This window comes from Rutidosis leptorrhynchoides, chromosome 5 (genome assembly GCF_046630445.1).
Source record: "Rutidosis leptorrhynchoides isolate AG116_Rl617_1_P2 chromosome 5, CSIRO_AGI_Rlap_v1, whole genome shotgun sequence".
Taxonomy (NCBI): domain Eukaryota; kingdom Viridiplantae; phylum Streptophyta; class Magnoliopsida; order Asterales; family Asteraceae; genus Rutidosis; species Rutidosis leptorrhynchoides.
This window is the reverse complement of record NC_092337.1, coordinates 420,763,485-420,835,573: the sequence shown is the minus strand read 5'-3', so window position 1 is coordinate 420,835,573 and position 72,089 is coordinate 420,763,485. Positions and strand designations below refer to the sequence as shown.

At 35.5% G+C, this 72,089-nt stretch overlaps 3 protein-coding genes across 6 annotated transcripts; 2 read left to right on the top strand and 1 right to left on the bottom strand.

Moving 5' to 3' along the window:
• Positions 1 to 38,632: 38,632 nt before the first annotated feature.
• LOC139846995 (serine/arginine-rich splicing factor RSZ22A-like) lies at positions 38,633 to 41,896 on the top strand. 4 transcript variants are annotated; one of them, XR_011759251.1, is made up of 8 exons: positions 38,633 to 38,752; positions 39,180 to 39,281; positions 40,031 to 40,119; positions 40,198 to 40,441; positions 40,551 to 40,670; positions 41,092 to 41,215; positions 41,337 to 41,504; positions 41,676 to 41,896. XR_011759251.1 is itself a non-coding variant. In XM_071836591.1 (6 exons), the coding sequence occupies exons 2-6, from the start codon at positions 39,193 to 39,195 to the stop codon at positions 41,126 to 41,128; spliced, it is 579 nt and encodes a 192-aa protein (XP_071692692.1). In that variant the 5' UTR covers positions 38,634 to 38,752; positions 39,180 to 39,192; the 3' UTR covers positions 41,129 to 41,329. The 4 variants fall into 4 exon arrangements, 1 of the variants encoding a protein (XP_071692692.1); XR_011759252.1 differs by having other exon boundaries at positions 41,092 to 41,209; positions 41,337 to 41,896; XR_011759250.1 differs by having other exon boundaries at positions 41,337 to 41,896.
• A 1,596-nt stretch (positions 41,897 to 43,492) lies between these two features.
• Positions 43,493 to 50,890, bottom strand: LOC139847863 (endoglucanase 12-like). Its single transcript, XM_071837591.1, has 5 exons — positions 50,482 to 50,890; positions 47,501 to 47,808; positions 44,986 to 45,583; positions 44,714 to 44,886; positions 43,493 to 43,914 (listed from the first exon to the last, which is right to left on the bottom strand). Exons 1-5 carry the CDS (start codon positions 50,888 to 50,890, stop codon positions 43,510 to 43,512), a joined length of 1,893 nt encoding a protein of 630 aa, XP_071693692.1. The 3' UTR covers positions 43,493 to 43,509.
• A 1,509-nt stretch (positions 50,891 to 52,399) lies between these two features.
• LOC139850003 (uncharacterized) lies at positions 52,400 to 54,847 on the top strand. Its single transcript, XM_071839606.1, has one exon. The coding sequence runs from the start codon at positions 52,400 to 52,402 to the stop codon at positions 54,845 to 54,847; it is 2,448 nt and encodes an 815-aa protein (XP_071695707.1).
• Positions 54,848 to 72,089: the final 17,242 nt, after the last annotated feature.

Here is a 72,089-nt window from a genome sequence, read left to right as displayed (position 1 = left end):
AGTATGGCTTGGTATTTATATTTTATGATGTTTCAAGAAGCCAAAGTTGTTCCACATGTTCATTACCTTTGAACATGAAATCCTACTAGTTCGAAGAACTAAATAGTAGGTCACCTGTACCAAAACGGGTGTAAACCGTGAGAGAGCGGTGATTGCATAGCGTGATTGTGACCGAATTACGTGCCAGATCAAAAAACTTTTGGTTACTTGGTATAGCATACTTCCGAAACTATATCATTTTATTATTGCATCATTTAATGATGTGATACTGTGGGAAGAGGAGCCTTGAGCTTCACCAGTGCTGTCCTTTTCAGGAGCAATAGCTACGTGCTTGTGTTTGCTTAGACAACACAACCCATAGCCAAAAGCTATGGAACCCGAAGGTTTTCGGGATTTTTCAAAACCGGTGTCAATTGAAACAGATTGGCACTTCCGAGTGACTCAGATCCACTCATTTAAGGAAGTAAAGTCTTCCGACCGTCCTACTTGGTACGTATACCTCTTAAGCGTGCCATTTCATTACCCATCATTTCACGATGAGGTACTGTTAGAGGAGAAAGTCTTGAACTTTCAAAACACGTTCATTATTTTGAATGTGAAATCCTACATGAACATTCAGTTCATACGTAGGTCACTTGTACAAAAACGGGTGTCAACCGTATGAACGGTGATTGGATCGTGTGGTCGAAGCCGGGCCACACGCTAGATCGAAAACTTTATAGGGCGGTCTTCATTGTTTCTCCTAACAAGGACAATGTAAGCGCTCGACCACCTTTTATGACCATACAGGATGTATCCATTCCATCCTTAAGGGAGTCAAGTCTCCCGAACGACACACTTGCTGAGTTATTTCAGAAGTTGTAGTCCAGACCAGTTGTAGGGTGACGAAAAGTCTTGAAAAGTCATTGCTAAAATCGGCTGGAAATCTACCAGGCCTCAACGTCAAACAGGGAAACTGGTAGTCGAAGCTTATCTCAATGAGGGAGATTTGCTAGCTTAATGGGAAGCGCACCATGATACACAAAATGTCAGTGATTGATCAGATTCCCAGTGGATAACCTCCGGAAAGGTAAGATATCAGCTTTTAAGCCTGATGAACCTCAATCTTTATGGTTGACTTAACGGATTAGACGGTTACCTCATAACCATCGATGATATCTGGACGTAATGTGTATCCTCCTAAGCACATTATTTTCTACCGACATCTCGCGATGTTAGGTACTGTGGGAGGCTTGGCTTGACCAATTGCGGGGTAGCCCGTGCGTTCTCTTGTCACATGTGTTCGATTGCTTATTCTTTGGTGCTAGGTTCCCACTTGATTCCCGGTTCCATTGAAGATTATATTCGAGATTCTTTACTTCATCATTATGGTACGTTATCGAGATTATTTTTGGTTACTATATTGATTTATATTGATTGCGGTTTGGGAAGTTACATCGGGGGAATGCAAGTGGGAACCATGGTTGTTATTTTTGCCAAATCGTGCCCACGCTAGATGCTTGTTTGGTTTCTTTTTCATTGGTTCTACAATCATATTTGAAGACGTTATTATATTGTAGAAGATAATTTTCGAGTTCTATTGCTTGAGGGCAAGCAAAACTCTAGTGTGGGGTGGTTTGATATCGCGTATTTTATACACATTTTCATTGGCGATATCGGTTACATTTTGGTCCATTTGGATACGTTTTGGCGGTTATATTGATAATATTGAGTTGTTCGAAGTTTGACGAGCTAATTATTAGAAAGTGGTGTTTTATGAAGTTTATGGGGCATTTTGTTGGATTGTTATTCCTAATGGTGCGCCGAGGATGGAAACGTTAAGTAATTAGCAGGTATATTGGGTTTTTAGATGATTCAAGATAAGAAAGTGTGTAAAAGTCGAAGGAACCAGAAACAGTTAATTGCCGCGGCGCGAGAAAGGCCTCCGCGGCGCGGCCGTACACGTGTTTTCAAATCAGAACTTGAGTTAAGAAGATCAAAATTTCATGTATAATGTCGCGGCGCGACCATTAACTCCGCGGCGCGACAGGTCTGTCGGTTCAGCTATTTTGGCAAGTATTTAAGCCCGAATTTAACCCTAATTATTGATAATCGTATCCTGACGAATTCCAGCCACTTTTTGACGAACTTAGGTGATTTTTGGAGATCTTCAAGGTCATTCTAAGGTACCAATCATTCCGGAATCAAGTCTTGATTCGTGTATCATTCAGATTTCAATCTTTAATTAGTTTTATTCTTTTGTTATCAACAATGAATTATTCTATGTCTTTGATTGTTATTTTGATTTCAGCCATGATTGTAGGCTAAACCTTTAATGTTTGTCTAGATTGAATATTTGCAAGTGTTTGGATGATACTTTAATGTTTTATTGATTGATGCATGATTAATTATGAGTTTTGATTAAAGAACCATTCTTGTGGGTGTTAATTATTGTTACTAGGCTGATTAGTGAAACTTGTTTGAACAAAGGGAACCCTGTTTCAATTTAGTGATCTAATTCCCAATTGATTTGTCTTAACCGATTGGGTGCTTACTGGACCAAGGGGGTAAACCGTGTAACGTAATTAACCAAAATAGGGGTGAATTGTGTGGAGCGAACGCGTAACCAATTGAATCTTAATCTTATAATTAGCTAGTTACTAAGTCACAAACGAAAGATGGTATTTGGTAAAAGGGAACCCTAAGCCAATTAATCCTAGTTTGACGTGTTTGCTAAAAGAGAACTCTGGGTAAACCGACTCTGTAATTGCGTGCATTGATTAATAGAACTAGTGCTTAATAACAAATCATCCAACACTGCGAATAGGATATCTAGGCGAACATTCTTTTATCCATTGAATTCAAATATCTTTATTTTTCTGTCGAGTCTGCATTTCTTTTATTTAAACTTAAAAACCAAAAATATTGTCTTTTATTTTCAAAGCTATCTTGATTTGGCTAATCGTTAAATAGCCGCAAAACAAACTATCTCGTACTTTCGATTTTCATAGTTTAACTTAGTTTACTTTTATTAGTTTCAAACTTAATTCTCACGTTAATACTGTCCTTGGAACGATACTTGGAATTACCATTTTTATACTATTGCACGATCGGGTACACTGCCCGTTAGTGTGTAGTAATCTTTAAACCAGGCATATTTCCAGAGATAATTTATATACTAGATTTCACACATCAATATACCAATAGTACATACATCTAAAAGCTGTGTATTGTACGAGTACGAATACGGGTGCATACTAGTAGAATTGTTGATGAAACTGAACGAGGATGTAATTGTAAGCATTTTTGTTAAGTAGAAGTATTTTTATAAGTGTATTGAAGTCTTTCAAAAGTGTATAAATACATATTAAAACACTACATGTATATACATTTTAACTGAGTCGTTAAGTCATCGTTAGTCGTTACATGTAAGTGTTGTTTTGAAACCTTTAGGTTAACGATCTTGTTAAATGTTGTTAACCCAATGTTTATAATATCAAATGAGATTTTAAATTATTATATTATCATGATATTATCATATATGAATATCTCTTAATATGATATATATACATTAAATGTCTTTACAACGATAATCGTTACATATATGTCTCGTTTAAAAATCATTAAGTTAGTAGTCTTGTTTTTACATATGTAGTTCATTGTTAATATACTTAATGATATGTTTACTTATCATAATATCATGTTAACTATATATGTATCCATATATATGTCATCATATAGTTTTTACAAGTTTTAACGTTCGTGAATCACCGGTCAACTTGGGTGGTCAATTGTCTATATGAAACCTATTTCAATTAATCAAGTCTTAACAAGTTTGATTGCTTAACACGTTGGAAACATTTAGTCATGTAAATATCAATCTCAATTAATATATATAAACATGGAAAAGTTCGGGTCACTACAAACGGGCCGAAGAAGTGTTATGAATGCGGGCAGACGGGCCATTTCAGAAATGCGTGTCCAAATAAGCGAAAAGATAGCGGACCACCGCGTGCTAGAGCTTTCAATGTTAATGCAAGGGACGCACGCGAAAACCCCGACTTGGTGACAGGTATATTCAAAATCAATAATCTTTTAGCTTCTTTCTTGTTTGATACTGGTGCGGATAGAAGTTATGTATGTAGACATTTTTGCGATAAGATTAATTGGTCATTAGTCCCGTTAAAAGAGAGTATGCTTGTTGAAGTCGCCAATGGAAAACTTGAGAAAGTTGACCATATTAGTCGAGGAGCTATTATCAACATAGCTGGTGCAGATTTCGAAATTGATTTGATACCCATCAAACTGGGAAGTTTTGACGTGATCGTTGGTATGGATTGGTTGAGCAAGATAAGGGCCGATATTATTTGTGGAGACAAAGCTCTTCGTATACCACAAGGGGACGGTGATCCACTGATCATCTACTGAGAGAGATGTACCTCGAAGTTGAACCTCATTAGTTGCGTGAAAGCGCAAAAGATCATGAAGAAGGGACGTTTTGCTGTCCTAGCGCATGTGAAAACAGTAGGAACCAAGGTGAAGAGTGTGAACGACGTTCGAATTGTGAACTAATTTTCTGATGTCTTCCCTGAAGAATTGCCTGGATTACCGCCGCCGAGAGCAGTAGAGTTTCAAATTGACTTAGTGCCAGGAGCTGCACCTGTAGCTCGCGCACCTTATAGACTCGCACCTTCCGAGATGCAAGAATTACAAAGCCAACTACAAGAGCTACTTGATCGAGGATTTATCCAACCAAGCTTCTCGCCTTGGGGCGCACCTGTGTTGTTTGTGAAGAAGAAGGATGGATCCTTCTGTATGTGTATCAACTACCGTGAACTCAACAAATTGACAATCAAGAATCGGTATCCTCTTCCACGAATTGATGATCTTTTTGATCAACTACAAGGATCGAGCGTTTACTCAAAGATCGATTTACGATCTGGTTATCACCAGTTGAGGGTGAAGGAAAGTGACGTGATGAAAACTGCATTCAGGACCCGTTATGGTCATTATGATTTTCTCGTGATGCCATTCGGTTTGACAAATGCACCTGCCGTGTTCATGGACCTCATGAATCGTGTCTGCAAGCCGTACTTGGATAAGTTTGTTATCGTCTTCATAGATGATATCCTCATCTACTCTAAGAGTGAAGAAGAGCATGAGCAACACCTCCGACTAGTACTTGAACTCTTGAGACAAGAGCAACTTTACGCCAAATTCTCCAAGTGTGAATTTTGGTTGAAGAAAGTACAATTTCTGGGTCATGTTGTGAGCGACCAGGGTATCAAAGTCGATCCCACCAAGATTGAAGCTATCAGCAAGTGGGAGACCCCCACTACTCCGACTCATATTCGCCAATTCCTAGGCCTCGCCGGTTATTATCGAAGGTTTATCGAAGAATTTTCTCTGATTGCGCGTCCTTTGACCGCGCTGACTCACAAGGGCAAGAAGTTCATTTGGGAACCCGTACACGAATCAGCATTTCAAACTTTGAAGAAGAAGTTAACCACCGCACCTATCCTATCACTTCCTGAGGGCAGTGACGACTTTATTGTTTATTGTGATGCATCGAAAAGTGGTTTTGGTTGTGTACTGATGCAACGCTCAAAGGTTATCGCTTATGCCTCCCGACAACTGAAGATTCACGAGCGGAATTACACTACTCACAATCTTGAACTTGGAGCCGTTGTCTTTGCACTCAAATTGTGGAGACACTATTTGTATGGAACTAAGAGTACTATCTTCACCGGCCACAAGAGTCTCCAGCACATCTTTGATCAGAAGCAACTGAATATGAGACAGCGTCGATGGATCGAGACGCTCAACGACTATGATTGTGAACTTCGTTATCATCCTGGCAAGGCCAATGTTGTAGCTGACGCTTTAAGCCGAAAGGAGAGGACGACACCTCTTCGTGTTAGGGCTCTGAACATCACCATCCATTCGAACCTCAACAACCAGATCAGAGTAGCCCAAGATGAGGCTCTCAAGGAGGAGAATATAACTCATGAACATTTGAACATACTTGTCTCTCGATTCGAGGTTAGGGAGTCTGGACTCCGATGTTATGCCGGAAGAATTTGGGTACCTTGTTATGGAGATCTACGGAACCTTATACTTGATGAAGCACACAAATCGAGATATTCGATTCACCCCGGTGCGGGCAAAATGTACCACGACCTTAAAGAACAGTATTGGTGGCCGAATTTTAAGAAGGACGTTGCAACTTATGTTGGGAAGTGTTTGACTTGTTCGAAAGTTAAAGCCGAGCATCAGAGACCTTCTGGGTTACTTCAACAGCCGGAAATCCCACAATGGAAGTGGGAAAGGATCACAATGGATTTCATTACTAAGCTGCCAAAGATGGTGGGCGGATACGATACTATTTGGGTTATTGTTGACCGCCTTACTAAATCTGCACACTTCCTAGCGATGAAGGAAACTGATACAATGGAAAGACTTGCTCATCTATACATCAAGGAGGTTGTATCTCGTCATGGTGTACCTTTATCGATCATCTCAGATCGCGATCCCCGTTTTACTTCTAGATTCTGGCGTTCTTTGCAAGAAGCCATGGGAACCCGTCTCGACATGAGTACTGTGTATCATCCACAGACCGACGGGCAAAGTGAACGAACAATTCAGACCTTGGAGGACATGTTGTGTGCATGTGTCATTGATTTCGGAAAGGCCTGGGAAAGGCATTTGCCACTCGCCGAATTCTTGTACAACAACAGTTATCACTCGAGCATAAATGCTGCACCTTTTGAAGCGTTGTATGGCCGCAAGTGCCGATCTCCTATTTGTTGGGCCGAAGTAGGCGAAAAGCAAATCACCGGACCCTAGGTAGTTCATGAAACAACGGAGAAGATTGCTCAAATTCAAGCTAGACTTAAGACTGCTCGTGACCGTCAATAGAGTTATGCTGATCTTAAACGTAAGGACTTTGAATTCAACGTGGGTGACCGGGTAATGTTGAAGGTTGCACCTTGGAAAGGTGTGATTCGCTTTGGAAAACGTGGAAAGTTGAACCCACGATACATTGGCCCTTTCGAAATCTTGGAACGTGTTGGACCCGTTGCTTACCGTTTGGATCTACCAGCACAATTGAGCTCAGTTCATCCTACCTTCCACGTGTCAAACTTGAAGAAGTGTCTTGCTGCACCTGAACTTATCATACCACTTGAGGAACTTACAATTGACGACAAACTCCACTTCGTGGAAGAACCTGTTGAGATTATGGATCGTGAGATCAAAACTTTGAAACGCAACAAGATTCCGATCGTCCGAGTGCGATGGAATGCCAAACGAGGACCTGAGTTTACTTGGGAACGAGAGGATCAAATGATGCGGAAGTATCCTCACCTTTTCCCAACTCCTCCATCTACCTCAGCTTAAATTTCGAGACGAAAGTTTCTTTAACAGGTGGGTAATGTAACGACCCTGGATTTTCCAACGTTTATTTATTAATAATTGTTATTATTAATACGTGTGATAAAACGAATGTATGTTATTACATTTACATGTTGCCATGATTGCCCGAACTTGACTTTAATTACCCGAAACGTCTTTGTGACACACGAAACTTTCACGAATAATATTTTTAGAGTATTATTTACATTCATGATTGATTTTATTAATCATTTTAATTAACTATGGTGATTAGTTAGTTACTTGGGCCTTAATTGGATTTATTTGTTAATTAATTGAACATGGGCTTTATTAGTGTAATGGACTCATGATATTGGGCTTATAAGCCCACCCTACATTTTAAGTGGACTAACTAGCCCACTCTTGCATGTAAGTATCAAATTAAATGGAAACTAGTTAGTTAAGAACAATTGGAATCTTGTTAGCTCATAATCCCCAAGAAACCCCATCTATTAACCACCCTTTTGAACTTTAACATGCTAGTAACCATCAAACAAAGTCCTCCCTCTTTGGTGCAGCTGCTGGCCAACAGTTTGGGTACCCACAAGAGGGTTTTTGTTTCATTTCTTTCATTACTTACTTCACTTAGTTGTTACTCTCTCATTTACACACACAAAATACTTGAACTTTCTCTCAAACTTTCTCTCCTTTCTCTTCATTCTTGTAAGTATTATGAACTTCTTCTCCCCCTTTTCCTTTGACCCAAAACCGTAGCATATGCTACAAATATCATCATCATTTTTTGTTGTTGTTTACTTGTTCTTGCTTAATGTTTAAATACATGTAGTTACTAGTTGATATTGTTATTTACTTATGATTTTCTAAGAAGCAAACTTGTTAGTTTGATTCTTCATCTAACTTGTTCTTACAAGGCATACAAGAACATAAAGTTTCTAGCTTATGTTCTTCAGTTATTATTTCAAAAGTTTGTAAGTTCATGTGTTGAATTCATACTTGTAGTTCTTGAAGTAAACTTAAAGTTTACTTTTCTTAAAGATCAAACTTTGGTTGAATCTTTAAAGTATGAACAACCCATGAACTAGTTACTTGTTTACTTAGTTTATGTCTTCATTTTATGCACTTTAATTTTATGTTTGTTGGTTGTTATTGGTCAAGTGTTACTAGTTAACCTTGATCTCATTAATCTTGAACTAAAAGTTAACTTTGAAGGTTCAAGAACATGTAAGTAAGTTTCTTTAATTATAACTTGGTACACTTATGCTAGATCTAGACTTTTGAGTCTTGAATCTTCAAGATCAAACTAAAGAACTATGTTCTACAACTCAAGATCTTGATTTCATGAGTTTACTTTCAAGTTTGTAATTTATTATTAGTTTTAAAGTTCATGTATGTGTTAGATCTAAGACTTTGATGTAACTTTGGTTCATCAAACTTCATACAACTCTTAAGTGAGTTGTGCTACATAGACCTACACTTGTGTCATAATAGTCAAAACTTGGTTAATATTACTTTTACATTTCATGTATGTGTTGAATCTAAGACCTTGATGTAACTTTGGTTCATCAAACTTCATACAACTCTTAAGTGAGTTGTGCTACATGTCTTGGACTTGCACAAGTGTTATGATGGTGAAACCTTGGTTAAGATGATGCAGACACATCAATGAGTTGTACACTTGAAGCTATATGCATCAAGGATGAGAACCGTGATAAGCATCGAGCACCAAGACCACCGGAACCCACTATTTTTCTGTTTTCTGTCTTCTGCCTACTGTTTTCTGGTTTCTGTAACAGACCAGTACACCTGGGCTACTTTAACCTTGATTTTCTGATATATCTTTTCGAGTAGATAATTTTTCATATAGGACTCGTCTTAATCCGAGTTACGGTTTAGGATTTATGGCCCTCCGATCGTCACTATGTCCTTTTAACGTTGTGCAGAAATTTCTGACCTACTCGCACTTAGACCGTCGCCACGGTCAAACGAAGACGAGTTTGCTTCTGTAAATTTTACCATACTTAAAGGACTCATAGACGGAGCCATATCCACTGGTCTCACCTTATTTCAGTAGGTATTGAGGCCGTGGTGACTGACCGAACTCAGCCTTTGTTTTAAAACTACTTTCATAAACGAAACCTACTTTACACCTTTTGTTTGATGATGAATGATGACGACCTTTAAGACCTTATTTACATACTTTTAAACCTATTCGGACGATTTACTAACTTAGTACTATTTGACTTAGGTTGAGGACCCGTTTGGACAACCTTCATTACTTGCTTACTTTCCGAGTCATACTTTACCGCTACTTTATCATTGTGAGTTATAGCATTCCATTTTTACTTTAACTTATTTTAGGAACTGAGAATACATGTGAATTTTATGTTTTACATACTAGGCACGAGTACTTAAACTTATATATGTGTGGGTTATACACCGGCATAAACATTCCCTTTAGCTCGGTAACGTTTAATCATTGGTTTTTGAACCGTGAACACGAATCTTAGATATGGATCCATAGGGTTTGACATCCCCACTCGGGCTAGTAGCGCTAGCAATTAACGAGTGTTTAATACTTCGTAGTCATACGCACTTTCCAAGTGTACTTTCAGGGGGTATAAACTTTAAGTTAGTTACCAAGTGCCCACGGTTAATATATACTTTATCTTACTGTTTTGAAACGCTCTTTGTAGCACTGAAATCTCGTGGCCTACCTTACATACTGTTATACTTAAACTATAGCTCACCAACCTTTGTGTTGACGTTTTTAAGCATGTTTTTCTCAGGTGCTTAAGGTTATTTGTTTCCGCTGTCGTGCTAGTCTTGCCGTAGACACCCGCTGCTCTAGTGTTATCACCGCATGAACTGTTTATCTTGCATTCAAACTTTAATACATTTGAAACTATGTTTTGTAATGACCTAAGGGTCTCATACATTTATTCATGCTTGCTATTCGTAGAAGCATACTGTTGGTGTAAAACATTTGACGTTAGTTATGACGTCACCTTTTATTTATGAATGCAAACTTTTTTTTTTGAAATCGCATATAGTACTAAACCTTGTAATGATCCTGTTGTTGATGGTCCGTACATGTTGATTTAGTACGGGGTATCACATAATCTCACATATTTCCGCCCCTGTCTCGGACCAACTTTGAGATGTTGTTTTGTTAAACCTGCTAATGTCTATCAAAATTCACATATTGATTATCCGCGTGTTAATAAAGAGAAATTAAAGTTATTAAAAAGCAATTGAGACACGTTTTTTTTTCATAATATGTTATGAAAATAATTTTTTTCTTGAAAACGCAATACAAACACCATCTAAAACTTCTCAATCAACATCTAAATTCGCTCTAAAAAGTTGGGTAGTTTCTTCAAATTCTCAAGATTTTCCTCTAGATATCACCATCGTTGTTTCAAATGTCGTCCATAGTGTGTTTGCGTGCTTGAAGCAATCGAAACCCAAGCTGCCATTTACTTTCTTTCTCCGATAAAAATTTTAAGATCGAAACCTAGAAAAACATGTTCTTTGATTTCAAGTTTTGGTGTAAAATTATGAATTAAAACCATGGTCCATTGTCGTCTATGCAGCTTTAAACATTATTTTGTGAATAATGCTATTGTTAATTGTCATGGTCCATTGTCATTTGTGAAGCGACCCGTCCTAATCCATCCGGACGAAGTCCGTATCGATTACAAACGATTCACAATAGTTGGTTACATCGCGAGGTGCTTGACATCTATATGATACATTTTACAAACATTGCATTCGTTTTTAAAAGACAAACTTTCTTTACATCAAAAGTTGACGGCATGCGTACCATTTCATAACATATTCAACTATAATTGACTTAATAATAATCTTGATGAACTCAACGACTCGAATGCAATGTCTTTTGAAATATGTCATGAGTGACTCCAAGTAATATCCTTAAAATGAGCAAATGCACAGCGGAAGATTTCTTTCATACTTGAGAATAAACATGCTTTCAGGTGTCAACCAAAAGGTTGGTGAGTTCATTAGTTTATCATAAATAATTATTTCCATCATTTTAATAGGCCACAAGATTTTCCTTTCTAGTTCTCATAAATAAGCGTCCCATGCATAGAGACAAAAAAATCATTCATATAGATTGAACACCTGGTAACCGACATTAACAAGATGCATATAAGAGTATCCCCTATCATCCCGGGAAATCCTTCGGACATGATATAAAACAACATCGAAGTACTAAAGCATTCGGTACTTTGGATGGGGTTCGTTAGGCCCACTAGATCTATCTTTAGGATTCGCGTCAATTAGTAGACTGGTTTACTAATTCTTAGGTTACCAAGCAAAAAGGGGCATATTCGGCTTCGATCATTCACCCATATAATGTAGTTTCAATTACTTGTGTCTATTTCGTAAAACATTTATAAAAATTGCGCATGTATTCTCAGCCCAAAAATATAAAGGGTAAAAAGGCAAATGAAACTCACCTAATGTATTTTGTAGTAAAAATACATACGACGATATTGAAAAATGCAGGGTTGGCCTTGGATTCACGAACCTATATCATTCATATATGTATTAAAACATATTCTTGTACTAGAATAAATATATATTATTATTAGTGATATAATTTTTATATTAATAATTTATAGGTTTTATTAATTAATTAAGTGTATTTATTTTATATATACCTTAGATAAATAATTAATATTTATTATAAAAGTATTAATATAGTTATGTCATATTAAATATAGTTTTATGTAACTAATGTTTATTTATTAAGTTAATATTGATACTAATAAATGAAAAGTTGTAATATCTTTATAATGATAATAATAATAATAACAATAACTACAATTGTAATAATCATTTAAAAAAATAAGAATAATAACTTTTATAAAAATAATATTAACTTTAATGATGATAATAATGATATTAGTAACAATAATAATCATAATAATACTTAAAATCATAATCTCTATTTAATAGTTATAATAATGATAGTAATAATGGTGATAATATTAATAATAACAATAATCTTAATCATAATTATAATAATAATAAAACTTATTCTATTAATAGTCATAATATTAATAATAATTAGGATAATAATAATAACAATAATAATAATAATAATAATAATAATAATAATAATAATAATAATAATAATAATAATAATAATAATAATAATAATAATAATAATAATAATAATAATAATAATAATAATAATAATAATAATAATAATAATAAACATAATAATAACTAATAATAATAATAATAGGATTAAAAATAAGAGTGTATACCCCTTTGATAGCTTTTTCTAAAAAGAAATGCCCTGAACGGGACTCGAACACGTGACCTCCCGCTCACCCGCCAATACACCGAACCATTTAACCATTTCGGTTTTCTATAATAATACCATATTCGAATATTTTAAACCCGTTTTTGTTTTATTTCGGCCCAACAACTAAAGCCCAACTTCAAAAATTGATTGGCCCATGGTTGTAATCCATAAATATTTAATTGGAGCCCAATCACCATTAGATCAAAACACAGCAACCCAGTTTCCCTTTCTTTTTTTTAAAAAAATGTGTATAACTGCCTATGCCAAGTTTCGAACCAGGAACCTCACGTTTTCCCCCAACACCCTTAACCGTTCTTTTATATCTATATTTCTGTTTTAATGTTGCAGACCCATATATAGATGATCCATATCTATCTGTTTCTTCTTCTATCTTCATCATCATTATCTTCAACTCGACACAGAATCACAATCATCATCATCGTTTATTCATTGTATCAACTCGTCATCATCAACATCGACCTCATCCTTATCTTTTTGTGGGTTTCATTCATCATCTTCCTCACTCCCCTTTGCTGTAGCATCGTGACCTCATCATCATCATCATCGAATATTTATCTATATGAACTCGCCATCAATGCCCAATCTTATCATCATTATAACCTTACATCTAATATCACTCATCATCATGGTCCATCAAAAGGAGAAAAAAAATATATAGCGTAAGATAATCGGACGTTAAGTTCTTGGACCGTTTAACCTTTCATTGGTTTTAGTTAGTGGTATCAACTTTATTGAATGAGTTGAACCTTTCCTTAGTAACCCACTAACGAGAAAAAAAAAATGTAAGTGGGGTAACCCTTGAATCAAGATGGTCGACCACACTAGAAAAATAAAAAAAATAAACACCTCAATATCATAACATTCCAACTCATCAACCTTGTTCATCATGATATTATCCCCATATCTTTTCTTCGCGTTCAATAAATAAATAATGTAGAAACTGCTGCAGTAGGTTGCAGATGGTGTATCATAGTATCGTGTGATGACTTAAAAATATATAAACGAATAGATAAAGTGACAACAGCAGTCCAAGTGATGGTTTGGTTGTTGATTGTTATTAATTGCACAAGAACGAAAAGAAAAAAAATATAGAAAATACCAAGGTGGTGGTATGGTGGGAATGGAGTGAAGGTGGCGGTGGTTGTTGCAGGTGATGGTGACGGAGATTGTCAAAACAAGGAGAAGGTAAGGTGATGATGTAGTTTGATGGGTTCACGATGGCGGTGTTGTAGTTCTTGTAAACCGAAACTGAATAGTAGAAGATGGTGGCTCGATAGTGGTGTATTGGTGACGGATAGCAGCAAGAGAAGTGACGAGTGGTGGTTTGAGTGTGATGAAGGGTGATCATGGTTCTTGGTTTGATGATGATTTAGTGTGGTGGTTGATTGAGTGTAGATGATTAAAACAAGAGTTAGTGTCATGTGTCGATGTATGCATATGCTATATATAATATGCAGTAATTAAGTGGCAGTTTTCATTCATTATAGAATAAGATAATCATATATAATTATTAAGTCTAAAAGGTGATACAGAAACCAACAGTACCGAATATATGTGTGGGGTTCTGTGTTTCAATTCACAAACAACGGAATAATTAAAAGATGAATTAGTGGGAGAGTAAAACAAAGAAAAAAAATAATCGAACAATAATATATAATATAATAATAATTATAATATAATTTAAAATATAAACGTGTAAATTGTTAACCGTCGTCTACTATTTCATTCACGGACTGAGATTCGTGCTCCGTTGATGATTCAGTGGCGGATAAAAGTGTTCAGAAAAATTCCATATTTTTAAATTAATTATATTTATTTATTTTGGTTATTATGGTATAAAATTCGATCATTAAATTATTAAATAAAAATTACATCAACCGTCCCTCTCATTTATGGGTGAAATATAAAAAAATATTAAAATTTAATAACTAGATCTTAAATATATTTTTAATAAGCCAAAAATTTATAGAACTCATTTTCGGATCACCATTTATTTTAAAATTATATATGTTTGAATTTAACTTGCTTAATATCAATCGGAACATCAACGAATATTACAATCGTTTAATATTTATTTTTAATATACTTTATTTATATATATATAAATATATTTTAAATAATAATTATTATAATATCCTATTTTTATTTTATTAATTTTAATAACAACATCATATAATACTTCAAGTTATATTTCAAATTATGATTTACATATACATACACACATATCTATTTACAATTTAATTATTTGTGAATCATCGGGAGTAGCCAAAGGTCAAATGAATCCGTGTAAACAGTTCAAAAATTTTGTGACTCAACATTACAGGCCGTGCTTATCTAGTCAAAACCATATTAAGATTAAGTTTAAATTTGTTCAGAAATTTCCGGGTCGTCACAGTATCTACCCGTTAAAGAAATTTCGTCCCGAAATTTGAGTGTGGTTGTCATGATTAACAATAAATATATTTTCATGACGAATATGAGTTGATAAATAGAGTTTTATCATCATCGAGTACTATGGATAAAACAATTCGATTATTCGAAGAGTACGAATGAAGCTATTACAAAAGAGTGAAATGAGAGAAATAAAGTTTCGTCATATCTTTTAACGCAGATAGGGTTGATTTCCGGAGTTTAAGGGATTTAGAGGAAGTCTTCGAAATCTAAAAGATTTCATTCTTCAGCGAATAAGGAAATAAGATCTCGATAATTAAATACGGTGATCTGCCTCGATTACTCTGTCTGATAATCCCATTATAAATTTAACTTTTTTCGTTCCATTATTTTCACCATTCCTATACTTTCTTTCTTAGTTCATATATCCAAAAGATTGTGAAAATGCTTAATCCCACTCTAATCCTTGATATTTTCCTAATTATCATTTCTGTCATCCTTCTTTTCAATCTTCCTCTAGAAGAATCTGTTTACTTCTACTATTACCTTGGGGTGATACTATTCTTAATTATACCGTGTCTTTATATTGCTATACGTATTAATATCCACGGTTTGTAACCTCCGTGTTTTTATTGGGCTTTATATTTTCTCTTATATTTTGGAGCTCTTTGCCTTTTTATTATCTTCTCGACCTTTAATAACGCGAGTAATGGTCCAGAATTCGTAAGTATGGAGTTTCGAATGAATTTAATGTCCTAAACAAGAAAGAACGTAATCGCACAATTTGATTTGTCAAATTACCTGAGTCACTGAGAATAGAACTATCAAGAACATACTTTCTTGATATGTTCAGAAGTTAAGCAGAATGAAAGAGTTATGTAACATGGCACGTGATGACGTTATGGTCTGTGAATCATCACGTCCCATAAGAAACTCAGCATGACTTACTGTAATATAAACACGTTGATCAAGTGTCATTATATTATACTAACTCATGCATCAATTTTCAACACTACTCCAGAAGTCATTCATAATTTAAACTCAAATTTTAAAGAAATTTAGAAACTAAAATGGTTTCCTTTATGATGTAATACGGATAGCACGAAGAAATAACTAATTTCGGATAAGAAGAGTTATGAAAATATCCTCAGAAATATCGAAGATATTTATGATGATATTTTGGGATTTCTAAGTTCGATGGTTGATGAAGAAAGATTTTTCGCAAGATTTTAACATGTGTACGAAGCAAGATATTCGTTGAAGGTTTCATCGGATCCAGAATTATCTAGATTCTTTGAATATATGGTATGGTCCTGGTATTTGGCCTTGGTTTCCTTCATGGTTTGCTCAATCTGTTTTTTTTTTCAGTACCAAATTTTCTATCGAGCGTTCCCAACACTCTCTTCTTTATCATCAAACTTTTGACTGTTTAGACCATCTGTATTTAATACTACGATATCTGAATCATCGGTTATCATTCTGAAGTGGTTTCAAGAGAATTGCGTTTTTAGATGATTAAACACTGATGGTAACATGGTGGAATATGAAAGGTTCCCCAGTAACAATAAAAGAGCACGCATATATATCAAAGTTATAATAAAGTTGTTTCAAACGAAGAGTCGAAGTTGATTTGCTGGAGCTGTGACGAAATTGGCTAATTTAGAGAGGGATTGTAAAATTATTTTCGGTAATAACAACGCCAAAGGAGCTATCACAGATACGTGTTAAACGTTTACTCAGGTTCCGAGTGTTTTCAGGTGCATAACTATGTGCATCAATCTTTTCTTTTGTAGATTGAAATGCGGTTGGTTCATCCTCTCGATTGAGGTGTTTTCAAGAATCGTGAAAGGTTTGAATGCAGATTGTAAATCATCAAGATACAAATGAGGTTTAAGATGAAATCAAGTGGCAAACTTGAAGAATTGTTTAGTTTCATATGTTATAATCAATATTTTAATTCATTTTAATTGTCCAATGTTATTAGTCCACAGTCGATAGTCCACAGTTAACAGTCTAATAATTCATATATAGTTTAATATATAATATTCGAATTAATTAATACGTATCGTGACCCGTGTACATGTCTCAGACTCGATCACAACTCAAAGTATATATATTATTTGAGAATCAACCTCAACCCTGTATAGAGAACTCGATCATTACTGCATATAGAGTGTCTATGGTGATTCCAAATAACATATATAGATGTGTCGATATGATATGTCAAAACCTTGTATACGTGTCCCGATATTTAAAGTGCGTAAAATAATTACAAAAATTAAATGACTATAAATAAAGTGCGTAAAGTAAATAACAAAAATTAAATAATGATAAATAAAATTGTGATAATTAAATTGCGATAAATAAACTGCGATAAATAAAATGTAATCAGTTAGCTAGGAACAGTTAGCTAGGATTTTTGTTAGCGTGAATTCTTAACAAAATTTTTCTCATAGTTAATTTGTTTGTTTCTAACAAATTTTATTTTGTCCAATGTTTTCTTCATTATGCCACTTGTTGGATTCTGATAGGTCAAAATCCAAATATGAAATTGAATGAAAATGGTTATTCTGCAATGAACGGATACGTATATCGGTGATTGTAAGTAGGATAGTAAATGACTGTTGAATCAGCTTCGACGAATGTACAGTGTAACTTATTAAGGTGAAATCTAAATATTCCTCGGGTATTACCTACCTGTTAAAATATTTTCACCATTAACAGTTTGTACAAAAGAATTTTTAATTACAATCTTTATGAAAACATATATACATATATATTTTCTTCAAATGTAATCATAGATTTAATGAGTTAATATGATATTAAACTCATTTGGTTTAAGGTTAGAACTAGAGTACATAATCTCTAAAACATTAGAGGTTACATAACCATCATGTCGAACGAATATAATGATGTAGAACGTCATGTAGAACGATGATTATACTCGAGGTACATAATGAGATGTTGAGGCATGTGATGTTGAAACTTGGGTTGTTGGTGGCACTGTTGGTGCCGGTGATGTTGCTGAAGCAGGTAACTTTTGCACCATATTATCCAAATTTATTTTTCGAGCGCGAAGTTTGTTGACTTTTTCCATTATTCCGGGATGATTGTCGGTCGGAACGAGCGGATGAATAAGGTTTAGAATTGTGGATAAAATATAATCATGTCGAGATACTCTGAAAATGAGAGAGAAAATGGTGTTTTGAACAGGTTCGCCGGTAAGTGCTTCAGGTTCTTCGCCAAGGGGACAATGTGGTGGATGGAAAGGATCGCCTTCTTCTTGTCTCCAATGATTAAGGAGGCTACGAACCCATCAGATGAATTGGGGATGGCTGATTGGTTGATTTATTCTGGTTACACTACTTTTGGAGCTCATGTAAATATTCATATCGGAATAGTTGTCGGAATAACTATCGAAATAGCTATCGAAATCCGAGGGACTCATACAATCAGATGAAGGATTTTCGATAAGAAATAGATTATAGGATGTAAATTAGTACCCTACAATACATAATTTACATATGCATATATAATACTAAAATCCCATAAATTACGGAGGAATCTACGGAATATGTCAGGCAAAGTTACAGTAACAGATACGCTAAGATATGAAGTAGCAGATACGTTAAGATATGAATTTGTCTATACACTATTCATGCAATTCAGGCAGTAAGATATGTTTAGATTAAGAATGATAAGCAAGTGATTCCCTAAGAATGATAAGCAGATAATTTTCGACACGAAATGATAAGCAAAACTTTTGACATGAAGACACGGTCGAAGTCCAGACTCACTAATGCATCCTAACGACTTATCAGTTAGACACACTAATGTAGACCTGGTTCGCTAAGACCACCGCTCTGATACCAACTGAAGCGGCCCGTCCTAATCCATCCGGACGAAGTCCGTATCGATTACAAATGATTCACAATAGTTGGTTACATCGCGAGGTGCTTGACATCTATATGATACATTTTACAAACATTGCATTCGTTTTTAAAAGACAAACTTTCTTTACATCGAAAGTTGACGGCATGCGTACCATTTCATAACATATTCAATTATAATTTACTTAATAATAATCTTGATGAACTCAACGACTCGAATGCAATGTCTTTTGAAATATGTCATGAGTGACTCCAAGTAATATCCTTAAAATGAGCAAATGCACAGCGGAAGATTTCTTTCATACCTGAGAATAAACATGCTTTCAAGTGTCAACCAAAAGGTTGGTGAGTTCATTAGTTTATCATAAATAATCATTTCCATCATTTTAATAGACCACAAGATTTTCCTTTCTAGTTCTCATAAATAAGCGTCCCATGCATAGAGACAAAAAAATCATTCATATGGATTGAACACCTGGTAACTGACATTAACAAGATGCATATAAGAATATCCCCTATCATTCCGGGAAATCCTTCGGACATGATATAAAACAACATCGAAGTACTAAAGCATCCGGTACTTTGGATGGGGTTCGTTAGGCCCAATAGATCTATCTTTAGGATTCACGTCAATTAGTAGACTGGTTTACTAATTCTTAGGTTACCAAGCAAAAAGGGGCATATTCGGCTTCGATCATTCACCCATATAATGTAGTTTCAATTACTTGTGTCTATTTTGTAAAACATTTATAAAAATTGAGCATGTATTCTCAGCCCAAAAATATAAAGAGTAAAAAGGCAAATGAAACTCACCTAATGTATTTTGTAGTAAAAATACATACGACGATATTGAAAAATGCAGGGTTGGCCTTGGATTCACGAACCTATATTATTCATATATGTATTAAAACATATTCTTGTACTCGAATAAATATATATTATTATTAGTGATATAATTTTTATATTAATAATTTATAGGTTTTATTAATTAATTAAGTGTATTTATTTTATATATACCTTAGATAAATAATTAATATTTATTATAAAAGTATTAATATAGTTATGTCATATTAAATATATTTTTATGTAACTAATGTTTATTTATTAAGTTAATATTGATACTAATAAATGAAAAGTTGTAATATCTTTATAATGATAATAATAATAATAATAATAGCAATAACTACAATTGTAATAATCATTTAAAACAAAATAAGAATAATAACTTTTATAAAAATAATATTAACATTAATGATGATAATAATGATATTACTATATTAGTAACAATAATAATCATAATAATACTTAAAATCATAATCTCTATTTAATAGTTATAATAATGATAGTAATAATGGTGATAATATTAATAATAACAATAATCTTAATCATAATAATAATAATAATAATAATAATACTTATTCTTGTAATAGTCATAATATTAATAATAATTAGGATAATAATAATAACAATAATAATAATAATAATAATAATAATAATAATAATAATAATAATAATAATAATAATAATAATAATAATAATAATAAACATAATAATAACTAATAATAATAATAATAGGATTAAAAATAAGAGTGTATACCCCTTTGATAGCTTTTTCTAAAAAGAAATGCCCTGAACGGGACTCGAACACGTGACCTCCCTCTCACCCGCCAATACATCGAACCATTTAACCATTTCGGTTTTCTATAATAATACCATATTCGAATATATTAAACCCGTTTTCGTTTTATTTCGGCCCAACAACCAAAGCCCAACTTCGAAAATTGATTGGCCAATGGTTGTAATCCATAAATATTTAATTGGAGCCCAATCACCATTAGATCAAAACACAGCAACCCAGTTTCCCTTTCTTTTTAAAAAAAAAAAAATGTGTATAACTGCCTATGCCAAGTTTCGAACCAGGAACCTCACGTTTTCCCCCAACACCCTTAGCCGTTCTTCTATATCTATATTTCTGTTTTAATGTTGCAGACCCATATATAGATGATCCATATCTATTTGTTTCTTCTTCTATCTTCATCATCGTTATCTTCTACTCGACACAGAATCACAATCATCATCATCATTTATTCGTTGTATCAACTCGTCATCATCAACATCGACCTCATCCTTATCTTTTTGTGGGTTTCGTTCATCATCTTCCTCACTCCCCTTTGCTGTAGCATCGTGACCTCATCATCATCATCATCGAATATTTATCTCTATGAACTCGCCATCAATGCCCAATCTTATCATCATTATAACCTTACATCTAATATCACTCATCATCATGGTCCATCAAAAGGAGAGAAAAAATATATAGCGTAAGATAATCGGACGTTAAGTTCTTGGACCGTTTAACCTTTCATTGGTTTTAGTTAGTGGTATTAACTTTATTGAATGAGTTGAACCTTTCCTTCGTAACCCACTAACGAGAAAAAAAAATGTAAGTGGGGCAACCCTTGAATCAAGGTGGTCGACCACACCAGAAAAATAAAGACTTTTTTGCTCCGTTGGTCCTTCAATTATACACGAAATTGCAATCCTAGTCCCTCAAGTTTTTTTTTTTGATTTTCGCGTCCTTTTAATTGCAATATTTTGCAATCCGAGTCCCTCCGTCACTTTGCGATCTAAATTGGCCGTTAGTACCATCACGTGACCAAAACGTGATGGGTAAAATCATCTTTTTGCATCCTGACCAGCTCCTTTATACGTTCAACAAGTTAGGTGCCTTCATTTTTAACACCTCTTTCTCTTTCAAACCCTAGATAAATCCCCAAATATTGAAATCAAAAATTCGAACCCTAATTTGTAGAGATGGAATGCTGGTGTGGTCGACCGTGTGTAATACGATTCTCAAACTCTGAAGCTAACCCCGGACGTCGTTACTATACGTGTGAAAAAAAGGTAATTTGACTTGATACAATTCGTTGATAATTCCATATCTGTTACGAATTCTTGTTTCTTATTTTTGCAGATATCGTATTGCTCGTTCTTTGCTTAGTACGATCCTCCAAATACACTGGATGGCATATCTGCAGTTATGAATGCCAAATTGGAAGTTGATGAAAAGTTTAGAGAATCAGAAAAAAGAGAGTCGAATCTGAAGATTATGTTGATTGTTAGCTGGGTTGTGTTGGTGTAACAATCCGGAAATTTCTGACTAAATTTAAACCTAACTTTTATATGATTCCAACAATTCATGAACCTTAATATGTATGCTTCATGAAAGTAGCTCTTTTGTTTTAAAAATCACATAATACGCAAAGTAGTGTAAGTAAATTTCTAAGATTAAGGTTAAAAATAATACTCATACTTATTTATATAAATAACAACTAAATTATTAATACTTTGACGTTAATCAAACTAACACAAATAATTCATATGATAAATAAGAGATATGTTGAAAGTTCACACCTTTATTCATTGATAACCAACCACATGTGCGCATGTATATATATAAAAACAAATACTTCAACTAACTACCAACTTTACTACCTATTCTATCATTGATAATAAGTGGAGTATCATGATCCACGTAAAGAATGCCTACTATGTCAAACATGCACAATTTAAAATTTTAAACTACCATCTATTTGTCTTCTCATGAACAACCACTAAATCACCCACTTAATTCCCCATACCATCTCCCCACTCCACCATCACCATAACCTTCAATTTTGATTTTTAGAGCAAGCCTTGAACACGAAAGTTACAATTCTCGATCTCCTCTATGCGTTGGTATAAACGATTTTGTGATCAAAGGTATAAACACATAAACCCTAATCTCTAAAATCAGATTTTTATTAAGGTTTCATGGATTAGGTTGTCTATTGCTCAAGTCTTGATGTTTGATGAATACTAGATGCGATAAATTGCTCGTTTTGATTGTTTTATGCGAAAACCGAATTTGTATTTGATGTGTACAGAAATTTTAATTTTTCAAATTGCATGATATTATATTATAATTAGATTCCTTGCGAAAAACTATTGATTTTAGGCTTTGGATTCGCTTGATTTCGTTTCCGGATGATCAAGTTATGGTCAATTGAAATTAACGTTGTGTTTTTGTGATTGATCAGAAATCTGGGTTTGATAGACCACGAATTGGATTGTGAAATTTATACCATTGGATAGGTAATTTAATAACACTCAGGTTACACTAGGATATCATTCCGTTTGATTATGTATAACTTGAGATATGCTTGATTTAGTGAAAAAGTGGATTTATACAGCACCTGCATGAAAACAGCCTTGTATTATAAAATGTGTTAACTTCTATGTTTAAAGATTTGCATATTTGAAATTTACACAAAAAGTACTTCACTTTTCATGTATATATAATAGTCTAATTGTATCTAGATCTTCGGGTAATCGCGTACGAATGTGACTAGCGAAACTAGAATCGAATCTGTAAATTGCTCTCTGTTTTATACTCTGTTGATTGTGTTTATTGATTGAGCATGTAAGCTTTTGGAATATGAATTTTAACATGATATGTGACTTATTGTTAGTTTATGTCAATCTCTAAAACCTTATGCGTTTGCCACAATAGGGCCATACTTTATGTAAATTCTGATTTGAACTGAAAAACTGAATGTTCAACTTGCATGAATAAACTGTACAAATTGGCTAAACCAAAATTTCTTGATTTTTGATATGTGTTAGTTTAACTTGTTTGTGAACTGTGGCTACTGGTCTTGTATCGATTTCATGTTACTAACTCCGATTATAGCTAAAACCAAATCAGTGCGCGGTCAGAAACTAACTTGGTGAACCCCCAAATGTAACCCTTCTGATTCCTGACTTTTAATTATCGTATGAGACCCTAGGCGGACTTTTTGGAATCGATTTTGAGTATACTTATGATCTGGAGTTTTCCATGTTTACTTGAATTTTGTACTATGAGATAATATGCTAAGTTTGATACATGTACATGAACTTTGTGCACAACGATAAACTGAAATTGTGAAATTGACCAATTATGATCTAAAACGTGTTGTTTGACTTAGGTTTGACATGTTGACTAAAATTTGACATGAACCTACTGATGTTGACTTTAGTTGACTACTTTGACCAGGTTTGACTTTCAGTTTGACTTCGGTTGACTTTGTTTGACTTGCATGAATTAGTTGACTGTATGTTGACTTCTACTTTGAAACGCGTTGATTCGAGCAATAAGACAACTTATACTATGAAACTACACTTGTTTAAGACATAGTTATTGACCAAACTAAATACATATACTTAGGTTGCATTACTCGGCTATAAACCGAACAAGTAAATTGTCCACTTTTCAATCCGAGCTTTATTCAAAGGTGAGTCTACAGTCCCGCTTTTTACATGTTTTCAGGGATGAGAATACACGCTGTTATACTTATATTATCAAATGCTTTTTGTATTGACACGAGTACTATATCTGCATATTGAGTTTGTACACAAAGCCTCTAGCTTGAATACTTTAAATACCATCGGTGTAGGCACAATTTAGATGGACGGATCCGTTAGGTTGACAACCTCACCCGCTATAAAAACTGTGGTGCATTTACTTTGAACATAATACATTCGTACAAGTGTATAACATTTTTATGAGGTAAAGGCAGGTATAGTGGATTCTATACTTGGGTCATTGCTAGTATTCAGGTGCTCATAGATTATGCAAACGTTTCGCAACTTGGAGTTGTACTTGTAAAATCTCGTGGTCAAGGAACTTAAACTATTTTCTGATAACTGTTTTTCAGATACTGTCAACGTTAATTAAAACTGTGGTTTACGAACAAATGAGATAAAACTTGACATGGTATTGTCTACGAATAATTGAAACTTGACATGGTATTGTCAACAAACTTTTGAAATGGGACACGGAGTTATCTACAAACTTTTAACATTGAACCTTGGTGGTCTTCCACTATTAATCGTTTTCGAAATGTATTTCTTAAACATACTGTATTGTTTACCAAAAACCTGTAGATTCACTCAACATTGTTGTTGATCCGTTTTGCGTGTTTTATTCTCAGGTAATTGCTTCCGCTGTAAAATATTATTGTTACGTAGAAGTTAAGCCAAGCACTGGGACCAGAGTTAACATTCCGTTAAAGGGATTTTTGATGGGGTGTTACATTTGGTATCAGAGCTTTGGCTATAAGGAACTAGGATACATTAGTGAGTCTAACCGTAGGACGCATTAGTGAAGTCTAGTCTATAGCCGTGTGTCTTGGATGACTTTTATACACCATACCTGCACTATTTGCTTCACCATACGACATGTAGGGCTACACATTACATCACGTACATATACACCCTATACCCATATGATATGGACTTGAACTAAACGTTATACTACGAATCACATACGTACACGCGACACGAGATTTAACTAAATTAAGTTGATTACGCCATCTTGAACTTATGGAGTTATGTCGAATGGAAATGTGAGATAGCGTAATGTAATGATCGGTATTACATTACGGTAACTCATATAGATGTTTCGACATCGCAAAATAAGGAATAGAGGCCGAGTCAAGTAGGTTACTTGGATAAGCAATGTTTAGATAACGAACCGTGTAATCTCTGGGTAGAAATTTACACTGTGCCAATTAATTGTTAATATAACTTATAAGTAATTTGTAATCATGACACAACTCGTCACTACTTGACACTGTCTGTCACCACCGACCACTACTTGTCACAACAAAGACACTACTTGGACACACTCGTCAACTTATACCATTACCCAGTACTGTTTATCACTGCTAACTACTACTCAACGCCGCCTCTCACTGCTAGTCACGACCGATCACTACTTCTCACTGCTTATCATTTTTGATCCACCGACATCATACTGCCATTATTGGAGTATAGACAAATCATATCTTATCATATCTATCCCAATAGACTCTGTCTAACACTTTTCCTAAATTTCCTCCGTAAATTACGAAAATCTTTTTACTATATATACATATTCAAGGAAACAAATATATCATTCAATATCCAACACCCATTTCATATCAAACCCTATTCCAAACATATAATATGGATTTCTCACTTGATTCCTCGAACTCCTCGAGCTCCATGGACAGTGTAATAGGAACGAACGAACCTATTAGCCATCATCTTTTCTGGATGAATTGGGGGTGGGTTCGTAGTCGACTTAATCAATGGAGGCGAGAAGAAGGCGATCCCTTCCACTAACCGAATTCACCTATTGGCGAAGAACCTGAAGCACTTACCGACGAACCAGTTCGGAACACTATTTTCACCCTCATTTCTAGAATATCCCGTCACGAATATCTAATATCCAGAATTTTAGATCTTATTCATCCGCTTGTCAGAACCGCCAATCATCCCGGAATAATAGAAGAAGTCAACGAGCTTCGCGCTCGAGTAGTGGCTTTAGAAAATATGGTACAAAACCTACGAGCACCAGCAGCAGCACCAGCAGCATAACCAGCACCACCAGTACCATCAACATCACCACCAACAGCATCAACTTTACCAACAACAACATCCACAACCCACATCACACTCGGTACCTCGGATATCAACATCATACGCCCCATAGATACCAAGGAATATTAGTAATAATGAGTTAAGATGTATTGACTCATTCGTCCTGAAGAATTATATAGGTATACTTTATATACATATATATACATATATATATATATATATATATATATATATATATATATATATATATATATATATATATATATATATATATATATATATATATATGTATATATATGTATGTATGTATGTATGTATGTATATGGTTTGGAACAATAATAAATCTTTTCGTATTAAGCTATTAAGTGTGAATCTTAACTAGTATGTACTACTTAGTTAATTCATATCACTAATATGTTATGATGTACATCCTTCGTTAATGACTTAACAATCATTAATCACTGCTTCAGCACAATAAACTCCATTTCATAATAAACCAAGTGTATTACTCAAATACATGATTGATTGTATACTTTCATTTTCAATGTACTCGAAACCTTTTTGAAAATATTATTCGTGCCTTGCGAAGTTCAAAAGAAATCCACGAGCACCAACATCATATACCGAGGTATATCAATAACAATGAACGATGAAGTATTGATTCATAGCTTCATTAAAGAAATATTCTGCGACGATTATGTAATCTCTCAAGTTTTGAAGATTATTTATTTTCGTTCCAACCGCAAATCAAATGAGTTTAAAATTACATTAACTCATTAAATCTGTATTGTAATTAAAAACTCTTTTGTACAAATTGTTAATTGTGAAAATATTTTAACAGGTAGGTAATACCCGAGAAATATTTATATCTCACATTAATATGTTACATTGTAAATTCTTCAAATTCTGATTCAATAAACAGTAGCTATACTACTTACATTCACAAGATATATGTATCCGTTCACTAAAGAACAACCACTACATATTTTGACATATCAGAATTCAAGTAAAACTTTAGCAGGTGTTATCTTTCTAAAGATCACTACATTTATGAATTATTCTTTCGTATTCTATGATGAATTATCACATCAAACCACCAAAATTAGAACCATTGATGGTTACATTCTACGCTTAAACACTTCAAATTCAAAATTCTTGAAAACATCCTTTGTATCTTAACGATCACAATCAGCGTTTAATCATCTAAAAACAAAATTTCTTGAAACACCTCGGATTCATAACCAGTGATTCAGTTATGATGCTGATGAAGCAGTAAAACTGTAGATGGTCTTAATGACCAAAAGTTTGATGATAAAGAGTGGAGTGTTGGAAACACTCAATAGAAAATTGGTACTGGAAAACGGATTGAACAAACCATGAAAGAGACTGTGGACAAATCACAAAGACTAAATCTTTACTTAACGAATCCAGATGATTCAGTATCTGCTGAAACCTTTAAATGAATAATTTTGCTTCTATTTATTCTAAGTCATGCGAAAGTTCTAATGAAACTTGAGAATGATAAGACTTGATCGACTTTACCATCACCATATGCAATATTACATGACTCTATCATTCTATTTAACCTGTGAACATATCAAGAAAATATATTCTTGATAGTTCTATCCTCTGTGATTCTAGTAATTTACCAAATCAAATCATGCCATTACCTTGCCTTTCTGCTTAGAACATTAGGTTCATTCGAAACTTCATATCTACGAATTCTGGACCATTACTCGCTTTACTTAGAGTCGAGAAGAGAATAAAAAGGCAAAGAGCTCCGACATATAAGGGAAAATATAAAGCTCGATAACGATACCGAAATTACAAACCGTGTATATCAATACGTATTACAACGTAAAGACACGGGAGAATTAAAAACATTATAACCCCAAGGGAATAGTAGAAGAAAACAAATTCCTCTGGTGGTAAAAGAAAAAGAAGAATGACTGAATATATGGTCAATATAATAACAAGGATCAGAACTGGATTAAGCATTTCCTTAATCTTTTGGAAGTTTGAATCGAGAAAGAAACTATAGAAGTGGTGAAGATAACAAAACGGAAGAAGCTAATTTATAGTAAAATTCCAGACACAGCGATCGAGGCAATTCACCACATTTAAACAAAGAAATCTCAAAATTCCTTAATTATCAGAGAATCAAATCTTATAAAGATTTCGAAGATTTTCTTTAAATCCCTTGAATTCCGAAAATCAATTTTAGCTATGTCAAAAGTTAAGGTGAACATTTAATTTTCTCATTCACTATTTTATGATAGCTTCGTTTATACTCTTCCTATAATCGAATCGCTTTATCCATATTGTTCAAAGGTGATAAAACTCTATTTTTCAACTCATATTCATCATTACAATATTCTTGTGGTAAACAATGACGATCTCTATCAAATTTAATGACAGTGATTTTCACGAACTCCTCTCTAATTGTCTACCCTAGTGTTGTGGCATATAAACGCTCAAGGTTTTAAATGAGCTCAATACTATTCATAACATATTTCATGTGTATTGAAATGCTTGTATAGTGTCATCATCTCTTCTGAAAAAAAACCTAATCAATGACATTTGTGTTATTCCCTTGAACGACCTCCGCATTAATAATAAAATGCACTTCGTAGAATTTATGGATCGCAAGATTTAAATGCTTGAAACAAAACAACATTCTATCCGTTAGAATTCACGAAAGACCCCGAACATACCTGGGAACGTGAAGACCAAATAAAACGAAAATTCCTCACCGGTTTAGAAACAATGCCGACTGATGGCAACAACTAAATTTCGGGACGAAATTTCCATCAACAGGGGGATAATGTAACAACCCGGAAATTTCTGACTAAATTTAAACCTAACTTTTATATGATTCCAACAATTCATGAACCTTAATATGTATGCTTCATGAAAGTAGATCTTTTGTTTTAAAAATCACATAATACGCAAAGTAGTGTAAGTAAATTTCTAAGATTAAGGTTAAAAATAATACTCATACTTATTTATATAAATAACAACTAAATTATTAATACTTTGACGTTAATCAAACTAACACAAATAATTCATATGATAAATAAGAGATATGTTGAAAGTTCACACCTTTATTCATTGATAACCAACCACATGTGCACATGTATATATATAAAAACAAATACTTCAACTAACTACCAACTTTACTACCTATTCTATCATTGATAATAAGTGGAGTATCATGATCCACGTAAAGAATGCCTACTATGTCAAACATGCACAATTTAAAATTTTAAACTACCATCTATTTGTCTTCTCATGAACAACCACTAAATCACCCACTTAATTCCCCATACCATCTCCCCACTCCACCATCACCATAACCTTCAATTTTGATTTTTAGAGCAAGCCTTGAACACGAAAGTTACAATTCTCGATCTCCTCTACGCGTTGGTATAAACGATTTTGTGATCAAAGGTATAAACACATAAACCCTAATCTCTAAAATCAGATTTTTATTAAGGTTTCATGGATTAGGTTGTCTATTGCTCAAGTCTTGATGTTTGATGAATACTAGATGCGATAAATTGCTCGTTTTGATTGTTTTATGCGAAAACCGAATTTGTATTTGATGTGTACAGAAATTTTAATTTTTCAAATTGCATGATATTATATTATAATTAGATTCCTTGCGAAAAACTATTGATTTTAGGCTTTGGATTCGCTTGATTTCGTTTCCGGATGATCAAGTTATGGCCAATTGAAATTAACGTTGTGTTTTTGTGATTGATCAGAAATCTGGGTTTGATAGACCACGAATTGGATTGTGAAATTTATACCATTGGATAGGTAATTTAATAACACTCAGGTTACACTAGGATATCATGCTGTTTGATTATGTATAACTTGAGATATGCTTGATTTAGTGAAAAAGTGGATTTATACAGCACCTGCATGAAAACAGCCTTGTATTATAAAATGTGTTAACTTCTGTGTTTAAAGATTTGCATATTTGAAATTTACACAAAAAAGTACTTCACTTTTCATGTAGATATAATAGTCTAATTGTATCTAGATCTTCAGGTAATCGCGTACGAATGTGACTAGCGAAACTAGAATCGAATCTGTAAATTGCTCTCTGTTTTATACTCTGTTGATTGTGTTTATTGAATGAGCATGTTAGCTTCTGGAATATGAATTTTAACATGATATGTGACTTATTGTTAGTTTATGTCAATCTCTAAAACCTTATGCGTTTGCCACAATAGGGCCATACTTTATGTAAATTCTGATTTGAACTGAAAAACTGAATGTTCAACTTGCATGAATAAAATGTACAAATTGGCTAAACCAAAATTGCTTGATTTTTGATATGTGTTAGTTTAACTTGTTTGTGAACTGTGGCCACTGGTCTTGTATCAATTGCATGTTCCTAACTCCGGTTATAGCTAAAACCAAATCAGTGCGCGGTCAGAAACTGACTTGGTGAACCCCAAATGTACCCCTTCTGATTCCTAACTTTTAATTATCGTATGAGACCCTAGCCGGACTTTTTGGAATCGATTTTGAGTATACTTATGATCTGGAGTTTTCCATGTTTACTTGAATTTTTTACTATGAGATAATATGCTAAGTTTGATACATGTACATGAACTTTGTGCACAACGATAAACTGAAATTGTGAAATTGACCAATTATGATCTAAAACGTGTTGTTTGACTTAGGTTTGACATGTTGACCAAAATTTGACATGAACCTACTGATGTTGACTTTAGTTGACTACTTTGACCAGGTTTGACTTTCAGTTTGACTTCGGTTGACTTTGTTTGACTTGCATGAATTAGTTGGCTGTATGTTGACTTCTACTTTGAAACGCGTTGATTCGAGCAATAAGACAACTTATACTATGAAACCACACTTGTTTAAGATATAGTTATTGACCAAACTAAATACATATACTTAGGTTGCATTACTCGGCTATAAACCGAACATGTAAATTGTCCACTTTTCAATCCGAGCTTTATTCAAAGGTGAGTCTACAGTCCCGCTTTTTACATGTTTTCAGGGATGAGAATACACGCTGTTATACTTATATTATCAAATGTTTTTTGTATTGACACGAGTACTATATCTGCATATTGAGTTTGTACACAAAGCCTCTAGCTTGAATACTTTAAATACCATCGGTGTAGGCACAATTTAGATGGACGGATCCGTTAGGTTGACAACCTCACCCGCTATAAAAACTGTGGTGCATTTACTTTGAACATAATACATTCGTACAAGTGTATAACATTTTTATGAGATAAAGGCAGGTATAGTGGATTCTATACTTGGGTCATTGCTAGTATTCAGGTGCTCATAGATTATGCAAACGTTTCGCAACTTGGAGTTGTACTTGTAAAATCTCGTGGTCAAGGAACTTAAACTATTTTCTGATAACTGTTTTTCAGATACTATACAACGTTAATTAAAACTGTGGTTTACGAACAAATGAGATAAAACTTGACATGGTATTGTTTACGAATAATTGAAACTTGACATGGTATTGTCAACAAACTTTTGAAATGGGACACGGAGTTATCTACAAACTTTTAACATTGAACCTTGGTGGTCTTCCACTATTAATCGTTTTCGAAATGTAATTCTTAAACATACTGTATTGTTTACCAAAAACCTGTAGATTCACTCAACATTGTTGTTGATCCGTTTTGCGTGTTTTATTCTCAGGTATTAATTGCTTCCGCTGTAAAATATTGTTGTTACGTAGAAGTTAAGCCAAGCACTGGGACCAGAGTTAACATTCCGTTAAAGGGATTTTTGATGGGGTGTTACAGTTTGTAATGTTGTACTTCTCAAATTGAACTGGGTTAATTGCAGTGTTTTAGTAGTATTCGAATGATGTAATGTATCAATGTAGACAAGCCTTGAATGTATCTTTTTTTGTTGAATCTACTTGAAATGGAGAATGGTAATTTGGTTGACACTATATTGACATTTCCTTCAATCTAATTGCAATGCAGGATTTTTTTCTTGAACTACATTTGGTACCTTTTGCTTGACACTAATACATATTAGCAGTAGCATAATAAGTGAAAAAATACATTAGTCATTAAAGATAACATATATATTAGGAGTAGCAAAAGAAGTTACCAAATACAGACCACCAAATACAAACTATTATCATTCGATTACAACTTAAAAACCTACCATTACCAAATACATAACAAGTTTAGCTAAATACATAACAAGTTGACCAAATACATAACAAGCTTAGCAAAAGAAGTTACAAAATACATAACAAGTTTAGCCAAAATACATTGTTCATACAAACTAACACAGACATTTAAGTCTTCTTCTTCCCATTACCATCACTCCTTTTTTTCTTCTTGTCACCATCAGATGCCTTTTTCTTCTTACTTCCACCATTACTTCCACCACCACCACTTTTTGATGCCCCATTAGTACCCCCATTATCACCATCAGATGCCTTCTTCTTCTTACTTCCACCATTACTTCCACCACCACCACTTGTAGATGCCCCATTAGTACCCCCATTGGGACACTTTCTTTTGTTATGACCATAAATTCCACAAGCACCACATTTCTTTAACTTACCTATTTTGAAGAATTAATAAGTAAAGTAATGTATAAGAAAGTTAAAGTAAAAGAATTGTACTTATACCTTGTGATGATAGTTTACCATCTACACCAACCACATCCTTCTCATTAGCAGACATTCTTCTTTTTTTCTTTGGTCGACCAGGGGTGGATATCTTCTTTGGTGCAACAAGAGTGTACCCATCTTCAGCTTTTTCCCACAAAGTTCTTCCATTCAATGGTTCAACTGTAAACTGGTATGTGTTAATCCAAGTATTTAACAAATAAACTGGATGAACCCATGTTTATGGTTCACCAACTTCAAGACCATTGTCTGCCATGTTATTGATAACTGCAACATCATGCTTGCAAGGTATTCCAGTAAGTTCCCACTTCCTACAAGTACATGATTTTGACTCAATATCAACCACAAACTGCTCATTCCCATGTCCACTAACTTGATATCTTTGATTTCCTCCCCATAAAACATCACATTTGTTAGCATCAGACTTAATCTTCTCAAACACCTTACTTGCAGCAGGAGTTAAAATTCCATTTGTTTTTAAAATCTTCTTTTTAACATTCTCAATTATTTTCATACAATACTCTCTAATGTATTCTAAAGCTGTAACTATTGGTTTGTCTCTTGCATCAACCAACCATCTATTAAACACTTCACACATGTTACTAAGCAATACATCAGACACAGCCCTCCCAGTAAAGTGACTTCTAGCCCACTCTTGAGGAGGAATCTTAGTCAACCAAACATATGCTTCATTATCAAACTCTTTCAATTGCAGCATGGATTGTTCAAACTCAGGCACTGTTGTCACAGTTGCACACCTCCACAAATGGTTCTTATATGCTAAACCTCTAAAGCAACCTTTCATATTGCCATGAATGTGTCTTAGACAATGTCTATGTTCAGCACTTGGATACAAGTTGCTCACAGCTTGTATCAAACCCTACCATAATAAATATTAAGTTAAGTAAATTAATTATTAATAAAAGTCAATTGAATATTAATAAACTATAGACTAAACTATATTAATAAAGTCAAAGTGAATACCTTTTGTCTCTCTGATATGAATGTAAAGTTAGAATTGAGAGACAAGTCAAGATCATCACCCAAATTTTGTAAGAACCAAGTCCATGATGCACCACATTCTTGTTCAACTATGGCATATGCAACTGGGTAAATGCCATTGTTGGAATCAACACCTACAGCACTCAAGATGCAACCACTGGCTGGTTCTTTCATAAAAGCACCATCCAAGCCCAACAGATCTCTGCCAATTGCTTTAAACCCCTTCTTAAGTGGACCCAAACATATGTAAATTCTTTTCAATACCCTTGTAGTTTCCTTAAGGTTTCCAGGCTCAACATCAATTTTAACAGTGGAATCAGGATTAGCCCTTTTCAACTCACAAATATAATCTATAATCTCACCATACTGAGAATAATAATCACCTTGTATCATCTTTGTTGCCCTTCTCAAAGCTCTGTACGTTTTATATTCAGAGATGACCAATTCCAAATCTGTTTCCAAATTAGATCTAGCAGCTTTAATTGGAATCTTGGGGTTGTTAACAAGTTGAGGCAACAACTTATTAGACAAGAATTGATAAGTGCAATATGGTATTTTCCTTGATTGGCCGCATTGATGGTGAGGTTTATATGTTCTCACTTCCCATTCATTACTACCTTTAGGTTTAGAAACCAACAACACCTATTCACAGACTATATTTAAATTTCTTTTAACCCATTTGTCGTTTTTAGGACCACCACAAGATTCTCTCTTATCAACTTTTTTCTTTTTTGCCTTTAATTTGGCTTTACTCTTGCCAACTACACCACAAGTTGTCTTTATGTTACTGGGCCCCACCTTAGATTGTTGACTAACTTTGACCCCAACATTTGGCTTATTAACCACCCCTTCACACCTTACACGGATCCTTCTTTTATCATTCTTAACAAATACTAGTTTTCTTCTTGTTTCAATAGCATGAGACTTAACTAATTCTCTAACCTCTACAGCACTTTCAAACTTTTGGCCAAGATAAAAAAATGTCTTACCAATCTGTGCATCAGCTTTAGCATGTTCTTCAAACTTTTTAATTTTCCTTTTTCTTAAACCTTCCTCATCACTTTCTGTTTCATAACTGTCAAATCCATCATTGTTCAATACATCTAATTCAATATCATCTTCATTATCCTCTTCATCTTCACTGACTTTGGAACCATTGCCCATAAACTCAACATTTTTATCAATGTGAAAGTTAAAGTCTTTCATGTCTACATGAACATCCACAATCTCATTATCCTCATCCACAATATAATCACTATCTTCAGAGTCATTATGAACTTCTGCATCATTGTGAACTTCTACATCATTATGAACTTCTGCATCATTATGAACAGCTTCTAATAGTGCATTTTCATCAATTAGTTTAATAAGTTTCCTCTTCCCTTTGAGATCCTGATGTTCAGCAAAAACTTCCATATACCTTAAACCCTCCTCTCCCTCATCTGCCAAATAACTAATCAAACCATCACAATGTTCTCTATCATCTAAAAGTTCTAACCCACTATTTAACTTTGTATTGGGTTTAAGGTAGCGAAATAACACAGGTTTCATAGGATCATAACCTAATGCTTGCATAACCTCATGCAATTTTAATACAGAAAATGTCTCAATGTTGAAGCAATCAATGTATGTGGTCTGACCATCAGTGTAAACTACTTCACTACCCATACTTAAATACCCACCACGATGTAATATAATCGAGAACAAATCAGGGTAGATATCTGTAACATAATAACGATTTAGGGTTTTACTGTTCAAAATTTAAAAACAAAAACAACGATGACGATTAGGGTTTGACAAACATACCGTATAGTTGATCTATATCTTTTTGTTCCATCTCTGGTGCATGAATAACCCAGTTCTCAGCCATCGATCAATGAAATTTTGGTTCGCTATCTGGTTTTTTATTTGATAAAATCGAGGGATGAAAGAGAAAGAGGTGTTAAAAATGAAGGCACCTAACTTGTTGAACGTATAAAGGAGCTGGTCAGGATGCAAAAAGACGATTTTACCCATCACGTTTTGGTCACGTGATGGTACTAACGGCCAATTTAGACGGCAAAGTGACGGAGGGACTCGGATTGCAAAATATTGCAATTAAAAGGACGCGAAAATCAAAAAAAAAACTTGAGGGACTCGGATTGCAATTTCGTGTATAATTGAAGGACCAACGGAGCAAAAAAGTCAAAAATAAAAAAAATAAACACCTCAATATCATAACATTCCAACTCATCAACCTTGTTCATCATGATATTATCCCCATATCTTTTCTTCGCGTTCAATAAATAAATAATGTAGAAACTGCTGCAGTAGGTTGCAGATGGTGTATCATGGTATCGTGTGATGACTTAAAAATATATAAACGGATAGATAAAGTGACAGCAGCAGTCCAAGTGATGGTTTGGTTGTTTATTGTTATTAATTGCACAAGAACGAAAAGAAAAAAAATAAAGAAAATACCAAGGTGGTGGTATGGTGGGAATGGAGTGAAGGTGGCGGTGGTTATTGCAGGTGATGGTGACGGAGATTGTCGAAACAAGGAGAAGGTAAGGTGATGATGTAGTTTGATGGGTTCACGATGGCGGTGTTGTAGTTCTTGTAAACCGAAACTGAATAGTAGAAGATGGTGGCTCGATAGTGGTGTATTGGTGACGGATAGCAGCAAGAGAAGTGACGAGTGGTGGTTTGAGTGTGGTGAAGGGTGATCATGGTTCATGATTTGATGATGATTTAGTGTGGTGGTTGTTTGAGTGTAGATGATCAAAACAAGAGTTAGTGTCATGTGTCGATGTATGCATATGCTATATATAATATGCAGTAATTAAGTGGCAGTTTTCATTCATTATAGAATAAGATAATCATATATAATTATTAAGTCTAAAAGGTGATACAGAAACCAACAGTACCGAATATATGTGTGGGGTTCTGTGTTTCAATTCACAAACAACGGAATAATTAAAAGATGAATTAGTGGGAGAGTAAAACAAAGAAAAAAAATAATCGAACAATAATATATAATATAATATAATAATAATTATAATATAATTTAAAATATAAACGTGTAAATTGTTAACCGTCGTCTACTATTTCATTCACGGACTGAGATTCGTGCCCCGTTGATGATTCAGTGGCGGATAAAAGTGTTCAGAAAAATTCCATATTTTTAAATTAACTATATTTATTTATTTTGGTCATTATGGTATAAAATTCGATCATTAAATTATTAAATAAAAATTACATCAACTGTCCCTCTCATTTATGGGTGAAATATAAAAAATATTAAAATTTAATAACTAGATCTTAAATATATTTTTAATAAGTCAAAAATTTATAGAACTCATTTTCGGATCACCATTTATTTTAAAATTATATATGTTTGAATTTAACTTGCTTAATATCAATCGGAACATCAACGAATATTACAATCGTTCAATATACTTTATTTTTATATATAAATATATTTTAAATAATAATTATTATAATATCCTATTTTATTTTATTAATTTTAATAACAACATCATATAATACTTCAAGTTATATTTCAGATTATGATTTACATATACATACACACATATCTATTTACAATTTAATTGTTCGTGAATCGTCGGGAGTAGCCAAAGGTCAAATGAATCCGTGTAAACAGTTCAAAAATTTTGTGACTCAACATTACAGACCTTGCTTATCTAGTCAAAACCATATTAAGATTAAGTTTAAATTTGTTCAGAAATTTCCGGGTCGTCACAATTTGTGCACTTTTAAACAAATTTTTGTGAATATTGGTATTGTAGTCAATTTATACTACTTACTAAAGTTTAATTAAAAACAGAATCATCTCGAAATAACACATATGAAGTTCAAGCCTTTTATGTAATGAAAAACTAAATCGATCTATTAGTATTTTTGAGTTCGACTCGAATTTGATTAAACTTACAAAAGTGTCTTCAAGTGTCTTCGAGGTCGAGTTCAAGCTTAAACTTGGAGTTCTTTAAATAGATCTAAATCTTAAATGTTCATGAAATTAATCAAGTAAGTATTAAACCTTAAATACTCAAAATCAAGACAAACAAGCTCGGGTTAAATAGCTATTTATTTTGTCCATATAATCATTTTAGACACCGTTATAAAAACCCTATTACTCTCCGAATAATCCTCGATTACTCTTTTATTAAAAGTAGTCCGTTCTGATTTTTCAAAATTCTTTTAATTAATCGATGAACTTCGATTGATGAATCAAAATCGAATTTGATAATCTAAATCAAAATTAGTCAACATTTTAACGTGAATTTAAACTAAAACTTAGTGTTTTTGAATAAAATGAACAATTTTAGACAATTATGTTCAAATTTATATTTATATTTATAGTTTTCCTCTATAATTAGATATGTAATTTTTGAAATTTAATAATTAAATACATATATAGTAGAATTCAATTAATGTCCGATTAATTTAGGAATATTAATCCTCCAATACCTAATTTTTCAACTTTGATTTTAGGCACAAATCAATTTGGGGATTTATAACTCTTGACCGGGCAGCTGTTTTTCAGGTTGACCCTAATAAATAAATACGAGTAGTAGTCTTCATTCCAACCTCAATATTCTCACGGCCTCCTTCTTTCATTCTAGGGTTTTTCAGGTACTCACTCCCTTCTTTATCTTTTCGCTCTCGATAATAATTACTTAATTATACTTTTGTTTTATTTTTTGTTTCATTCTTGTAGTATAATGCAGACCACAAACCCTAATTTTATTTCGTAACCTATTTACAATACTTTACAGTCGTCGATATATCACGATTCTACTGAAATTAGCTGCAACGTTTTCTGAGTTTGTATATATTGATATTGATATTGATATTTATATCTATATATTATATTTTGCTAATATATTGTTTAGATCTACTACTATACCTGTTCAGTTATGTGAGGGTCGTAACTCGTAACCCTAGATTATTTGTTTTCTTTTTATGTTTTGCGATATAATTACACAATAGACTTTGTGTGTTCAAAGTTTTGGTCTAGATTCTTACATAGACATCTAATCACATTTGGTGCTTTTGACAGGTGATTATTGAAGATGTCTCGTGTTTATGTTGGTAATTTGGACCCTAGGGTTAGTGAAAGAGAAATCGAGGATGAATTTCGAACTTTTGGTGTCATCCGTAGGTAAGCAAGGAATTTTATCATTTATGCTACGATTGGATAACGAATTTTCATTTCGTGAGAACTGACAACTTGCTATTATATTGAATGTTATTATGCATGATACATATAAATACAACAACAACAATGACAATACCCAATCCCACGAATGTAAGGTATGGGGGAGGTGGAGTGTAGACAATCATTCCTCGAACCCTAGATCAGAGGGAAGTCACTACACCACCCGCTGGTATAGAACCCGCGACTAGATAAGATCGTCCCTCCCTCTACTCGAGAGCCAAGAGATTGCTTTCTAAAGCATGATACATATAAATGTGGACTCTATTATGTTAATTGTTTGTTTGCACGTGGAAACACGTGTTATCTCGTTCTAACTTTTACTTCTAAATTCTATTTGCTGATTATAAATAGGAAAACCAAATGGGATATTATTGTTTTAAAGTTTATTAATTAGTTTTTGACTTTTTGTTGTTTTAAAGAGAACTTTTCGAAGAGTATTTAAGTGCTCATTATCTATTGCAAGCCTCATTTACGATGGTGGTCTTTACATGTGTTCAACTACTTGCTTTATTTTTGTGCTTTCGTTCTGTTTGCACACTGTCAGCATATTCATGTGCAATGCTTCTGGGAGTGCAATTTGGGAGCTAACTTGAATGTTCAGTATTGGTGTTTTGAACAGGCTTTCACTAGTTTTGTACGCTGTATGATGTTTGTAGTTCTTGATTTATTTTCTTTGACTCTGTCACGTGCAGCGTGTGGGTTGCAAGACGACCACCTGGCTATGGTTTTGTTGATTTTGATGACAAACGAGATGCTCAGGATGCCATCCGTGAACTTGATGGTATATGTTTGTTATACATGTTTTTCATCTATTACTCACTTTTTTTTTTGGATTCTCATCTGTTATTCACCTATCCAGGTAAGAATGGTTGGAGAGTAGAAATGTCTCATCAGTCTAGAGGAGGAGGAGAAAGAGGTGGCGGTGGAGGTCGTGGTGGTGGCCGGGGACGTTCCGGTGGCTCTGATTTAAAGTGCTACGAGTGTGGTGAGCCTGGTCATTTTGCCCGTGAGTGCCGTAATGGCGGAGGCGGCGGCGGCAGACGCCGTAGCAGAAGTCGAAGTCCGGTTGCTAGATATCGTCGTAGCCCTAGCTATGGTAGAAGGTGAGATTGTTGAATCATTAGATAATTACTCGTATTTGTTTTCTACTTTATTTTTGGTAAACGTTTATTGCTTAAAAATATGAGAATTTAACTTTTAATTTCGAAGCAGGAGCTACAGTCCTCGTGGGGGCCGCTCCCCTCTGCGTCGTAGTTTGTCGCCACCTCGTAGGAATAACTACAGCAGGTCACCACCGTATCGTGGACGAGATGAGGCCCCATATGCAAACGGGTGAATTTCTTTCATATTTGTGTGTTAGTTTTTTTTTTTTTTTTTTTTTTTTAAATATATTCCTAGGCCATATAAGCCTGTCTATAAGTATTACTATTACACATGTTCAAATGTGCAGGTGTTGAATATTTGTATGTTATACATGTGCAGTTTTGCCTTTTACTTTGTTCTGTTGCTCAATCCTATAGTAGTTAATATTTATATTTATGGAATGTCATTATTAACTATTTTTGAAGTATATAAAAATTGTTGCCCATCCTACTACTTTGGTACATTATGATGATTATTGTTTAGAAGTTTCCGATATTAAAGCATTTGCATGCGTTTATTATTTATCAGAGGTTTACACTAGTATTTTTATGGCTTTGTAAAGTCTGCATTGTTGTTTGCATAACCATTTTTGGCTCCGTGATCCTTTCAGAAATGGGCTTAAGGACCGACGACGCAGCAGGAGTTGATGATTATGTGATGAGCATTTCCAGAAATTTGAAATTTGTTATATGTGCTGACTTGTTTTCAACGTTATCTGCATGTATTTGGTGAAGGTTCTAAACTTTATTTGCATCTCTATCTACTCAAATCAGATTTATTTATAGACAATGTATGCTCAGTAGAATATTATTATTAATACTAGAGTGCTAAAGCAGTATGTTTGTTTTTGTCGAGGTGTTATGCGTCATTGGTTTTCTCTTCTACACTTGATTGGCCTTCTGCTACTACACATGATTGTTTTTCTGCTTCTACACTTGATTGGTTTTGTCTGCTTTGCTACGTATCATCATTCGAATGATTGTTGGTCCTTGAAATATATTCCACTGACTGTCGACATGGCAGGTACTTTTATATGTTCTCGAAATATATTCTCACTGAACTGATGAGAGTTGCATAAGTTTGTAACTTACGAAGCTCGATAGTAGGTTAATCAGCTTCCATCTTAACAGAATATAACTTCTCAAATGATATTTAAACTCATTCCAAGTTAACCATGTCTTTGTAAACAAACAGCTGCTTACATAATTGCTGGTTTACTTCTCTGGTATATTAAGTGGCTTTCTCATTAAGCTCATGGACGGACTACAACTGAAGGCTAAGAACTTTACATCGTTGTCAAAATTTGACAAGCTTTTATTATTCTAATTTTTTTGGACTTCTAATCAGCATGTCACATCTCATGTTCTTAAATCAAATGATGCAAGCTGCATGCTGAAGCAAGTGGTATCGCGTAATATATTTTGCAGTGCATGAAAAATATCGATCCTTATGTCAGCTACGTATTCTGTTCGCTTCTCTTTAAGTTTTAAACCTGGCATTCTAGCTGAGAAAACATGTTCCATCAACTGATCCGTGATAGCAATCCAACAAGGTCCAAAAAGATGGCTAACTCGGAACTGGATGTCATTGCCAGCGGTTGCAAACTAGCAATCAGTGACATAAGTTAACCACGAAGCCTGCGCCACCCGGCCAGGGTGGGTTCGTGGTAGCTGCAATTTATCTCAACTATGAACCCATTTGTTAGGGATAGGATCAACATCGCCCGCTAATGCTTTCATTTATTTAGTAACTCTCACATTTTGTAGCTAACGATAGGTAACTCGTGTTACTAGTTGCTTATTGAATTGAATCCTAGTCGTTAAGAATCCTACGAGTTATATTTAGCAAGTCGAGAAAATAATTCACCAAGATGACTTGGACCCATACTCTTAATTGACTTCGACTCGTAGGCTGCCCAGTGCCCACTATGGGGCGTGTGTTTTGCTCCTCAAATCCAGATTTATAACTTTGACGCCATTTGATGTTCGTTACAAACATAACAGTAAAAAGGACGTGTGAATTTTTTTTTACCTAATCATAATGACACGTAAGTATATATATTATTAATTTTACACTCAATTTCCGCTTTATGTTTTTTTTTACCTAATCATAATGACACGTAAGTATATATATTATTAATTTTACACTCAATTTCCGCTTTATATTTTAAAACATCACCCAATTGTTTCTACAAAAAATTGAAATTTAAATTTGACATTCACCATAATAAACTTCAAGTTTGACGTCAAATCACAATCAAATTCTCCTCTCGTCCCTAAAACATCAAATTTGCCTTTACGTCACAGTCGCTCTAACTGGTGGTCTTACGAGTCTTATTGGTTTTTACGTGTCATGTGCGACTCTTCCGAGTCGTGTGTGACCTTTACTGATTAGACATTCAAAATATTTAGATGTAATGTAAAAAGAAAGGGCAATAATTTATTGCAGAACACAATGCAGATTAAAAGAGTGCGGGTGTCGTGTCTTACCTTTAGCCACAGCCCACAGGAAAGCTTCAAAGCTTGATTTCGTGCAGTCCCTCTTGGATGCACATTCCTTTTGGCCATTGGAGTTCAATTTTAGAATAGACGAATAAATAAATCAGATTTTTCTTGTTCATGCTATTTGGAAGCTTATTTGAGAAACACGAAATTTTATACGGGATATGTTGACTTTTTAAATGGTTGACAAATGCAACTTGTATTATTTGTACTCGTATTGTATAACTAATTAATTATTAAAAATTTTTAATGATTATTATTAGATGAAATCTGGACATTGCAAGTTGCAACATCATGTTAGAGGCATGATTTTAAATGTGAATTGTGGAATTGATTTGTTGCAACATCATGTGTTAGAGGCATGGGTGTTCGAGCAAAAATAAATTAGGAGTGGCAGTTCTTGATAAACGAATGTGATTAGACGAACCAATAACTCAAAAGTACTTGTGAAAATTTATGATATCAAACATACAAAACATAAGAAACTAAGAATTAATTATTGTACTGTAATTATATCACTTAAATGATCATGGTTTCCATGGTGGTGGAGGTGGTGGAGCCATCGGATACAATGGTGGAATGCTCGAAAAGATAGAGTTCCTGTCAACTCCATCGCTACCTGTGGTTGTTGTGAGTGACACAAGTGCAGCAACTAAACCTGCATTTCCCGCCAAAGTTGGTTCCGTGTAGCTATAATTCGAACGCACATCCCTAAACTTGTCAAAACGGTCTGGACCTCCAACCATAGCTCCCGTAATGATGTTTGGGTTAGGTTTGCCGGTATTCAACCATTGAAACCCACCTTTACATGTGTATTTGATATTGTTATTTGGTATCGACGCACCTCGATGGTGAACATGTGTTGGATATTTCTTTCCGTGCCCGACCACATAGCTCATATTCATAGGGTTTTTGCCCAAAATGTAGTCCATCTATAAGCATAACATGAGTTAACGATGTTAAAAAACAGGGTATGCAATTTATAATCCGATTGGTTCTTGAATTGTGAAACACTTTCTCAATTAAGTATAAAGACCCTACAAGCCTCGGGTATCAGGAAATCTTAATTTGGGATAAGACAAGAACGAGATTTGATTGAAGGCAAGAACAATACAAATCTAAAGTATTAGAGAGGATGTGTGTGTTGTGTTTTCGTCAATGAAAAAGCACGTGACCGATTTTCAAGAGGGAAAATCAGTTATAATCGGTTTTGAAAACCAAAGGGTGTAACCCTTCATTTGGCGGGAAAAGTCGTTAACCGAAATGACACGACTTCCCCTCGACCCCCGCTAGTTGAACCCCACAAGGGGGCGCAACCCCCTTGAACCCTCGCCATTTTTTTGACAGTATCTAGTCTACTCTTATGGGCGTGCACTCGACACTTTCCAAACCCGTTGTTAAGTATAACTAAATAACTCGTGTTTTTCAAGAAAATCCCAATTATATATAATGATTGTTAGAACTAATAGGCCAAGTAAAAGTCGTTGATTGGGACTAGTCAGTCGGGACCTTGTAGGAACTAATCGGCCAAGTCAGATGCTAGTTGAGGACTAGTTAGAAGTTAACCAACTTTGACTATATTTGAAAACTTTGACCGAGTAAACCGGCCAACTCAAAGACAAGTGAGAGCCTAGTCGGACTACTTCAATATCCCGACTAGTACGGGACTAGTTGGCCTAGTCAGGAGACTTTTTACAACAATGTTATGTAAAAAGATTCTAAGTTTTGAACCTGAGAAGTGGCAAAATCGCGAAGTGTTTGCAAGCGAAAAAACGTCTTGTCACAATACCAACCAGGAAGATTAGCAGCATCCAAATAATCAGCATAAAGTGAAGCCAAAAACACAGCGTTGACGACGTATTGTAGATTTTGAGGTTGTCCTCGACTAAGTTCGATTATCCCGCCTACACAAATATATTATATCACATTTCTTAAATCAACTTTAACTTCTAATGTAAAACTGTAATTCTCAGTACTTTAAACTAATTATCTATTATGCATACCTTTGGTCCAATTGAAAACTTGATATTGTTGAAAGTACGAACACATGGTTAGCGAGGTAGCGTTATGATATCTAGCTAACAACCCCTCATACGGGTACCCAGGGTTTAAAAACAATCGAAGCCTAGTTAACAATAACATAGCCGCAGGCGATTTATTATCCCAACTAAGAACTCGTTGAACAGGGTTATCGGTTAACGCGTTTGCGTGTCTAGGTAGTCCTTCGTTAGTCGCTAACCATAAATAACTAGCGTTACCGGTTGCATAGTACATCCAAGCGCTACCCCATATGTACTCATCATAGTAACCTGTTGAGTTGTAGTAAGGTTCGATCCATAGATTGCCTTTAGAATAACGGCTACGTTTACCGTTATCTCTAGCGAACGTCCATACTGTAGCGGCACCTTGTACTAGTTTCTTAGAGTATGCGGTGTCGTCTTTAAAAACGAGGGATGCGGATGCTAATGCAGCTGTCATTTCACCTGCGAGATCGGCTCCTGATGTAATCCTTTGTGACGGTCGCTTGTAGTCCATGTCTTCGGGCCTTTCCCAACAGTTGTGGTCATCGGGCATTGTTGAAGCGTTTAGAGATCCTCCCACCTGAGAGACAGAACACATGAAACGATATGTTATACTCCCTCATCTTAATTAAATAGTCATAGTCATGGGTTGACTTTTTTCACTTTGACTAAAAAATAACTTCTTTTGTGTTATATAATACATGAAGAAATGAAATTTATATGAATAAATGAAGTTTTATAAGTGATTTCATTTGATATAACTTTCATCAAGTATTATATAAGACAAAAAAAATTATTTACAGTCAAAGTTATGAAAACAGTCGAACCCACGACTATCAAATTGGGACGGAAGAGTTACAAAATTTTGATTACAAAATGATGTATAAGATTAAATTAATGAGAGAAAAAAAAATTCGACGTGCACTGATTATGTTTTTTGCCAGATCATTATGTTGTGGTAAGAGGTACTGATAGGGGTGTAAACGAGTTGAGTTTGGCTCGGCTCATTTAAATATATTGAGCTCATTTTTTAATATAAAAGAGTTAGAGGTTGAACTCGACTCGTTTCAAGCTTAATATATTAAGCTCGAGCTCGGCTAGTTTCGAGCTTAATATTTTAATCTCAAGCTCAGCTCGTTTTGAGTATAATATATTAAGCCCGAGCTCGGCTTGTTTGACGTTATACTAGCTCGAGCTTGACTTGTTTGATATTATACAAGCTTGAGTTCGGCTCGAGTTCGACTCGATAGTATATAATAATAATTAGTCCGGAGCAGCCCGCGCGATGCGGCGTGGACTTTCGGCCTGCATGTTCGTATTTAACGTAGCGTTGTGTATGTACAGAGAGAGAAACGGCCCATGTGTTAAGACCCGTTTAGATGTTGGTGTGGTTAACGTTTTTAAAAAGGTATCCGTTTCGAATGTAGTTAGTCTCGTTTTGTTCGTAAAATTATTTTAAGTTTAATGTTATTAGCGGTGAAAATTAATTCGTGATGAGTAAGAAGATAGGGCCCGTTGAAGTTTACGGTGAGTTTTTTTTTTATTTAAATTAAAAACTGAAGTTACGCTTTTAATCCCTGCAGAATTTAAGAGTCCAAGATAGTTGAGGGGGGTAAACTGAAAATTTGCAGTGTGAATGGGAGTTGTCAAAACGAAAGAGGGGGGGGGGGGTGGGGCCCGACACAACTTCCCCTGTTTTATAGTGTATATGTGGAAAAAGGAATAGTACTATTCATTTGGCCTTTGCCTTTTAGATATAGGTATATAATAAGGTTAATGTAGAACTGCATATTTAGGTTCACAAACTTGTTCAAGCTCGATATAAGAAGCACAACCTCGACCTCGTTTTAATAAACGATCATTAAAATTTGTTAAATTTCGGGTTCGAGCTTATTTAAGCTTCGACTCGAGCAGATTTAAGCTCGACTCAAATAGAGCTCTTAACGAGTCGAGCTAGCGAGTAACTCGGCTCGTATACACCCGTAGTTCCCCACAATCCAGACCTACGGTTAATGTAGGCTTATTTAGGTTCGCGAACTGTACCAGGTCTCGCGTTCGGGGGGGCTTGATTACCCGAGATTTTACCTTCTATGGAGGAGCTAATGTGCTCGTTCATAGGAGAGTTTCCTCGCTTAAAAAAAAAAAAAAGGTTCGCGAACTTTTTCAAGCTCGATAAAAGAAGCTCGACCTCGTTTTAATAAACGATCATTAATCTGTTAAATTTTAGGTTCAGGCTCATTTAAGCTCCGACTCAAGCTCATTTAAGCTTCGACTCGAGCACATTTAATCTCGACTAAAATCGAGCTCGAGTAGCTCGCGAGTAACTCAGCTCATTTACACCCGCAATCCAGACCCGTTACAATCGATTGCCAATTCTATAATGTGGGGCATACTTAATCACCGGCCATTGCATATTTGACACAACATATTGCAACCGTAGTTTTATAAACTTTTCTTAAATCTATGATTTCTCCATAAAGAAAAAGATACAACATACCTGACCCCAAATGTGGTCAATTTTAGAAGCCGATGAGTTGAAGGTACGAAGCAAGTAATCAGTTCCCCACCTGATTAACTCTCGAGCATGATCATACTCTTTAATGCCTTTATACTTATGCTCGTACTCAATCACACTCCAACTTAACATTGTCATTGCAAACGACATCGGAAAATGGAACTTGCTGTTGTCACCGGCGTCGTAATAGCCTCCGACCAATCCTCCTTTAACATCCGTTGCATCAGCTCCGTCCTGTAGCCCTGAATTCCCTCTCCATTTGATCCCGTTGTTCTTTGGTAACTTCCCGGCTGCATCATTTTTAACCTAAATTTGTTAGTTCGCACACAAAATAGGACATGAATTTGACATAAATTTGTTAATTCATCCTTGAAAGCATACACTTAAAACACTTAAGCATACACTATAGATTAGTAAGATTAATATTTAGTAATTATATATATAAAAAAAAATAAATTAATAAAATAGATTAGATTAAATTAATTAATATGATAACATAAAATAAAAAGTCCTAGAAATATAAACTTACAATAATTAAAAACTCCTAAATTTAATTTATTTATAAAAAGTCTTAAAAAATGAAATATACAATCATATAAATATTGAACGCGCTTTGCGTAGAACCAGAATAATCAAGTAAAGGTCACAATTGGTTTGAAGATAGCGAGTCGGTAGTTGTCGGTTCGCCACTTAAAATGTTATAATAGATGATTATTCGTTTGGGTTCGGGCTTGCCATTGTTGAGTGTTGTTTATAAATAATTGAAGAATTGAAAGTGGGAGAAAATATAGATGAGATTTTATGAAAAAATGTGTTTGAGTGGAGAATATTTTACAAGTGAAATTGTAATTGTATAAATTAATTATTAATTTTATTTATGTATTTATATTTATATCCGTTGACATTGAAATGTATATGTCAAATGTATCTCGATGGATCCAATTGGAATAGGCCACGTCCCCATCAACACAACACAACACGCGAAGGAACGAAACCCGTGTCAGCCACAAGCACACAAACATCTTAAACTCATCAGCACGTCGCGCTAGTGGCGTGCTGCCGGCGTACTGGGTAAAAATCTTGATGTACACGCACGTTATTCGTTATTCATGGCCTTATTGCTGTAGAGGTATGTACCTATGTCTCATATTTTGTACTTGATATCCTCATAAAGTCATAAGTCAAAACTCAAGAGCATATTAATAACCTTTGTTTTTTCCATTTTTCTCTTTTTTATTTTATGTGTTGCATGTATTATACTCAAGAATTGAAATGTGTAAATAAATTACTTACAGAATGCCAAAATCAAATTTCAATACTATGCTGAATGTATATATATTGACACATGTGAAGTTGCACTTTAGTGTTGATTTTATGAGGTGCTTTTGTATAAATGTACACTTTCGATCAGTGTATTCATGTATGCTCATATTATATTACAATAACATAATACACATGTAACATTGCACCAAATCTTCGTTTATATATGATTATGTTTGTTTTGTAAAAATTTTCACCAGAAATTTTGAATGTTTAGTATTGTGTTTGTCTGTTTGGCATTCCTAGTCGTAAATTTCAAATTCCGCCACCTGACATATTTAGATCGTTGGCATCTATTTTGAACTACGAGAAATGCTAGGCTTACAAAAAACTTATAAAATAATATTTAGAGTAAAAGTAAATTATACAAATAGTCCTTGTGCTTTATATGAAATTACACCACCCATCATTGTCTATTAAAAATAAAGGTGTAAATTAGCCGAGCTACTTGCAAGCTATTCGAGCTCGACTAATTAAAAACTCGATTTGAGCAGAGTTTAAAGAGCTCGTGCCCGAGCTCGAGCTAAATTCAAAAATCGATTACTAAACGGGCGCAAGATTCTTATATCGAGCTCAAACTAGCTCGTAAACCTAAATGAGTTTTTTATTGATATACATTAAGTAATATTTTTGTCTAATAACATACTAAATAATAATTGCACAATTTTTTTTTTGCACTCAAAATTTTAATAATATATACTAAATAATTGCATAATAGTTATGATTAAAAATTATGATTAAAAAATATGTAATAAAGAAAATAAATATTCTAATTAAATTAAATAATATTGCTCAAGCTTGAGCTTAATTCCTTAAATTCTGACGAGCCAAGCTCGAGCTTTATATGCTAGGCTCGAATAGAGCCAAGCTCGACCTCGGCTCGACTAGTTTACAACCTAATTGGAAATTATAGCGATCGTCCCAGTGATTTTAATGAAATTACACCCATCGCCATTATACTTATCGTTCCATAACTTATATAAAAGAGTTCGTTAGTGGTCAACCACATATTCAAAAGATGCATTAATAAGACGGACCACCAACGTGCACTTTTAAGTAAGTTAGAAACGATCGTTGTAATTTGAAAAGATAAGCATGACAATCATGTAATCCATTAAAACCAAATGAATTATCGCTGTAATTTTAAAAGATAAGGACGGCATATATAATTTAATGTAATCCATCGTAAGGACGGACTATCAGTATAATTTACTACTCCGTATAATATTTACAAGTAGACACGGGATCAATTAGATTAGGAGAGATAACTAAGAAAGAGGAAGTTTATTGTAGTTTGATTGGACCACGAATGATGTGTCACATTATTTGGTAAATATCTCTTTGTAAAATTTTAGTGGATCTGTCATTTCTAGCAAGTTTAAGTATTATCAATATCAATTTGACTTCGAATGCTAATCTTTTGTGACGTTTAAAGTTGACTACTCTTATTATTATTTTTTTTAATAATAATATGCATCATGTAGTAGTTCATTTATAACTCGCAATAAACTTGTAAAAATGCATATTAAAATCGAGATTCACACATGACATTGAAAGTCGAATTCTGACTTTGTAAGTTTTTAAGCATGAAAAAAGTCAAAGTGTTGAAATTGAAATGATAGTGAATTTTAAAGAAAACGTACATTTTTGGGCATTGAAAAACAAAAGAGCCTTATGCAATGCTTGAGTGTACTGATCCGGTGGTGGTGGTTTTGATTTATGTTTCGGTATTGAGTTTGCAATAATGATCGGTAGACCGATCACAACAAACGCAACCAAAACAACAATCAACGTCCATTTTAAGACTTTTCGCTTCACCACGATGCACCCTAAATCGACATATCTTGTCTTGCTTTTCTTCCTAGAAGCCTCATTTGGATCTAACAACCAACTTTGTTGAGTTTCATCTAAGTTGCCACTTTGTTGACTTTGAAGATTATATAATGATGATCTATCCATTTCTTCCATGTTTTTGTTTCTTCTATTTTGATATTCATGATCACTTTCATTTGCTATTTCTAATGATCCTCCCCAATGATTTGCAGCATACATTCTCTTGCTATTACTTTCAAAATTTTTTTATAGCAAGTGTGTGCGAATTTCACCTACAGTCGAACAAACTAATTGTAAGAACGAATCAGATGGATCAAATTAAGTTTCGTGATTAATCTGTGTATCCATAACCGTACTATATTATCACTCCATTTGTAGATGTAGATGGAAATATTACAAAGTATGTTTAGTGGTGTATAGATCATCGCCTTTTATAGAAGGTGTTTATATCAAAATATATTACTAATAAATTAAAAATAAATGATAATGACAATCATATATCCAAAAAAAGAGTTATGTATGATATAGTCTTTGCTTTATGATTACAAATTTTTAGTTTTATGGCCGGCAGTTACTCATTAATGTGCCATGCATTATAATTATTCTTAAACACATTTCTAATGCATTTTATTAGCAAATAATCGATTAACGATGTTCGTATTACTAATCTTACTTGATCAAGGTCAATATCTGTATAAAAACGCGTAGTTGAAAAATTAAACACATTTTGGATATCGATGAGTGAATAATGTGATCGAATATCGAAGAACATTGAAGTAATTGTGTGACATACCTTTAACTATGTGATGATGAAAGCTTCAAAAAGCATGATTTTCATTGAGTTCCTGATCTTGGGTACACATTCCTTAATTGTTATTGATGAAGTAGTGGGGTTATATTAATAGTCGTTGAGAGGCCAAGTTGACTTTTTCAAGGTTTGACAAGTATTCAACTTTTATTAATTTATTACATGTTTGTAATTTTAATTGATTTTGATTGATGATGGGATGAAAGCTGGAATAAGCATGTTAGAGGCGTGTTTTTAAATATGAAATGTTTGAAATGAAAATGAAAGTTTAGCAACTATAGTAGTTAGAGCTTCATATCATTACATATTTTCAGAAGTTTCAAAAAATTACATTTGTTTGATCATTTGTTTATTAGGCTAATGACGTACGTCCCGCCATCACCGTCACGTGAGACGCATGGTGTACTTCTTAGCTGGACATTTAGCTTCAATTCCTGGTTGCATTACACCTAAGTCAACGCTGTCTTCAGGTCATGATTGTTCTCACGCTACGCCACCCGTAGCGTACCGTTGAATGTTGACTTAGTCTGCTCAGTCGCTTGTCCGTCCGATAAATCAGGAGAACGTGGAGCAGTTAGTGGGCATGATTAGAGGATTCCAGGAGTGGTAACCGTGGGTTAGTGGACTGATGGTAGTTACCTAGAATAACCGCCATCTTTCTCCTATAAATACTAGCCATAATCAATCATTTAGAACACATTAAAAACAATCAGCATTCACTTACCATTACTGATCACTTTGATTAGTTCACCTTGGAGGCTCGGCAAAAGTCAACCACCACAACACCCTTCAAACCCATCGCGTTAACCGGAGGAACCCCTTCCGAAGGTTAGTCACAACAATCTTTTGCACTCAGGTCAATTTTGGCTTGATCATTTGGCGCCATCTGTGGGACCGTTTGATCAATACTTTTACACAAGATGACAGGCGATTCCAATCCGTCAACAACCGCCAACACTGGCAAAGAACCGTACGATCCTTTGAAGCCCACTGACGATAGCGGCTACGAGACACCAGACGACTCTATCAAGCGTACTTGGTTGCAATTCGACGATGATGATGAGGCCAATAAGCGTGACGTCGAGGAGACAGGAACCCCAGAAGCCAACTTAAGCCAGCTTAAACCCATCGGTGGCGAAGAAGCGATACGTTTTTTGGCAAAAGGAGGATTTGTTTTACCGTCGCTCATGTCCAAAGGCGGTGAAAAACCAACTGGTATGTCCAAAGTCCATCCACGAAGCTCTACACGTTCAACGTCAGAGACTGGTAAGAGTTCTGGCAAAACCAGAGCGGAAGCACGAAAGGACTTAATCGAGAACTTAATTCTAGCCGCACCGGAATCCATGAGCGCTCAGGTCGAGCAGCCTGGCGTGGCGGATAACATGTTGAACAATTGGTACGCTATGATGGGAGACAACGTTAAGCGAACGTTTGAAGTTTCCGCGATGTTGGAGAAGTTTACTCGAGAGATAGCCACCCATCCGTTGCCCGCCGTCCTTACTACCCCTCTTACGCTAGGGATGTATGACGACACCATGGATCCGGAAGACTTTCTGCAGAAATTCGAACACGCCATCAAGACGCAGCATTGGGACAGTCCGACGGCGTGCCACATGTTCCCGGGACAGCTGCAAGCCGTCGCGAGAGAATGGTTCGCCAAGTTACCTGCCTTAAGCATTTCCAGCTACACCGACCTCAGAACTAAGTTCGTGCAACGTTTCCAGAACTTTAAACGCACCGAACTCACTCACCTAGATGCGTACAGCATCAAGATGAGGACGCGTGAATCCCTGATGAATTTCACTTCTCGCTTCACGGCGGAGTGCCAAAAGATCCCCGATCTGCCTGAATCGCAGCAGATCTCCGCGTACATCATGGGAATCTGTCAAACCCGTTATTTGTCGTTAGTAAAATCGATGCGGCGTAAGCTGCCGAAGACGTTCGTTGAGGCCGTGAAAATGGTAAAGGATTATGTACGTTCCGAGGAGTTTGCAGATGCTGCCGTTGGGGACCACAGCACAACGGACCGGCACGATAAAGACGATAAGGGAAACAGCAAAGGCAACGCAGGTAACAAGTACAAAGGAAGTGGAAGCGGCAACAACAGGGGCTACGGGCGTTCCAGCCACAAGTCTGACCACCGTAACAGCTATCGTCCTTACGAACGGTACGCCCCAAAAAGGTTGTCGGCAGAAGAGGAGAGTTTGATAAAATCGTTGTCGAAAACGTCTAAGGAAATTCTGACAACGGAGGAACTAAGCAAAGATTTTCCGCCGCCGAAACCAATGCAGCCACGCTTCGCTGTGGATGAAAGTAAGTGGTGTATTTTTCATGAAGATAAGGGGCATGATGTGGATGACTGTAGGGAACTTAAAAAGGTGATAGTCGAACGATTGAAGCTTGGGGAATTTTCCCATCTGAAGCCGTCACGTGTTAAAACCCCCGGGGCAAAGAAATTTTCTTGGCAAAGAGGAAAAGAAAAAGCTCCTGAAAAGCACATTCGCATGATACAAATGTGGAACGCAGGTCACGTCCGAAAGGCAGAAGTTTTGGAGGAATGGGAATGTGCCCCTATCACGTTTCCTGCTTTTTGGAGAGTCTGTCCTACCGATTTTCCCGTGACGATAACCGCCACGGTGGGACGGTGCAAGGTCTCCAGGATTTATGTGGATATAGGAAGCGCCGTTGACGTCTTATACGAACACTGCTTCTTACAGTTACCACAGGATGTGCAGGATAAGTTAAAACCACCGCTTCATCCCGTCGCGGGTTTCAAGGGAGAAACCACTTGGCCTTTGGGCCAGGTAAATATTGATGTTACGCTAGAAGAAAACAAGAAGCGGCTAACAGTAGCCCTGAATTTCGTGGTAGTTAGAAGCCAATCGAAGTATAACATTATCATGGGATGGAAAGCGTTGTGTGAATTCGGCGCTATAGTTTCTACGGTACACAGAATGATGAAATTCCCAACCCCGTTAGGCGTTGCAACCATTTACTCTGATCGAATACCGATTGTAGGCCAGGTCGAGCAACCGCTACAGGGGACGGCACCGGTTGAGCATGAGGGGAGTGTCATCATTAACCATTCCTTTCCCGAAAAGACGGTTCAGATTGGGCAAACGCTATCCGATGCGACGAAAAGCGCGTTATGTGAACTTTTGACAAATAACGCTGATGTATTCGCGTGGCAAGAGTCTGATATGAAGGGAGTACCCCGCACCGTAGCAGAACATCGCTTAAACGCTAACCCAAGTATAACTCCTGTGAGGCAAAAGAAATGGGGTATGGCTCCGGAACGTAGCGCCTTCTTAAAAAACGAGGTAGAAAAGTTAGTACAGGCAGACATACTACGTGAGGTTAAGTATTAGACATAGGTCGCTAATCCAGTATTAGTCAAGAAGGCGAACGTCTCGTGGTGAATGTGTGTCGATTTTAAAGACACCATTAAGGCTTGTCCCAAGGATAATTATCCGTTGCCAGAGATAGATTGGAAGGTAGAGTCGCTGGCGGGTTTTCGTTTCAAATGTTTCCTCGACGCTTACAAAGGGTACCACCAGATCCAGATGGCGGAACGTGACGAAGACAAAACCGCGTTCCACACAGATCAAGGCATTTTTTGTTACAAAAAGATGCCCTTTGGTTTGAAAAATGCTGGAGCCACGTACCCGCGCGTCATCGACGCTGCGTTTAGGGAACAAATTGGTCCAAATATGGAGGCATATGTCGACGACATAGTAATCAAAAGTCACACCGAGCCGGATCTTTTGACAGACATCCAAGAAACGTTCGACTCGCTGTGAAGAATCAACATGAAGCTGAATCCGGACAAGTGTAGTTTTAGATTCGAAGAGGGAAAGTTTTTGGGACACGTCGTCACGACGCGCGGCATACGGGCGAACCCTAAGAAAATTCAAGCTGTTGAAGAAATGGTAGCGTCGCGAACAAAGAAGGAAGTGCAAAGCTTGAACGGAAAACTGGCAGCGTTGTCCAGATTCCTGTCAAAAGCAGCGGAGCGGTCACTTCCATTTTTCAAAGTGTTGAAGGAAAACGTAGGACGGAACTTTGATTGGAACCCTGAAGCGGATCGCACTTTCCAGGAAATGAAGACCTTGATCAGGACGTTGCCGACATTAACGGCACCGGTACTGGGTAAAGTAACCGTTCCGTGATAATTTTTTACGAATTTTTGTATCTTGTAACGCTAACGTGTTAAGAGTTTTCAGGCAAAACTCTTACAATTTACTTGGCGGCAGGAACTGAGGCTGTTAGCTCGGTGCTCGTCGCGAAACGTGGTGGCAGATGCCAGTTTATTTTGTGAGCAAAGTGCTACAACATGGCGAAGTTAACTACAAACCAATTGAGAAGCTTATTTTCACTTTAGTACACACCGCAAGACGATTGAGACGGTACTTTCAAGCGCACCCAATGCTGGTGCTAACAGATTCACCTATTAAACAGGTACTGAGCAAACTGGAGGTTTCTGGCAGACTAGCCAAGTGGGCAATCGAATTGGGCGAACATGAAATCCATTACGCCCCCCGGACCGCTGTCAAAGGCCAGATCATGGCAGATTTTATGGTTGAATTTATAGGCGCCGAGTCACCAGAGCCGGTTGTCGAAGAAGTACCAAACACAGTCACGTGAGAACTATTCACTGATGGTGCATCAAGTTCTGACGGTGCAGGTGCAGGTCTAATCTTAATTGGCCCTGACGGCGAGGAACACACTTATGCGTTGCGTTTTGAGTTCCCCGCCTCCAATAATGAAGCGGAATATGAGGCATTGCTGTCTGGTTTAAGAATGGCTGAAAAAATGGGAATTAAAAATCTGAAGGTGTCGGTTGATTCTCAACTCGTAGCAAACCAAATGAACGGGACGTTTTGTAATGACCCGCACTTTTTCGATCGTTCTATACTTATAAGATTAATATTTATATAAATTAAACCTTACCAACATGATAAGTAATCCAAATTGTTGAGATTTATGTTTCCGAAAAGAGTTTTACACAACGTTTGACCGTCTAGTTTGACCGATGATATCACGAACTATACAATATATGATAATTATATGTTTGTGTATATATATGTATATATACATATTTAACATGATTAATGAATGTTTTAATATCTCATTTTGTATTAATAACAATAAGTTATAAGTATATTATGAAACTACTAACTTAAGTTTTCAAAACGATAACCATACGTAACGTTATTTGACATAAATACTTATGACCTATAATGTTTATACATATATCGTATATGTAATGTATTTAATCACTTTTTAAGGACTTAAATACATAAAACAATATAAGTGTATTCACAAAAGATAGCTATATTTGAATTCTCATTCCATTTTTCACAAGATTTCTATACGTATATCTAGAGTATATGTACTCGTATCATACCTAGCTTCTATACGTATTTACTATTAGTATATACACATCAAATCACCACCTAACTAGCCATTATTACTGCCCTAGATGAGAGGTAATTAGAATTTGGAAGTTTGTTGACTAATTTCACAAAATAACAACTTGAAAATCTTGTCCATGTTTCCCATGAAAAACGTTTTTTTAAGGCTTTATATACTCCATCCATTTTCAATCTTTACTACCTCATTTTCTCTAAACAAAACACAATCTTAAGAACCTTAAGTGTTCATCATAATCCCAGCAAGATACCATGAATATCTAGCTTCAAAAACATCACTTAATCACCATAATAAAACCCTTACAAAAACACTTCAAGAATCCTTTCAAGAACACAAGTTTACTTCCAATCTTTCATCCAATTCCATCACCCTTTTGGTTCTAGGTTCTTACTCCTCTTTTACAGCAACCTTGTCCAAGGAACTTGAGGTAGTAACTATGTTCATAACCTTATTCGATTCATATATATATAGCTATCTTATTTTGTGGTATAAAATTTTAACAACAAGAACATAGTTTGAATGTTTTCAAACTTGTTTGAAAACTAAATAGATCCTTCTAACTTAACTTTTAAAATACTTCAAGACCTGTAATATATCTTAAATATATGCTAATTTAACAAGGTTTAACTTGGTTTTTCAAAGAACACCTTAAAAACTGTTTTTACGACGTCGGAGTGTAACCGGGGGCTGTTTTGGGTTGGATAATTACAAACCATCTTAAACTTTGAATTGGAGGTTTATTTTCTGGAAAAATGATTTTTACTATGAATATGTTAACGCATAAAATTTTTATGATTTAACTCAAAGTATAAGTATTTTTAGAAAAATAATCATTTAAGGTTGTTTACATGATGGAAAATGATTAACTTCATAAGTTTCACTAAAGTTTGACCTATGACCTGTGATTTCGAATACAAACTAAGGTATTTACAGTTCATATTCTTAAAGAAGGACTCGATCCAAGGAAGTGGCAAGTTGAATCAACGAAAACGGAGTTGTAACGAAGAAACTATGACCAAAACGAGATCGGATATCTAAGACTAGTTTAGCTACGAAAATAATTGGAGAAAATTAAATAAATCACATCTTTTTAAAATAACATGATATTTTATATATATGTACTCATAATTTAATTTTATATGGTTCAGGATCACCCGTAAACAATACGAGAAGATTAATCATAAGATCCCATGATTGTACGCAACACGTCATTTGACAACACCGGTACTTTATGTACGCAACACGTCATTTGACAACACCGGTACCGTGGGTCAAGATTAATCTCGACCAATACATATACGATGGGGGTTTTTATTTATTTCATTGGGGGTTTATTAAACACCTAAAAATGAACCATTAAAATTGAATTACTAACATCGGACTGCTAACTACGGACTAAGGAATTATTAAAAGTATTAAAAGTATTATAAGTATATATATGTGACGTTTGTTTAAAAAGAAAAGGTATTGATATATTGTATATGGATAGGTTCGTGATATCAATCGGAGACCAAGTCAAAATTACATATCTTCAAGACGAAAGTGAGTATATAGTCCCACTTTTAAACTCTGAATATTTCGGGATGAGAATACATGTATTTTATGTTTTACGATATGGACACAAGTAACTGAAAAATATATTCTACGTTGAGTTGTACCACTGGCATATTTCCCTGTAGCTTGGTAACTGTTATTTACAGCGGTATTGTAAACGCGAATCCTGTTGATAGATCTATCGGGCCTGACAACCCCAACCGGACTGGACGACCAGTATTCAACGGTTGCACAGTACTTCGTTTCGTGACTACACTTGGTACGGTGTAGTAAGATTTCATAATAAAGGGAATATGCGACGTGATTAAATGTTAAGTATGGTTACCAAGTGCTCAACCACTTAGAATATTTTTATTAAAACGTTTATATATGAAATCTTGTGGTCTATATATATATTGCTGCCGGCATTAAACCTATATCTCACCAACTTTATGTTGACGTTTTAAACATGTCTATTCTCAGGTGATAATTAGAAGCTTCCGCTGCAACATGTTGAATTTAAACAAGATCTTGAGTATGCATATTTGTGTCAAAAATAAAACTGCATATCGGAGGATTTGTAATGTAAAATATGCTAGAAATCGTATTGTTATCATCACATGTAAAGTTTGTAAGTCTAAGATTATCGCTAAACGATAATCATCTTTTTATTGTCTAAAGCTTGTATTAAAATAAGAGTTATGGTTTGTAATGTAAAATAAATGCAGTTGTTCTTTTAAAAATGTCGCATATAGAGGTCAATACCTCGCAATGAAATCATACGTTATCTAACTCGTTCTTATGGTTAAGGACGGGTTATGACATGTGGTATCAGAGCGGTGGTCTTAGCGAACCAGGTTTGCATTAGTGTGTCTAACTGATAAGTCGTTAGGATACATTAGTAAGTCTGGACTTTGACCGGGTCTGATTTAAAAACCATTGCTTATCATTGTTGGTAAAAATTTATATGTAAATATTATGTAGTACTAATGGGTTAGTTGTTGTGTGATAGATGTCGGGCTCAAAACTTGTTATCACATTCAGCGACTCCGAATCAGAATCTTCAGATGGTGTTCCAGTCATTAACCTATCCGATGACGAAAATAATATCTTTGGGGAAGACTCACAAATTTCGGATGAACCAACTATAGAGAACCCGGAAAGTGAACCCGAGGAGGAAAGTGAACCCGAGGAGGAAAGTGAACCCGAGGAGGAAAGTGAACCCGAGGAAGAAATACAGGAAATTACAAAAGACGAGTTCGAACTAGGAAAGAAACGAAAGGCTAATGAATTAGAAAATTCAAATCCCGAGTTTAGTAAGGATGATGTGGCACCAACTCCACTAGACACTACCACCCCTATTCCCGCTATTCCTATTCGTTCTATCCCGGCATCCAGTTCTTCAGTCCCACAGCCAAAATATAGGCAGACAGCCAGGATAAGCGTTAAGCGATTCTTTGAACCTAAACGTCCTAGAAAATAGACCAAACGATGCGCTGCCGTATTAAACCATGGGATCATATAATGTTTTGTATAATATTATTCGTGTGGTTTGTTTAATGTTCGATGTAAGATAAGCATATGTAAAATAGTGAAGTGTGAAATGCAATAATTTTCCATGGTTAAGTATTATTTAGATGGTAGTAATTGATTCTGTACTAAGCTATTAAGTATGGACATTAACGGGTAGGTACTACCCTAGATATAATTATAAAACGCTAATAAGAAGAAAAGGCTTTTATAATAATACCTGGTTCATATTATTAATAAGCTATAATGTACTGTAAATATACACTACATCTATAATATTCCATGTGAATAATTATTTTCTTTTCATTCTTATAGAAGAATATGGCGCGATTGAACCGAATTACGGAACAAGAAATCCAGGAACTCATCAATCAGCGAGTGAACGACAGAATGTTATGGGTCGAGGCTGCAAGAGGTGCTGCAGTTAACCCAAATCCTCGTGTGGGGTGCACTTACAAAACTTTTCAAGCTTGCAAGCCCTCATCATTCAGTGGAATAGAAGGACCAATCGGTTTAACCCGGTGGATAGAAAAGATGGAGACTGTGTTTAAAATCAGTGGTTGTGTTGAAAAGGACATGACCAAGTATGCATCGTGCACTTTACAAGATAGTGCACTCACGTGGTGGAAAAATTATGTGAAGGCTGTAGGAGGAGATGTAGCTTATGATACTCCGTGGGAAGAATTCAAAACAATGTTAATCAACGAATATTGTCCAAGGAACGAGGTTAGGAAGTTGGAAGATGAGTTACGAAGTCTGAAGGTTATTGGTACTGAAATCACCAACTACAATCAGCGATTCATGGAATTAGTTTTGCTATGTCCTGAATTGGTTCCAACCGAAGAACGGAAGATTGAAATGTACAAAGATGGTTTGCCCAAAAAGGTCAAGGCAAATGTTACAGCATCGAAACCTAAGACAATTCATGAAGCTATAACCATGGCAAACGAGCTAATGGATCAGGTCATCATGGATAAGAAAGTATCCAATACTGATGTGAAGGTATCAGGTAACAAAAGAAAGTGGAATGGAAATTATGATCGAGGTAACCAACAATAATCTTTTAAGAAACAAGAAAACACGCAAGGTGCGGGTAGTGGTTTAAGCTTTGGTTATAAAGGACAAAATCATTTATGCAACCGATGCCACAAACATCACTCTGGTTACTGTAATGTGGTATGCAACAAATGTAATCGAAAGGGTCATCTTGCTGAAGATTGTAGGGCTCTCGTTACAAATACAAATGGTACCAAGACTCCTGCCACCAATGCAAATAGAACTGCTTTGGCTACCATTACTTGTTTTGGGTGTGGAAAACAAGGTCACTATAAGAGCCAGTGCCCGAATCCAGAGAAGAATATCGGACCTGCACGTGGGAGAGCATTTGTTATTAATGCTAGAGAGGCATGTGAAGACCCGGAGCTTGTTACGGGTACGTTTACCATTAATAACTTATCCGCATCTATTATATTTGATACTGGTGCTGATAGAAGTTACGTGTGTAGAGACTTTCACGCTAAATTGAATTGTTCATCATTACCTCTAGATGCTAAGTACATGATTGAGTTAGCTAATGGTAAACTAATTAAAGCTGATAAAATTTGCCGTGATTGTAAAATAAATTTAGCCGGAGAAACATTTAAGATTGATTTGATACCCATAGAATTAGGAAGTTTTGATGTAATAATCGGCATGGACTGGATGTCCAAAATAGGAGCTGAAGTTGTGTGCGCCAAGAAGGCAATTCGCATTCCTCGTAAGGATAAAACGCCAGTAATGATTTATGGAGAGAAGGGTAACTCAAAGCTAAAACTCATTAGTTATTTGAAAGCTCATAAGTGCTTGAAGAAAGGGTGCTATGCTATCTTAGCACATGTTAATAAAGTCGAAAAGAAAGAAAAAGAGAAGTGCATCAATGACGAGCCTGTGGCAAGAGATTTTCCTGAAGTATTTCCGGAAGAGTTGCAGGGATTACCTCCATTTAGATCTGTAGAATTTCAAATAGATCTTGTACCAGGAGCTGCACCGGTTGCCCGTGCTCCATATAGACTTGCACCGTCCGAGTTAAAAGAACTTCAGAGTCAGTTAAAAGAATTACTGGATCGTGGATTCATACGACCAAGTACTTCACCGTGGGGAGCTCCAATTTTATTCGTCAAGAAGAAAGACGGATCTTTCCGAATGTGTATAGATTATCATGAATTAAATAAGTTAACTATCAAGAATCGGTATCCACTACCGAGAATTGACGACTTATTTGATCAACTCCAAGGATCATGTGTGTACTCGAAAATTGACCTAAGATCGGGCTATCATCAATTACGTGTCAAAGAAGAAGATATACCGAAAACTGCTTTTCGGACACGCTACGGTCATTACGAATTTTTGGTCATGCCGTTTGGATTGACGAATGCGCCAGCTGTATTCATGGACCTCATGAATCGAGTTTGTAGTCCATATTTAGATAAGTTTGTTATCGTTTTCATTGATGATATTCTTATCTATTCCAAGAGTGAGCAAGATCATGAGCAGCATTTAAGGTTGATATTAGAGTTGTTAAGAAAAGAACAGCTATATGCTAAATTTTCTAAATGTGCTTTCTGGTTGAAAGAAGTGCAATTTCTTGGCCACGTTGTTAGTAGCAAAGGAATTCAGGTTGATCCAGCAAAAATTGAAGCCATTGAAAAATGGGAGACTCCTAAGACACCAATGCAGATACGCCAATTTTTGGGTTTAGCCGGTTATTATAGAAGGTTTATTCAAGATTTTTCCCGAATAGCTAAGCCGTTGACAGCGTTAACGCAAAAAGGGAAGAAATATGAATGGACTTCTGAGCAGGAGAGTGCATTTCAAATACTGAAAAAGAAGTTGACTACGGTGCCTATTTTATCGTTACCAGAAGGGAACGATGATTTTGAAATATATTGTGACGCTTCGCGACAAGGTTTTGGTTGCGTTCTTATGCAACGGAAGAAAGTTATTGTATACGCATCCCGACAATTAAAGATTCACGAGCGAAATTATACGACGCATGATCTAGAACTGGGAGCAGTCGTGTTTGCATTGAAGATATGGAGACACTACTTGTATGGGGTTAAATGCACTGTGTTTACTGATCATAAAAGCCTTCAACATATTTTCGATCAAAAACAGCTGAACATGAGGCAACGTAGGTGGGTTGAGTTAATAAATGACTATGATTGTGAAATTCGTTATCATCCCGGGAAAGCGAACGTGGTGGCCGACGCTCTAAGTAGAAAGGAACGAGAACCAATTCGAGTACGAGCGATGAACATAAAAATTCGCATGAATCTCAACTCACAAATCAAAGAAGTTCAACGAGAAGCACTTACTAAAGAAAATATAGGAAATGAAATAATGAAGAAGTATGAGAAGCAACTCGTTATACGGGAAGATGGAATTCGATATTTTGCAAACCGTATTTGGGTACCGAAGTTGGGTGGATTAAGGAAGTTGATATTGAATGAGGCACATAAGACAAGATACTCGATACATCCTGGAGTTGGAAAGATGTACCAAGATCTTAAGACACATTATTGGTGGCCTAATTTAAAGACAGACGTTGCAACATATGTTGGGGAATGTTTAACTTGTTCCAAAGTCAAAGCTGAACACCAGAAGCCGTCAGGGTTACTTCAACAACCAGAAATCCCAGAATGGAAATGGGATGGTATTACCATGGATTTCATCACGAAGTTACCAAAGACTGCCTGGGGATACGACACCATTTGGGTGATTGTTGATCGTCTCACCAAGTCTGCACATTTCTTGCCTATAAAGGAAACGGATAGAATGGAGAAACTATTACGATTGTATATAAAGGAAGTTGTTTCAAGGCATGGAATACCTATTTCCATTATATCCGATCGTGATAGTAGATTTACATCAAAGTTCTGGCAATCACTACAGGAGGCCCTAGGAACTCGTTTGGATATGAGTACCGCGTATCATTCGCAAACCGACGGGCAGAGTGAAAGAACGATTCAGACTCTTGAAGACATGCTCAGGGCATGTGTGATCGATTTTGGAAACGGATGGGATAAATATCTACCATTAGCAGAATTCTCGTATAATAATAGTTATCATGCGAGCATTAAAGCTGCGCCATTCGAAGCATTGTACGGAAGGAAGTGTAGATCTCCTATTTGTTGGAATGAAGTAGGGGATCGACAATTAACTGGTCCCGAGATCATACACGAAACGACTGAGAAGATAGTACAAATCAAGGAGAGATTGAAAACAGCCCGTAGTCGCCAAAAGAGCTACGCCGATGTTCGAAGGAAACCATTAGAGTTTCAGATCGGTGACATGGTTATGTTAAAGGTGTCACCGTGGAAAGGTGTAATACGCTTCGGAAAAAGGGGTAAACTGAACCCAAGATATGTAGGCCCGTTCAAGATTATCGAACGCATTGGACCGGTAGCTTATCGACTCGAGTTACCACAACAACTCGCCGGAGTACATAATACATTTCACGTCTCAAACCTTAAGAAGTGTCTTGCAAAGGAAGATCTCACCATTCCTCTTGAAGAAATCCATGTCGACGAGAAACTACAATTCATCGAAGAACCAATCGAAATCATGGATCGTGAAGTTAAACGGCTCAAGCAGAGCAACATACCGATCGTTAAGGTTCGTTGGAATGCTCGAAGGGGTCCCGAGTTTACTTGGGAACGAGAGGATCAAATGAAACAAAAATATCCACACTTGTTTTCCGATGACGCAAAATAGGTACAATTTTAAAATTTCAGGACGAAATTTATTTAACGGGTAGGTACTGTAATGACCCGCACTTTTTCGATCGTTCTATACTTATAAGATTAATATTTATATAAATTAAACCTTACCAACATGATAAGCAATCCAAATTGTTGAGATTTATGTTTCCGAAAAGAGTTTTACACAACGTTTGACCGTCTAGTTTGACCGATGATATCACGAACTATACAATATATGATAATTATACGTTTGTGTATATATATGTATATATACATATTTAACATGATTAATGAATGTTTTAATATCTCATTTTGTATTAATAACAATAAGTTATAAGTATATTATGAAACTACTAACTTAAGTTTTCAAAACGATAACCATACGTAACGTTATTTGACATAAATACTTATGACCTATAATGTTTATACATATATCGTATATGTAATGTATTTAATCACTTTTTAAGGACTTAAATACATAAAACAATATAAGTGTATTCACAAAAGATAGCTATATTTGAATTCTCATTCCATTTTTCACAAGATTTCTATACGTATATCTAGAGTATATGTACTCGTATCATACCTAGCTTCTATACGTATTTACTATTAGTATATACACATCAAATCACCACCTAACTAGCCATTATTACTGCCCTAGATGAGAGGTAATTAGAATTTGGAAGTTTGTTGACTAATTTCACAAAATAACAACTTGAAAATCTTGTCCATGTTTCCCATGAAAAACGTTTTTTTAAGGCTTTATATACTCCATCCATTTTCAATCTTTACTACCTCATTTTCTCTAAACAAAACACAATCTTAAGAACCTTAAGTGTTCATCATAATCCCAGCAAGATACCATGAATATCTAGCTTCAAAAACATCACTTAATCACCATAATAAAACCCTTACAAAAACACTTCAAGAATCCTTTCAAGAACACAAGTTTACTTCCAATCTTTCATCCAATTCCATCAACCTTTTGGTTCTAGGTTCTTACTCCTCTTTTACAGCAACCTTGTCCAAGGAACTTGAGGTAGTAACTATGTTCATAACCTTATTCGATTCATATATATATAGCTATCTTATTTTGTGGTATAAAATTTTAACAACAAGAACATAGTTTGAATGTTTTCAAACTTGTTTGCAAACTAAATAGATCCTTCTAACTTAACTTTTAAAATACTTCAAGACCTGTAATATATCTTAAATATATGCTAATTTAACAAGGTTTAACTTGGTTTTTCAAAGAACACCTTAAAAACTGTTTTTACGACGTCGGAGTGTAACCGGGGGCTGTTTTGGGTTGGATAATTACAAACCATCTTAAACTTTGAATTGGAGGTTTATTTTCTGGAAAAATGATTTTTACTATGAATATGTTAACGCATAAAAATTTTATGATTTAACTCAAAGTATAAGTATTTTTAGAAAAATAATCATTTAAGGTTGTTTACATGATGGAAAATGATTAACTTCATAAGTTTCACTAAAGTTTGACCTATGACCTGTGATTTCGAATACAAACTAAGGTATTTACAGTTCATATTCTTAAAGAAGGACTCGATCCAAGGAAGTGGCAAGTTGAATCAACGAAAACGGAGTTGTAACGAAGAAACTATGACCAAAACGAGATCGGATATCTAAGACTAGTTTAGCTACGAAAATAATTGGAGAAAATTAAATAAATCACATCTTTTTAAAATAACATGATATTTTATATATATGTACTCATAATTTAATTTTATATGGTTCAGGATCACCCGTAAACAATACGAGAAGATTAATCATAAGATCCCATGATTGTACGCAACACGTCATTTGACAACACCGGTACTTTATGTACGCAACATGTCATTTGACAACACCGGTACCGTGGGTCAAGATTAATCTCGACCAATACATATACGATGGGGGTTTTTATTTATTTCATTGGGGGTTTATTAAACACCTAAAAATGAACCATTAAAATTGAATTACTAACATCGGACTGCTAACTACGGACTAAGGAATTATTAAAAGTATTAAAAGTATTATAAGTATATATATGTGACGTTTGTTTAAAAAGAAAAGGTATTGATATATTATATATGGATAGGTTCGTGATATCAATCGGAGACCAAGTCAAAATTACATATCTTCAAGACGAAAGTGAGTATATAGTCCCACTTTTAAACTCTGAATATTTCGGGATGAGAATACATGTATTTTATGTTTTACGATATGGACACAAGTAACTGAAAAATATATTCTACGTTGAGTTGTTCCACTGGCATACTTCCCTGTAGCTTGGTAACTGTTATTTACAGCGGTATTGTAAACGCGAATCCTGTTGATAGATCTATCGGGCCTGACAACCCCAACCGGACTGGACGACCAGTATTCAACGGTTGCACAGTACTTCGTTTCGTGACTACACTTGGTACGGTGTAGTAAGATTTCATAATAAAGGGAATATGCGACGTGATTAAATGTTAAGTATGGTTACCAAGTGCTCAACCACTTAGAATATTTTTATTAAAACGTTTATATATGAAATCTTGTGGTCTATATATATATTGCTGCCGGCATTAAACCTATATCTCACCAACTTTATGTTGACGTTTTAAACATGTCTATTCTCAGGTGATAATTAGAAGCTTCCGCTGCAACATGTTGAATTTAAACAAGATCTTGAGTATGCATATTTGTGTCAAAAATAAAACTGCATATCGGAGGATTTGTAATGTAAAATATGCTAGAAATCGTATTGTTATCATCACATGTAAAGTTTGTAAGTCTAAGATTATCGCTAAACGATAATCATCTTTTTATTGTCTAAAGCTTGTATTAAAATAAGAGTTATGGTTTGTAATGTAAAATAAATGCAGTTGTTCTTTTAAAAATGTCGCATATAGAGGTCAATACCTCGCAATGAAATCATACGTTATCTAACTCGTTCTTATGGTTAAGGACGGGTTATGACACGTTTGAAGCTAGAGATCCGGCTATGCAAAATTATTTGGCATTGGCCGAAGAACTGGCCAATAAATTCGAGCATTTTTCAATAACGCAGGTGCCGCGATCCTTGAACAAAAAGGCCGACGCACTCAGCAAGCTCGCGTCAAGCATATTCAGCCACTTCACCAAGGACGTTTGGGTGGAGGTCCTTAGTCAAAAATCCACTGACGTGGTACAGGTATCGACTCGCTTTGATAAAAAATACGCTATATGCATAATCTGTTTAAAACACAACGTACACTTATGTACTAACTTCCTTGCAAAATAATCATAGGAGGCGGTCCCGGTAGAGGAGGTCGAGACATGTATGAGTCCCATTGTTACGTATCTAAAGACCGGGACGTTGCCAGTCGACGGGTCAATGGCACGTAAGATTCGTATGAAAGCACCTATGTATTTGTTGAGGGACGGAGTTCTATTCAAGAAATCCTTCACGGCACCACTTTTAAGGTGTGTCGGTCTAAGCGAGGTGGAAACAATTGTAAGGGAGGTGCATGAAGGGACTTGTGACATGCATGCAGGATTTAGGACCGTTGTGGGAAAGATAATGCGGCTAGGGTATTTTTGGCCGTCCATGTACCGTGACACGAAAGAAATCATTAAGGCTTGTGCTTCATGTCAACGTCACGCCCCGATAATTCACATGCCAGCGCATGAGCTGATTCCCGTGACGTCCGCTTGGACCTTGTACAAATGGGCAATCGATTTGGTAGGCCCCTTCCCGGACGGAAAACACTTGGTTGTTGCAATCGATTTTTTCACCAAGTGGGTCGAAGCCAAACCCTTGAAGAGCATAACGGGAAAATAGATGGTGAACTTTGTTTGGGAGGAAATCGTGTGCCGTTTTGGAATACCACATGAAATTGTCAGCGATAACGGTAAACAGTTTGCTCACGATCCGTTTTGTTCATGGTGTGACGGGTTAAATATCAAACAGACTTTCAGTTCCGTTGCCCATCCGCAGGCAAATGGGCAAGTGGAAGTCACAAACAGGGATATTGTTGCCGGGATAAGGGCAAGGTTGGACACGGACAGAAAAGGTTGGGCAGATGAGCTTCCACAAGTCTTATGGGCGTTCCACACCACGCCAAAAGGAAGCAACAGAGAAACGCCATTTAGCCTTGTCTATGGTACCGAGGCGGTGATTCCCGCCGGAATTGCTGTTCCAACCCAGCGTGTAATGCAATTCAACGATGAGTCCAACGTCATTAGTTTGAAAGAAAATTTGGACTTGTTGGAAGAAAGGCGCGACGCCGCCGCCATCAGGGAAGCGTCTAATAAGCAAAAGATTGCCAAGTACTACAATCAGCGTGTGAAGGAACGTACTTTCCGCCCCGGTGACTTTGTGTGGCGTAACAACAATACCAGCCGGGTCGAGGACACTGGAAAATTGGGACCCAACTGGGAGGGCCCGTACGTGATTGCAGAAGCAATTGGCAACGGGGCGTATAACCTCAAGATGCATGATGGCAAATTTGTACCGCGTACTTGGCACGTGACAAACTTAAAGAAGTTTTATGTTTAAAGTATTTCGACATGTTCCATTGTTGAAATTTGTTCTTTTTCATTTTACCTAAGTTTGTGATTGATCACCACAAATGTAAGCGCGTAGCGCATTAGACTTTGTTTTTTAGTTGTTTTCAGTTAAATGCATCTTTCAATTTTCATTGTTAATGTATTGCGTAACTTTTATGGCAGCACTTCGGTGTTTCGTAAGAATGTAATAATGTAAGTCCATTCACAAGTTACTTCTGCCATGAACAAAGACATCATCTAATCTTTGGACGGCATTGGCGACGCCAGGCGTATTGGAGGTACGCCTAGCTGTCGGAACGGGGTGCCTCTGGATTTCGTATCCGTCGCATTAATCCCAGCACTAAGTAGATGAGTGCAATGTCGACAATTATCAAGTGTAACCTTGACAAATGGTACGTTACCGTGACGACGGTACGTACATATTTATATAAACATGTTTTACTACAGTTGGAACACAGTAAAATAACAAGAATCATAAGGGAATGATATTTCATTGACTTAATTACAATCATTAGGATCAAAAATGAATACAGAATTACAAAAATCCCTACAACTACAGGATCATCTTCTTCACTTTAGCCAAAGTAAGGTCCGGCGTCGACCCAATCTGTTCAATAAATGGCACCTTAATGGCCGCGCAAGCATTGACCGCCGCATCGTGGAGGTCGTAGGCATCCTCATCCGCCATGTTTCGAATTGCCTCCGAAATTGGTTCTGCTATTTCAACATGTTCCACCAACGTGGTGTACGCGTCCAAGTGCTCCACTTTCCTCGTAGCGTTAACCAAATTCTGGAACGGCTCCTTCACCTCTGGCACTTTGAGAGCCTTATAAAAAATAGAGGGGATGAGGCTTCAAAGCTCTTGAAAGTCATCCGCTGCCTTTCGGTTGGCAGCGGACAACTCTTGGTTCTCGGCGGTGAGGAGTTCATTACTTGCTCTCTCCTCCGCCAGCTCTTTATGCACCACCTCCAGGTCCTTTAGCGCAGTTTGTTCTTTTTTGGCGCCCAAGGCCATTTCTTTGATAGCCTTTTGGGCCTCCTTTAAGGCCTGCTTCTTTTCAACCTCCGCTGCGGCAGCGGTTTGCTTAGCCCGTTCAAGCTCCTCCCTGATCTTGACAATTTCAACATTCAGCTCTTTACCGTCAGCCTCCGCGCGACGGACACGTTGGTCCAGATCAATAGTCCGCTGTAGCTCGTCCCGGGTCAGCACCAACCCTTCATAAATGTGCTGAACCCTGGCGCGACGAGCGGCGCTATCGGGCATTTTTCGGACCGCCTCGTAAAGTGCCGGAGGGCAAATCTGTAGTGACCCGAACTTTTCCATGTTTATATATATATATTAAATGAAATTGTTATTTACATTATTAAGTGTTTCCAACATATTAAGCAATCAAACTTGTTAAGACTTGATTAATTGAAATAGGTTTCATATAGACAATTGACCACCCAAGTTGACCGGTGATTCACGAACGTTAAAACTTGTAAAAACTATATGATGACATATATATGGTTATATATATAGTTAACATGATATTATGATAAGTAAACATATCATTAAGTATATTAATAATGAACTACATATGTAAAAACAAGACTACTAACTTAATGATTTTGAAACGAGACATATATGTAACGATTATCGTTGTAACGACATTTAATGTATATATATCATATTAAGAGATATTCATACATCATAATATCATGATAATATAATAATTTAAAATTTCATTTGATATTATAAACATTGGGTTAACAACATTTAACAAGATCGTTAACCTAAAGGTTTCAAAACAACACTTACATGTAACGGCTAACGATGACTTAACGACTCAGTTAAAATGTATATACATGTAGTGTTTTAATATGTATTCATACACTTTTGAAAGACTTCAAGACACTTATAAAAATACTTCTACTTAACAAAAATGCTTACAATTACATCCTCGTTCAGTTTCATCAACAATTCTACTCGTATGCACCCGTATTCGTACTCGTACAATACACAGCTTTTAGATGTATGTACTATTGGTATATACACTCCAATGATCAGCTCTTATCAGCCCATGTGAGTCACCTAACACATGTGTGAACCATTATTTGGCAACTAGCATAAAATATCTCATAAAATTACAAAAATATGAGTAATCATTCATGACTTATTTACATGAAAACAAAATTACATATCCTTTATATCTAATCCATACACCAACAACCAAAAACACCTACAAACACTTTCATTCTTCAATTTTATTCATCTAATTGATCTCTCTCAAATTCTATCTTCAAGTTCTAAGTGTTCTTCATAAATTCTACAAGTTCTAGTTTCATAAAATCAAGAATATTTTCAAGTTTGCTAGCTCACTTCCAATCTTGTAAGGTGATCATCCAACCTCAAGAAATCTTTGTTTCTTACAGTAGGTTATCATTCTAATACAAGGTAATAATCATATTCAAACTTTGGTTCAATTTCTATAACTATAACAATCTTATTTCAAGTGATGATCTTACTTGAACTTGTTTTCGTGTCATGATTCTGCTTCAAGAACTTCGAGCCATCCAAGGATCCGTTGAAGTTAGATCCATTTTTCTATTTTCCAGTAGGTTTATCCAAGGAACTTAAGGTATTAATGATGTTCATAACATCATTCGATTCATACATAAAAAGCTATCATATTCGAAGTGGTAAACTAGTAATCACTAGAACATAGTTTAGTTAATTCTAAACTTGTTCGCAAATAAAGTTAATCCTTCTAACTACACTTTTAAAATCAACTATACACATGATCTATATGTATATGATATGCTAACTTAATGATTTAAAACCCGGAAACACGAT

What these genes read in the sequence shown, in the direction of transcription:
- LOC139850003 (XM_071839606.1), top strand. Translation starts at nt 52,400, where the DNA reads ATGACAGGCGATTCCAATCCGTCAACAACCGCCAACACTGGCAAAGAA.
- LOC139847863 (XM_071837591.1), bottom strand. Translation starts at nt 50,890, where the DNA reads ATGTATGCTGCAAATCATTGGGGAGGATCATTAGAAATAGCAAATGAA. An exon ending in TTGACCACATTTGGGGTCAG is followed by an intron (nt 45,584 to 47,500) that starts GTATGTTGTATC and finishes TCTGTCTCTCAG; the next exon opens with GTGGGAGGATCTCTAAACGC. An exon ending in AGTTTTCAATTGGACCAAAG is followed by an intron (nt 44,887 to 44,985) that starts GTATGCATAATA and finishes ATATTTGTGTAG; the next exon opens with GCGGGATAATCGAACTTAGT.
- LOC139846995 (XM_071836591.1), top strand. Translation starts at nt 39,193, where the DNA reads ATGTCTCGTGTTTATGTTGGTAATTTGGACCCTAGGGTTAGTGAAAGA. An exon ending in TGCCATCCGTGAACTTGATG is followed by an intron (nt 40,120 to 40,197) that starts GTATATGTTTGT and finishes TCACCTATCCAG; the next exon opens with GTAAGAATGGTTGGAGAGTA. An exon ending in GAGGCCCCATATGCAAACGG is followed by an intron (nt 40,671 to 41,091) that starts GTGAATTTCTTT and finishes TGATCCTTTCAG; the next exon opens with AAATGGGCTTAAGGACCGAC.